Source organism: Coturnix japonica, chromosome 6 (genome assembly GCF_001577835.2).
Source record: "Coturnix japonica isolate 7356 chromosome 6, Coturnix japonica 2.1, whole genome shotgun sequence".
Taxonomy (NCBI): domain Eukaryota; kingdom Metazoa; phylum Chordata; class Aves; order Galliformes; family Phasianidae; genus Coturnix; species Coturnix japonica.
The window spans coordinates 25,696,509-25,758,956 of record NC_029521.1 but is presented as its reverse complement, the minus strand read 5'-3'; the positions used below and the strand labels follow the sequence as shown (position 1 = coordinate 25,758,956).

Sequence of the window (62,448 nt, the reverse complement as noted above, 5' to 3'; positions counted from 1 at the left end):
GAGTCATATCTTCATATTATTTTCTAGTTTAACTTCTTATTCGCTCATAGTAATTCTTTACCTTTGCAGAACTAATGCGACTTACTAATTGGTAGCCTTTGTTTTTCTATAATAGGCTCCCTGTTTAGAAATCTTCCAGAACTGATATTGATATCTCCCTTTAGAAAGAGTTTATAGCAAGCAATAGATTGGTATCATCTTACAGAATTGTCAGCCTTTTAGTGATTAGGGCGGGATTGCAGGGATTAGTGGCACATTAAGATTTTAAGGCGATATTGATACTACTCAGGATATTATTCATTTTGGACATTTTAACCTAAAGCAGACAAATTGCTCATAGTGACTGACTGATGATCTCACCCTTTAATTTTTAAAAACGTGTTATTATTGGAAACTTCTTGAACGTTTTCTAAGAACATATTTTAACCAGAGAATTCACACTAAAATATCCACTTCCACAATATTTCTATTTTTTCTTCATATGCTGGCTTTACTGTACTTTGTCTCCCAAAATAAGCAGTCCCACTGGTCGTCTTTGGACTTGTAGTCCAATATATAATTTTCTCTCATAGATTTATTCTTTAAAAGTTATGTTCTGAGGAGGAACCAAAATCAATTACATTTGTAGATTATGTTTCAAGAACATTTTTAACACTTCTCTCTGTGAAGGAGCTGTAATAATTTAGCTGTTTTGTTTTGGAGAATACTTGGAAACAAAAATGAAATTATATGACATTAATGTACATTACATTTCAAAGATCATAAGGCCTACTAAAATATGTTTATTATGGTAAAAAACCCTGTTTGGTATTCTCTGGGCATTTCTTATGAATGTCAGAGGGGTTTTTTGTTATTTTTCATATCCATTAAATATCTAAAACATTTGGGTCCTGCTGCCTTGTTGTTAAAGTGGAGGTCAGTGAGATTAATGAAGATTTATTCCAGTGAGCAGTCGGTTTCCTCAGCCCTAGGAGGATGTATAGGTGCTCTTGTTTATGCCAAGTAGTGTTATTTAAAGCTGATCAAGCTATTTCTTATTTGCTCTCTGACTTCCGTAGCATTTCTTTAGCTGATCTTAAAGCTTCTTTTATTCCTCTGTACAGGTGTATGTGTGTGTGACCTCTTTTACCTCCCAGATACAGAGCGAGATAGATGTATCCTTACATGCACTGCGGTGCCCATTCCTTTGATCCATTCTGTTCTCATCTCAATGATTTGGATTGACGTTTGTGTGGTAGTTACAAATTCGCCAAACAGTTTCTCAGACATCTTACAAAAAAGAATACCTTAACCTGACATGTACCTGCCTGGAACCTAAAGGACTGTTTCCCTGTAAGTAGTCAACCTGTGGAAGCTGAATATTCTTCTACTTTTGAATTTTCCCTTTGGATGCAGTTTACTTGGAGCATCACATCAATCATGCTGCTTGTCTTTCAGTGTCCTGCATTTTCTTTCTACTGTTTCCTTGGACCACAGGAAGCTTCAGAAGGCAGTTAGGGGAGAGCCAGGTAAATATATACCTGGTAACTATGTTCTATTTCTGTGATGACATTTTTATGTGTCACAGGTGCACAATGAGAGATGTCTTTCATGTGACTTGTTGGGGTTGATAGTTTTCCAAGTTGTTTCTCTTCTACATTGCCAAATTCAATGCAATCAGCCTGGTACAGGAGATTTTTAAGGATTCCAATTATTACTTATACTACAAATATCATTGCAGTTTTGAAGATGCCTAATTCAGTGAAGCAGTCAGCAAAACACAGCTATGAACAACAGCACCTAGATGTGCTGCCTGGGGATTCAATGTATTCTCTTGAGCAGTAGAATTTTGACCTGTTGAGCTGTTCATTTGTATAGGTGGTGTTTCTGTTGGAGACGCTGTTCAGTGTGCAACTGCCAGTTGACTCTGTGATAAAATTAACTCATAAGCTATTACTATGTTAACCAATAAGCAGAACTAAAGATGTCAGAGTGCTGTCAACTGGAATGTAGGTGGAGACTGAAATAACAGTTATGCAGATGATAAAAAAACATCAGATATTACGCATTTAATGGTGTTCCAGAAAGTATCTAAGAGGGATGTTTGGAGTATGAAACCATCACCCTGTTTTACAGATGGTTTGATAGCAACTTTCTCTGGTACCATTGTAGGGTACCTGGCATGCTGACCTCTGTATCTGTGATAAGATCTGTAGATCTTGCTGTCAGATGCATTAAAAGCAATATGCCAGTGCCTACATTCCTGCCTAGTGCTCCCAGCTTGATGACTCTCAGTGCTTCCTGATCAGCCCCTTGCTGAGACCCTCATAGTCACACTTCAGAAGCAGGGAGCTCCTTTTGCTGCCTGGCCACGGATTTGTGCAGCACACACCACGTGTGAGTGCGGCCCTTAGAGGGCACTGCAGTGATCTTCTGTTTTCACATGAATTTTTCATCGATGCTAATGGCTAACATCTATGCAGCAGCTCCGTTAGAAGCAGTGAGGTCAGACAGCTGTTATTCTTGTATGGGGAGTTTATGACCATGCGTCTGAACCGCTGGTGTGATGAACTGAATGTTTGCTGCCGCAGCTTTCTGGAGATCGCATGGAGAAGTGCTCTGTGGATGCAAAACAGACTATATTAAATCATGGTTCTTGATGTGTTTGAGAGGTGTCAATCCCAAGTAGGTGCTTGTGAGGAAACTTAAACAGAAGTCTGTCCCAGGCTCTAGCCATAGGAATGCCCTGTGAAGTGCTGGATTGGGTGCTTGAGTTTAATGCTGCTGTGTGCTTTGGTAGCCTAGCAATATTGCCTGGTTCAGAGTTGGAAAAAAGGTTCTTCCTTTGTGTTACTGCTCTCCTGCAATGTCCTAAGCCAGATCATGTTCGTTCACTGGGAAGGAAAGTTCTTTCCAGACCCACACTTAACAGTGAATCTTGTTTAGGACTCATGTTGATGAGCTCATCCAGGACATAAGGATGCTTGTAAGGACCGGTGTTGTGAGAATGTAGAAGGCTTTACTTTCACCAGCCTTTCAAAATCTATCTCCAGTATTTTTACATTTGATTTACTACATTTAGACTCATTTCCTGTTCAGCTTATAAAATCTCAACCACTAAAACCAGATTCCAAACAACATATCAAAACGGCCGTAAAAGTGACAAAGTTCCTAAGGAATCAAAATAAAGTCTTTCCAGCTCCAGAGTGGTTCATTTGATATAGGAGCCCTTTCTCAGAGTCCTCTTCCCGTTGACTGAAATGCACTCTTAAATTTGCTTTCAGATGAGAGGGTTGAAAAGGAAATACCAGCATACTTCTTAATTTTCTGTAACTTATCTGTGCCATTTAGTTTTATCTATATAAAACAGAACAAAATTTATGGTGCCCGAGTCCAGTATTTGATGTTTAGAATAAGATTCCAAATTTACCTCTAATTCCTCTCATTAGATTTCAAAAGGAGATTCGAAGCACTCTAAGAAGGGTCTTATTTCTGAAGCCGGCAGCCACATGCCTTCAAATCTTCCTTCTGCATTATTCACAACACCTACAGCTGAATGCGTAGCTTAGGCAACCTGCCTTGATATTGAATAATGCAGTCACTGCCTTGACATTCAGAAAGATGTCTGTACCCAGCAAATGCTATTTTTATGTGCTGTTGCTTGAAGCATCGTGCAAGAGCAGCCTGCATGGCAGGCATTTTTTCCTGGAAGTACATGATTTGGATGCGTGTTTGTTTTTCTTGATTATTCCTTTTTCGTTTCCTTCTTCCTTCGTTAATTACCCCAATACATTTTAAAGCCTACGATCAATTGCTATTGAAGCGCATTTAGTTTGAAGCAGAAGTTTCTGCTATTTAAGCCTCTTGTCAGGAAAACAAGTGTTGAAGTTGTTTGGTTTCTTACTTCCGAGGCTGTTTGATGACAGCATAAATATTCAGCCTGACTAAACATGCAATTACTGCAGACTATTGGCCAGATGTTCCCTTTGTTGCATGGCCTGGAGCCAAAGGGAAGCACAAGAAGCAGCAACCCCAGGGCCCGTTGTCCCCTCTTCTTGGGAGCCCATGTGCACGATCCCCTCAGAAGCTCAGCGCCCAGCTGATGCTGGCAGAGTGCTGCCATTCCCCTGCTATTCCTGCTCTGTCCCTCACTGCTCTCAGCAGGTTCAGCACATCCTTCTGGGAGGCAGAAAGCTGAGGAGTTTGGTGTTTTCTCTGGGTTTCAGGAGGAGGTTTTGGTTGTGGTGCCTACAGGATCATTGCGGACTTTCCAGGTGAGTGAGCTGCGAGTGTGTGAAGCGGTTCACTGGGACTTTACCTTGTGTGTTGCACCTTTGGTTCTTCTCAAAGGGGATGTGGCTGCTGGGAGCAGTGTGAATGGTGCCAGGGCTCCACTCACACAGGGAGGAAACCTAGGGGGGATAAGAAAAAGGAGAATATGCTGAACAAGTGCAGCACACGGGGTTTGGGTCAGACTTTGCCTGACTTTGTCCTCCAGAGATTCAAAGGGATCCTCTGGTGAGAGGGCTCAGGGCAATCTTTGGGTGGAATTAACAGTTTACAGTGAACATCAGTGATCTCTTGAGCTCGGCAGTCAGTCAGGAGCTGCACTGCAGTCTGTAGCCTTGTTTGAACTGCAGGCAGTGCTTCCACAGAGTGAATGGCTGCTGAGGCTGGAAAATAAGGGAGAACAGGACCTGGGAAGCACGGGAGGAGAACAGGGTAATGGTTTCTCGGGCGCCAGGATTTCAGCCTTTTATTCTCGGGAAAACCTTTACAGCTTAATGGTGGTCCAAGTGCCCGTGGGCGCGCCTCTCTCCCAGGTCCTGCAAAGGTGGGAATCAGCTCATGAGCGGAATCGGAGCTTCCGAGGGGCACAGGTTGAGAAAGAGCCCGCTCCAAAGGCAAACGAAGCAATGCGGTGCTGTGACGGTAACCCTGCAGTCCGTGGTGCTGGGGAGCCCGTCAGTGGTCGCAGACCGTTCGTCTCCTCCGAGCCTCAGCGCTCCTCGCTCAGCCGCCGCCGGGCCCGCAGCGGGGTGGGGCAGCGCCGCCCCCTGCCTGCCACGGGGTCTGGCTGCAGCGGCACCGCCCGCAGGAAGGCGCGGCGGGGTGGGGACGGGAGGAAGCAGCGGAGCCTCCCCCGGGCTGGGTTCCACGGCCGGCCCATGCCTCGGCGGGAGCAGTGAGCGGCGGGCTGAGCGGAGCCGCGGGGCGGCGGCGGGCGGCCATGTCGGAGAGCGAGGGAGGCGCGGCAGGTGAGGCGGCGGGGGGTTCGCCGCAATGCGGGAGCGCTGCGGGGGGAGGCGGCCGGGGCCGGAGGGGGGGAAACGGGGGCGGAATCCCGGCCGGCTGCCCGCTGCGGGACCCCGCGGGCGGCACCTCGGAGGGGAGCCGGGGCTCGAAGCGGAGCCCGCTGCCCGCCGCAGCTCCGGGGAGCCGCTGCGGCATCCCGGGAGGGAGCGGGGTGCGGGAACAATGCGGCCGCCGAGGCCTTTGTGGCCGTCCCGCCCGGCGACCGGGAGGGAGCGAGAGGGCTCGAGTGGGAGAGCGCGGTGCGGGCATCGCTTTGGTGTACTGGGAGAGAGCCGGGCGGGAGGCAGCGCTGGGGAGAGACGCCGGGACGGTGCGTGCAGGTCGGCGGCTGCCAGGGGCTGCTCCCTGCGGGCCTGCAGGGAGGGTCTGACTGCGGTCCGTCGGTGCTCGCACTGCGCCCGGTGACAGGCAGCTCCGCAGGGACAGGGATGGTCCCTCCCTGTTGGGGATGCTGCAAATGCATGGCTGGGGAAACAACCCGAAGGGCAGTGCGGGTTTAACCTGGGCTCATTGTGTCTCCCCAACCCTTTTTCCTCACTGAATGGTGCAGAGTCTGGGGAAACGGATGCTGAGCCTTGGGTGGTAGTGGTAAATGCACAGAGAAACTTAAAAGACTGAGTTTGTACAAATCACAGAATTTAAGGAGTTGGAAGGGACCTCTGGAGATTGTCGAGTCCAAGCCCCTTCTAAAGCAGGTTCTCTGCGGTAGGTTGCAGCAAGAAATCCTGAGAGTAAACTAAGGGAAAGCTTTTCTGATGAGCCCATCCAGCTGTAAGCCTCAGCACATCTGGGGATACAGCTCTGTTTTACAGCTGGGGATGGTGACTCAGATGGGTGCAGACAAGCACCAGCCACAGGACTGGTCAGGAAGCCTCCCCAAGGACTGATTTCCTACAGAAGACTGCAGCTCTCTTTGCACAGAGAACTTGCAGTGATGCTCAGGAGACCCGTTTTCAAGATTTCCCCCCAAAACTGAGGTTCTCTGTTGAAGAGAAGGGAGAAAAAAGTGCATCTGTGCGTGGGATTTGGGGAGCACATTGAATAAGACAGCTAAACTGTAGTGCATGTGGGATAGAAGAGTCACAGTGCCCATCTCAAACAATACAGTTAATACTATTTATAAACTAGTTAAATTTTCAAGATCTCTACTGCATATTCACCCCTGTCACGTACATGTTAAATGCTTTCTGTATAAGTCCCTGATGCTTACTCTGCTTGAAGGTACCTGTGACAGTTCTCTAGCTGACAACAGGGAGGAACAGAGTGACATTTGTGTGTTAGGAGACAGAGCGCTGTGTATTGTTTGCTGTAAAGCTGCAAGGTTAGTGCAAGGCAGTGTTGAGGATAAGTGACTTGTGACAGAAGGGGAATTTGTTCAGGAGGGGTTTTGCTAGAAGATGGAATGCCATGCAGTAAATCAATGATTTGCTATGCCAGAAATCTTTATGTGCTTTCCACTCTCTGGAATGCTGAAGCTGTCAGAGAAGAAAGACTTGAGGGATAAAACATGATTTAGTGGGTGTTGTATTGACAGTCCTGGGGCTGCAGCCACTTACTGCAGTGTAGTACAATGCGTAAAAGAGAGGTCTGGATGTAAAACAGCACGGTGTTGTATGCGGTATCTGCCCATTGCTTATAGCTCCAGTCAGCACAGCACTGCGGTATCTGCAGATTGCTCAGGGTGAGCCTCGATGCAGTCATTTGTGCCCCTGAGCTGCTGCACGTGGAACTTCTCATTGTACTGACTTCTAGTGCAGTTCAGCCAATGGATGATGCTGATTCAGCTGATGAGCTCTCCTTTACTATACGCACCCTGTACATTTTCAGTTCCTTTCCCCTGGGGTAGAAGCAGGTGCCTGGCAGTGCAGGGACCTGCCCTGCTCTGAGCTTTGGGGTTTCCCCTAAGTTGCGTCTGGCTGCAGGGACACCTTGTGCTGCTTGGCGCTTGGATGATATGACACTGCTCTGCTGGCTCAGAGCTTGGAGCTCAGGCATGACTGCAGCTTTGGATGCAGCTGAAGTCAGCAGCCCTGGGAGGCTGATGCTGTGCAGGAAGACCTGAATACCGCCTTAGCTGCAGAAGATCTGATCTGCAGGTTTACATCATTTACATGTCACAGTATAGGTTCTGTTTTGCTCTCTAACTCTGTCCCTGTTGTTGGGGTTGCACATGAGTTGACTGGTATCATGCCTTGTGATCTTTTCTGCCAAATGCTTTTTATTGTCCTCTGCTATGATGTCACTTCTGATATCAGTGATTCTGATATCAGCACAAAACAACCATCCCTTTATGAAAAGACATCTTCCAGATATGCTTTTTATTTTAAAACACTTCCAAAGGATTCCTTCACCTCCATTTTCTGTACCTGAATTAGTTCTGCCTTTTGATGCTGTGTCAGGTGGGATTTCAGAAGTTGTTGACTGCAATGTGGGCAACATTTATAGCTTAGAAGCGTTTCTCTCTGGCTATTTTAGTCTACATATGGTGAAGGAGCAGCTTGGCTTATTTGGGTATTTTAAAAAGCTCTGCTGGCTCTCAGCGAATGATAATGGACAAATGGGAAAGGAATAAACAGCATGGCGCTGAAATGATGCGACTTCCCAGGAGGAGAACAGTTGTGACCACAAGTAGCAATGAAATAACTTTTTATGGGAGCTTGGCTCCATTCCTTTTGCTTATTTATTTGTATGTAAAGTAGGTGTTGAGATTTGCCATAAGCAGCTCAGTGAAATCATGAGACTCTTTGAGTGTTGCACTCAGAAATGACTTCAACTTCTTCCGTGGTGAACTTTTGTGTGGCTGTTGTCACTCTCGCAGAATTACAGAATGGGCTGGGTTGGAAGAGACCTCAAAGATCATGAATCTCCAACCCCCCGCCACAGGCAGGGCCACCTACCTCCACATTTAATATTAGGCCAAGCTGCCTTGGGCCCCATCCAACCTGGCCTTTAACACCTCCAGGGACCGAGCATCCACAGCCTCTTTGGGCACCTGTACCAGCACCTCACCACTCTCATAGTAAAGAACTTTCCCCCTGACATCCAACCTAAAACTTCTTTTCTTATCCTCCATTCTCCTGTTAAGCACCCTCGCTAACTGACAGTAGAAATGGGTGAAGTTCCAGGTTACGACACTGATGTGCAGAACTGCTCAGCTGTGTTTTCCCACTAGAAAAAAGGAAGACTTGGAATCTGTTTGAGGAATGAGCTCTGAAGTCCATCAGTTGTGACTGTAATTGGTGTGCTCAGTTCACAGATGTTTTACTGAAAAGTTCACTGCTGGTTTGTAACATGAGGTCACAGATGTTGATGTTGCACTCAGAGAAAGCTGCTGTCAAGTATGAACTGAAGGGATCTGTTGGGCCACAAACATACGTGTAGACTTCATGTTCTTAACTGCAGCAAAGGTCCTGGTTCCTGGGTCATCAGATTGAAGCTGCCTCTGCTCAGCCACCGGGTGCATTTTGGTCTTAAAAAGAGCATTCCATAGTTCTCATTACTCAAAATATGTCAACTATGACCCATTTGCTGTTGTGTTAAGGAGCATAGTGATATGCATTTAAAATAAACATATGCAAGTTTTAAATCTTACTGTAACTATTACTGAAGCAGTAACTTTTCAGTGGTTTAAAATTAGGATGGCAGTGGGTATTAAAACAGGAAATTCCTTCGAAGTCTGCCTCAAAGGGATTTGAGAGGGGATTTTGTGTAAATGAAAAGGAAAACGCAGTCAATTCTAGCAAGAAAAGTAAGTAAATAAACAAAAAATACTCAGAATGTGGAGGTCAGCGCTGAGTCTGGAAAGCCTTTGTTCCTGTCTTCTGGTGCCTTTGCTAAGGTCTGCATCAGGGTGTGTCAGGAACAGGGAGCTGCATGGGGAGCTTCATTGGCTCGACCTGCTGTTGGCGTGCTGCTGTGCTCTGCTTATGGGTAGAAGCTCTGCTGGGTTTGCTTGGCAGTGGTTTGGGAATGTGGACTGGCTCAGTATAGTATATAGTTGTATCTTTGCAAATACAAGGGACCTGGAAGGGTCTTCCTCTGTTTCTTCCATCGGTAATTCTGTAACGGGTTGTTTGACGCTCAGACTGTGCCCTGGAGGTGCGGTTTCCTAGGAATTCTGAGAGATGTTTCCATCAGCTTGTGTTGTTTGCAGCCCAGAAAGAAGCATGTATATGAATGCAGTTTTATAGCAGCAATTTCTTGTAATCTGTGCAAGTTTATTTGCTCTCATCTCAGAAGAACTACTGCCTCTGTTACAGAAATGTCCTCAGCCTGCTGCAGTTTCCTTGAGGACGGAGGCAAGTTGATTTTGTGTTGGGAGAAGCAAGCAGCATAGAGATCACCTGTGAACTCTGCTTTGACTTGTTCTTTCCTAGATATATTTTATGTTCATAATGCTTTTCAGGACTGCTCCTTAGGGGTTGTCTCAGTCTGTGTGTACTCCAACCATTTTGAAGTTCAGAGTGCTCTGAGCTCACCCATGCAGTGTGGCCTTTTGTCACGAGGCTCATATCTTAGCTCATGTATTTTTTCTCCTGTTCCTTATGCAGTCTGGATGGTGGATATTTGGGTATATCCCCCCTGGTACTGCAGCCAGGCTGTTTGTTTTTACTCAGAGATAATGAGAACATTAAAACTGTGGTTTATGTATTCCTCTCTAGTCACTGTTTGAGAAATGAATTCCCGTGACAACCTGATGCTGCAGATTTCATCTTTGAGGGCTCCTGAGGCTTTTTCTATATTTAAAGACCAAAATACCTGTGGTTATGATAGGCTGACTGGCAAATGGCCCCATTTCCTTGTTCCAAATAGATCCAACAAATTTAACATCTCTTTCTTAAGTTTCCATGGATACCTCGCTAGAACACACGCTGTAATCAAACCAGTAGGGCATGCCATTTGCAAAAGCTTTTGCTATTGTCGTAATGGAACAGCTTCATTCAAACCCATCCTCTTAGAGTAGCTTTGCTTCTTACGCAGCTGTGTTGTGGTTCTGGCCATAGCAGGCTGGATCCTCTGCCTGTCACTGTGGTAGTGCAGCTTTTCAGTTGGCTGTCTCCTAGGTTGGCGCTGGTCTCTGTGTGATGTGTATGCGTAGTCATGAATGCTACATAGTCCTGATGGGTGCCGGTATTAAAAACCTCTGGAAATTGATTTTAATCAATGTCTGCATGATTTTATGATCTGCTCTACGGATCCTAAACATCAGTTTTCTCTCTTCTGTTCTTTGCTTTTCCCCTCATAAGGTATTTTCCTTTCAGCGTGATGGTGAATCCGTTCTCAAGACTGTAAGTTAAAAAGAGTAAAGAAATGCAAACTTCTTTTTGATTTAGCTGTGAAGTGTCAATCTGAATCTAAATCAAAACCCAGAGACTATAGATTCACAGATAACTTTGCTAATGGATTGTCAGATTTGACACCGCTTCTTGCAGCCGCACAGCAACTAATGTTCTCTTATTTTCCCACTTTAGCCTTGAAGAACACTAAGGGATTCATACCGCTCTCTTCCTTTGTTTCTGTTAGTTCTGTAGTGCCACGTATTTAAAAATATTTATTGTTTTTTAAAGGAAAAACGCAGCCAGCCCCCTCTCAGCTGCTAAGTGCTGCATTTCCCAAAGCGACCAACATCGCACATGCTCTGTTCTATGTGTGGTCCTGGGAACTGGAGCATAATCTTATTAGTGCCATTCCTGACAACACTGCAGTGAACCAAGTAGATGAGGTGGATGATGACAGACATGTTGATGAAAGAGAAGCGGCAGGAGACCTTTTCTAGGAAGCTCTCTTTTCAAAGAACCTAGATTCTGTATATTGGTGAGGTTTGTTTTCTGTTGCTTATGTCTTTCTGTTTGGAACTGAGGGGGCAGGAGGTGAATGATAAAGGAAAACTGCTTGCATGGGGGCTAATAGTGCAAGGAAGGCTGAAGGAAGCAGGTTCAGAGAAGCTTGTTGAAAGGAGAGCAGGTTATTTAGTAAGTGTTAAAGGTGCCTGTAGCATACCTGTGTCTGTGGAATAATTACAATGATCACACAGAGTTGTCTTATGCTACAATGAGCCACAGAATTTTTTGGTTACTCACATTTATCACAGTGTACATCTGTTAAAGCAAAATGCCTTTTCCTTATGATGCGTAAGGCGGAGTCAGTTTTGTGGCAGTAGTGCATGGGTACAGAAGAGCTGGAGTTCAGAAGTGAGCAATCAGTGCAAAGCTGCTGCTGTGGAGTTCTCAAACCCCAGGCCCTGGGCTGTGAGCAGATTCTGAGCATGAGGGAAAAGTCTCAGGTCTGACAAAGAGTTGGCTGAGGTTTTAAGACCCAGTTATAAAGGGTGCTTCGTAGTTCTGTTGAAGTCCACTTTACCATGCGTTAGTGAGGTCAGGTCAAATTAGGTAATAGCCTACATACTGCCAAAGGGAGGAGAGCTGAACTTACAGTACCTGGCATATTCAGTAGGTTGTTGCAAGTTCCTGTGCATGTCTTTCATCTTGAGTGGTGCAGGAAAATGAATGTTATCCACAGAATGACGGATGGGGTGAGCGTGGGATTGTATTCTGACAGTCTTAGCAATTATTAAAGACTTTGATAGCACAGTGAAAAAGCAGTACTTCCAGTTAAATTGCAATCATAATGGGAGGCAACAGAAAAGCGTAAATGAGAAAGTTCATAGCTCGTAATGAGATGTCTTATTTTCATAATTTTAACCAAAGAATTGGGAGAATTCTTGCTTTAGAAAAATACCGTGCTCTAAATGGGGAATGAATATCAGTTCTTTGAGTGGCCAGTTATTATGAAAGGATATCAGGAAACTTGGATTTGTCTCAGGGATTTGCCTTGGCTGTATTCAGAGAAGGGAAGTGCATTGCAGTCTGCAGCAAACCAGCTGGATGCCTACTGGCATTTTAAAACAAAGAGCTCTGATTCCACTGATGTTAATGGCAGTAGTGTCGCTGGGTTCAGCAGAAGCAGGAGGTTCTTAGTTCTGATAGGAAATATCTTTTTCTTATGCAAGAGAATCTTTTAAGTGTTTCTTTGTATTTGCTTTTTTCCATCTCTCTTTTTGTTGTTGTTCTATAATTACTTTCAAAGGCCATCTTTGTATTGCAGTAGAATTGCGCTAGGTTGTCATGTTACATTTGGAAGCTATGACATTTTGTGCTTAATGCAAAGCAAAGTCTCAGCAAGATGAAAAGCTGAATAAGGTTTTCTTTACCAATGCAGCAGTTGCCGACTAATAGCAATATGGTAAACCCTTCCTTCCCTGTTGTGCAAACATCATTAGCAAGCTTTGCTTGCAGCAAAATGATTATTGATGCTCAAAATGATTCACAAGGATTTGAATGAAAAGCCATGCTTTGAATTCTGTTCTCTTGCTGCATGATGGCTGCCCTACACCTGTATTTTGTTCAGTACATCCTTTTTTATTTTCAATCCAGAGATGTTGCCCAAATGGCAAAATGAAGAACTTGATCAAGGTTTTGGTATAACCAGCAAACTGAATGAGATCCACATGTAGCAGTCACTGTTTTTAGCCTCTGGATAGCTGGAAATTCCATAAAAATTGCCATAAGATACAGACAGGACTCTCAGACATGATCTAATTTTGGGATGATCCTTTGCAGAGTTAGGAGTTGAATCTGATGATCCTTATGGGTATCTTCCAGCTTGGGATATTCTATAATTCTACGTGCAAGTGTTTGGTCTGTGAAACTGGTTAGCTGTGCACAGTGCCTTCTGTTAAACCAGGGTTTCACCTCTATACAAGAAATGAATGTCATTGCATTTTAGGTGATGGATTGAAACAAATGACTTTGGGATACTCGTTTATATTTAAATGTCATTGTGAAAAGACTTCTTAAAATGCTGAAATTATCACCTGGCACAGGGAATAGCATCGCTCCGATCACAGAAGTGTAGAAGAGTTGAATTAACAAGAGTTGTGACCACTGTGGTAGATCTTATTAATAAAAGTTACCTGTAGATGCATAAAGTGGGGCATGACATACTTTCCAGGGTTAGCAAAGAGATGCACATGAGTGCTTTATCCTCCCTGGGAAGTGAGGTCTAGGATCAGCAGGAGCACTCCTGTCTCAACTATCACGTCAGCTGAGTTGTTATTAATGTTGTTGACTTTTCTTTTACTCTGTACTCTAGGAGTCTTGAACATTATTCCTTTGTTGCATTTTGTCATAAGCTGAGGTGAAAAACCAAAATGTGGCCAATCGTTTACTGAAAAACAGGAAAAGATAAACTGATAAGCTGCTGCAGGAAACCACGGAAAATAAGCTCTTACATGTGTTTAAATAAAAAGAAGGAATAATGTAAATTAAATCTGCTAAGCCAGAAATTGCAGCTAATACAATAATGAATATGGTTGATTAACAATGTAGTATCTGCTGGCGTAGTGATTTTATCACTTCCACAAGCATTACAGGGCTTTGAAATTGCATAGAAGCTTTTGAATTAAAACAAAAAAACCCCGACAAAACAAGAAGATCCTCGAAGTAAAAGAGGGAGACTTCTCTGTTTTCTCCTTTTTAACTGTTATCCTTCAAAATGTATTTTTGGGCAATTCCTTAGGGTAGGACCGAAGTCAGAAAATTCTGTGACATGGTTGAATTAATTCTGTACTTAGTTCAATTACCCAAACCCCCAGTGCAGGCAGTTGTATTTCAAGTTAATGTTTGCAAGCATTTTCTGTTGGAAATAAGTAAATCTCTTGTCATATCTTAGGGAAAGGTTATTTTAGATACTGATGTAAGTATTTGAATACTTACTTGAATTTGGGTTCAAAACGAAATTCCTCCATTTATTTTGGTGTGCAAATTGTCATGAACAAAATATTTATTTATCATATTATTTTACTACGTATCTTTTTCTAGTGTGAGTAGTTAGATGGGAGTAGAGGTTCTTGGTAAGCACAAGAGGTGAAGATTGAACTTGAGCTACATGCTACACTACTTGATTGTGTTTTTGCATTACAGCAGTCAGCCTCAGTAAGTCATTTACTTTTAAGGGCTGTTGTATAACTGTTGTATCAAATACTGTGATACTGCCCCGGTCATAATTCTGTTTTTCAGTTGCCAAGAAGAGAAATTGACTCCTAGGTCAATTTCAATTGAGACTAGGTGCTTATTGTTGAGGTTCCAAATGGGGTTCCTTGCAACCCCTTGCCCATACTCTGGCTTTCTTTCAGATTTGCCAGTCACTCTTGTTATGAAGAAAGAGATTTTAAAATAGGCAACTCTTTCAGGAATATCTGTGCCTTTACTTTTCTTCAGGTAAGATCTGTAGAGTTATGACACGCGTGCTTCTTTCCTCTAAGCAAGCACCAGCTCACTCTGTCCTCCCAAATACATAAGCTCATTTCAGCATCTTTGTTTGTGTAGGGTGGATAGTGTAGTATACAAATTCCCTAACTTCATGTGCTTTTGACAACCTTTTCACTAATTTTTAGAAGAACTCATTAAATCCAGAGTGACTGACCTGCGAGTTATTCTGTGTAAGTGCCAACTGCTTGAATAAATGGTGTTTTAACTTCCTACAGTGCTGAGCTGCACTGATTCATTTATTAGTTCTGCAAACTGGCAATGCCAAGACCTCTTTTAACATCAGAGCTCTGTAACAGTTATGGCTGCCCCATTATTGCATGTGATTAGTTACTGATATCAAGAAATAAACTGGTTTAATGGAGTGCAACTTCTGCTTGTGTCACAGTAGTAACAGCTCTGTGGAATCACTAACAGAACATTTTGGTTCAAATTCATGTTTGCTTCTTCAGAGGTTGTAGCATTGTGATGCTATTCTTTTAATCCAGCAGAGATCTGGGCTGATTATGTGTAGGACTCATTGAGGAATTTGTGCTTAGCTGGGCATTGCAGAAGCAGTGTGTTACTTAGGTGCAGTATAACAGGGAGTAATAGTGCAGAATGGTTAGGTTCTTGGAATGGGCTTTTTTTCTAGTTAGAAATACTTTGTAAGTCGCAGAGAGTTTAACTTTCCAGGAGAATTGAGCAGTTCATTAGAATAAGAACAAGTGAACCTTCCCACAAATTCTATTTTTATGCATAAGTTTCAAGAGCTTTCTGAAACTGAGAGGGACAGTTATTTTAAAGATTTGGGATGAAAATACCTAATTCTGTTCACTATTTTAGGTAATGTTTTCTCCGGGTAGCTATGGCAGCCCTCTGGTTGGTGCTTAATGTGTTTTCATTGCTACAAGCTTTTGTACTTGTTGAAATGGTAGATGTATAGATTTTATACTTTTGGATAATCACAAATTAATCAGATCAAATACATTCTCGATAGAACTCCATCCAAATTAATATGCTCTCATTGGGTGGATATGAAAATCACACTAGTTATTTAATCGCTGCTCTCTGAGAGACCAAAAAACGTATGTATTGCCTCACAGGATTTTATGAGCTTTGTAGAAAGCTATAAATAGCTTTTCCAGGCACACACAGTGAAGGCTGATGACTGAAGACAGGCTGGAAAGTAGAATGCTGAAACAGGAATGCTGAAGCAGGTGAAAGAGCTGGTAACGAGGAGTGCTGAAGATACAGGTAGTATTTTTGTAGCAGTAGTTTGATGTCTACATTTTAGTCACCTGTAAGAGTATCCTAAGAGGAGAAACACAGCACACTGCAAAAATGTGAGTGAACATTGTGATGTCCCAGTCAGTTCAGGCAATATTGCTGCTGGTTCTGATTCAGTCAGGAAAGGCAGCAGGATGCAAGGAACCTAATTCTTTTCCTTAGGAAGCTAATCCTTCTTCTGTTCTCCTTTGGTTCTAAAGAAAAAAAAAGCTGTGATGATGGTACAGAAATAAATCTGTTTTGAAAAGAGAAAGAAATTGTACGCATGGTTAAGGATGCTGATAACAGCATCTGATCCAAATAGAGTTTGATGAATCGAGGAGATTCTGTGCTGTCACAGGCAGATTCTGTGCTGCCTATGGCTTCTTGTCCTTTACCCCAAAAGGAGTAATGTAATATATTCCTGAAGAACTTCGTATAGGGAATAGGAACGTTCTGCTTTTGCTTCGGAACATCTAACTCAGCGTACATAGGATAACTTTAACAAAAATAAACATTTTTTGAAAAGCAACACTAAGATTTGGAAGAAAATTTTCCAGTGAGCAGATTACCCCATAGTTGCCTACTCAGAAGCATCTTCCCTGAAAAACAATATATTTGATTATGAGGAAGAACAGGATTCTCCATTGAGTAGCTCTAAGGTCTTTTCTTGCAGAGCAGCTCTTGTGCTACCTTAGATTAACAGTCTGACTCACCAGTCTTATGTCTAGGAATTCCTTGCTGTACTTATGCATATGCTTTGTTGTGTGATACATCCAGGTAGGCTGGATGTGTCTAAATGTGTTGTTTAACATTTATTATTCATTTTTAATAAATAATTCTGCTGTCCGTCTAATTAGCTTGTGTTGTAAAGAAGAGAATTCCATGAACTCTCAAGGCTGAAATCTGGGAGGGGGGAAATGAGCATGTGCAGGATGTATTGGCACCTTTTCTGCATTCCATTCTGTTCAGTTACTGCAGTTTTCATGAAATAATATAGGAATTACATAGGAACCCATCTGAATCATCAATGCTTAATGATTTTAATTCCTTTCTTTTCAGTCATCAAGGGGTAAATAAAAGAAAGAAAAATACAAATAATGCCCAACAGTATTTTTCACTTATTTGTTATATTCCTTTAAATGCAATTTCAGTGTTGTGCGCAGGATGAAAATATTTGTTTGATGATTTGTTAATAATGCTTTCCTTTCTCCCAGCTGGGTTCTGTCCTGCAGTAATACTAACAGCTGCAAAATGTTTCAGGGCAGAGTGTATTGAAGAGTAAAAACAGAGGCAGTATGAGGAAAGTTTAAGAATAAAGATTCATAAGGGAATAATTGCAACTTATTCTTAGCATGTTTCAAACAGTTATCAACTGCTCTTTTTTTCTCTTAAAATTAGTCTTTCTTGATCATATCTCAACTTGTGTTTAATTTCTGCACTCACATGTTTAAATCCTAGGCTATTAATGTAAGTGTATGGTATTAAGGCCATTTATATTAGCTGGAACTTCTAATCAGGAGGACTTCTGCAATTGTGTGTGGTGATGTAAGGGACAAAAGGATTGAAGTTAGTCAGGAAGGCCAAATATTTTAAAAGCAAAGCTGCAGTTTGGACTTACCACATTCTAAGGGCAAAACGTATTTTTTATGAGGAGGCTGTGGAATCTGCTTTCTTTTTCAGCAGGTTTGTTGCATCAGGAAAAGTGGATAATGTTATACAAAGCAGCTATCCTGTTCTACTTATTCTGCTTACTGACACTAAAGAATTTTTGTTTCCTTTCAGATGCAGTTTCCACATCTACTTACTCATCACCAGCCAAAAGTTTGGGAGACCCTGGAATCACTCCGCTTTCTCCATCGCATATCGTGGTAGGGGAAGTTGTTTCATTTCAGGCTATGATTTCCTCACATTGTGGTCCTTTTTATGCTATCGCTAGTTTTAAATAAAATTTTGTTTTTGCTGGTGTTTCTGGTGGAGCTCCCATTTGTTTTAGTAGGATCCTGGTTTCTTGTTTGTTTTTTATCTCCTTGCTGAGCTAATAGATTTGTTCTGTATACTTTTATATCACAGTGAGGTGTTTCCTGATCCTCAGGGTTCCCAAATTATGTCGCTGTCTTTCTCACTGATTTGTTTAAAATTAAACAGTTAGTTTAAAAAACTGATTCTATTAAAAAAAAAAAAAAAAAGAAGGTTTATATATAATATTCAATGCTATAATCTGAATTCCCAGCAATAAGGATCTTCTGCAGCAGACAGAGAAACTCAGAACAGGGCTACTTTACTTTCTGAAGGAAAACAGGTACCTGTAAGCTTTTAGAAGCAAGCAAATGTTCCAGAGAGATAATGTGCTTTAATCTTATACACTGTGTATGTTTTATTAAAAAAAAACACAAACTTCTGTTAAAATAAAGTAAGTTCCATCTGTTTTAAGGTCATCTCTGTCACCTGTAACACATACATGCGTAGTATATTTCTTGATACCACAAGTGATCATGTTCTGAGCACATGGCTATCCTTGTCAGTTATCTTGCTCACCATGCTGGAGTTTTTAGTTGACCAGCATTCCTCTTTGGGATCTCATGAGTTGTTGCTCATAGTTTTAGCTTCTGTTCCTTTCTATCTCCGTATATTCTACAACTTTTACTTTTCCCATGCTGATGATTTGATATCCTCTTCAAGTTAGATTTGCCTCTTAAGGTCCCTGAGGAAGACCTACAAACACATATGCTTCTGACTGTAAAGATTTACTAGGAAAATCCAAATAAGTCCTATGTTATTAGCAGTGGAACCTTACTGTGCTCCTTTCTCCATGTTAAGTATTAAGCCAATGGGATGATCTTGGAAAATGTAGGGATACAATAGAAAGTCACTGAAAGAAGCAGGCATGAAGCTGTGAAGATGCAGGATGTTAATGAGAAAGTTGGTTGGATGCAGCCATAGAGCTGAGGACATTTGGTGGTTCCTCTGTAAAGATAATAATTGTTTTTTAATATTTTTGAGAGTACGGGCTGAACAGCAGTAGAGTAGGATTCAAACAGGACCACTCTACTTAAAGGTCAACAGCTCAGTCCCATGTTGGCTTTTCCAAACTGGCATGTGTGCAGGTGGGTGTACTGCCTTCCTTCACCATCTGCCTGCCTGAAGCTTTTCCACCAGTATTTCCAGCTCGTTCTGTTCCTGTCCTGCCGAGCTATTCGTGCAACAACCACCACCAGCACAAGGTGTTTCCTTTTAAGCTTTCTATAAACTCTTAATTGATAATTATTTATCTTGAGATGTGAAGGTTATTGCTAGAGATTAGGTTGTTCTATCTGCATTACTTCTGAGTAGTAGCAGTATCTCAGGGTCAAGGTAATAACATAGGTGACTCCTAAAACCTCTAAGTCCCTGTATTGCAGGGGACTTATTATGTATTATTATAAATAAATAAATAATACATTATTATGTATTACTATAAATGCATTCTTTGTTCAGTTTAAGAAAAGAAGCACTCGGTAACATACTGTTTAGCTGCAAGTCTCAGTGCTTCAACATGATAGCTTTTCCAAGAAATGGCTATGAAAAAAAATCCTGATTCAAGAGGATACGTATAAAATATCCTCCAGTAAGCACATGATTGAGTTGTATATGTAATTTATACTCTAATGGGAATGTGGAGATTTTTTTACAACAACTGTGTTCGCAAATGTAGCTTTGGCAGTTTCTAGTTCCACTAAAGCAGTTTGCAGAAATACTGAAGGAGAAGACAGATTACAGTTACTCTAATCAATGACTCAGCATCTGTTTTGCTTTTGCTGTTTGACAGAAGGACTCTGATGCAGAAGATGCTGTAGAACAGTTATTTCTTGTTGTTGTGGCTATTGATTTTGGCACAACATCCAGTGGCTACGCCTACAGCTTCACCAAGGAGCCGGAATGTATTCACGTAATGAGGTAAGAGCTGCAATGCAGCATTTGGTTTTGGATTGCCATCTATAGCTATCTATGCAGTTGCTATAGCTGTGCCCTGCAGTACCTTGTAGTGCCTAGATTTGTCTAGTGTTGCAACAGTGTACGCTTCTGTCAAGGCTATAATTTTCTGTTATTTCTTGCTGAAATCAATGCAATCTGATGGGTTTTTTTTCCCTTTACAGTTCTGACATGTGTAAGTCTAATGCAACCACAATTGCAGGAAATTTTATTGGAGATATTTGAAGGAGATGTGCCACCATCCCTTTCTGTAGTGCTTCTGATAATTTTTTTCAGACCTTTTAATAACTAAAAGCCTATATGATTCTTATTAAAGTATCTTTGAAATGCCTATATTGTAACAAGGCTATGGAACAGATAATTTCAGGCATGAAAAAGGTCTGTATAAGCTTACACACAGAAGTTATTTAAAAAACAAGTGAGCTGCTGTTGCAGCAGGAGGTGATGTACTATTGCTACACTAATAGTAATACTGAAAAGGGCAAAAAGACAAACTTGCTGAAGTCCAGTATGATGTACTGTAATTTTTCTAAGTGCAGCTGCTGGCTGAATGCCTGTCTTTAAATTCCAGCAGACAGAATTCGTTGTGCAGTCAGCCTGCACGGTCACCTTGTGTGTGGTTGCAAAGTACTTTAGAGAGATTTGACACATCTGGGTGATGGGAAATGCTATCTCTAAAGAGAGGGGAACTCAGGAATGATAGTAAGCTGTGCAGTGGCAAAGATGCCTGCCATTTTTTATAAGGATGAGTAACGCTTTAAGGCCTTTTTTGCATCTAGTCCACCTGATGTTCTGCTGATTGCATAGGAAACTGCCTGGTGCTGGAAGTCAGAGGACAGGCCACGTGTTGCTGCCATGTTACCGGGTGGTGGAGTCACAGCCCATGTGTAACATCTCCAAAGCTGTAGCTGAGCAATCCTAAATCTTACACGTCATGTTGTTCCTGTGATTTCTGTAGCTGTATTATGATGTATGACAAGTTCTGCTTTTATGAATGTCCCTCGAACCCTTTGGATACACGATTTTAGCTGCTGACTGAAATGTTGAAATGTAGGTGCTATATGGACAGCACACATTCCCAATCTGAATTGGCATTTTACTTCGTATAGCTTGAAATGCTGTTTTTTTCTCATGTGATAACAGCAGTCTGGTTCCAGACTTGTATAGATACTATATGAGACCTTGATTTGAAAATAACTAAGCTAATTTGTCTGTTTCGACCCAGAAAGGATAACTGTGTCTTAGGTGGGCAAAAAAAGTATTCCTGTTTCCAATGGTTATTTCAAACAACTGAAAATATTTTAATAACAAAAATGTATTATGGTTTTAGTTTAAAAAGTATTGAAGGTGTACTGAGAAAGCTCATAAAACATAATGCTGGTGGAGCAGGATTTGGGGGAACATACAGCAGATACTGAATTATGAAATGCATGGTAAAATAATACGTATTGAAATATATGTGAAATAATGGAATTCAATGAACAGAACTGTGTATGGGTCAAAGTTAAGACTTCAATGCTTCAGAAGGTAATAATAGGTTCCAGTACTTGGTATAATGATGGCTATGTGTAGGATAATTTACAAACATTTCTGCAGAGTAAACATAATTTCCCACCCATACTCAAGAATGTGCCCCTTAAACATACCAGGGCCATCTTTGCTTCCTGACTTTGAAAAACTTATGGGACTCTGAAGCTGCAGGCTGTCTTTGCTAGAAGGGAGCATATTGTCTTCAATATTCTTCTTCAATATAGCTTCAGGCTTCAGTCTTTTCTTCTTTTTCTTCCCTGTTTGACTGTGATTCTTGGCAGACACGTGCTTGCTTTTCTGCTGCATTCACACTCCTGGAGGCATCCAGCTCTGTGGGATGACCCTACTGCTTTGCTTCCCTGGCTGTTACGCTGCAGCTCTGGATCAAATTCTCATCTCTCTACAAGGAGTGCTCTTTTTTCCTCTGTTTGCCAGATTCCTGTGTAAGGAAAGGCATTTCTCTAACCGTAGTGTAACCTTACAATCCTTTTCACAGAAACTTTGCTTCGTCTCTTTTCACCTTTAATACACAGTCAGAGCTTGAGTGACTCTGAACTGGTTTGTGCTGCTCTGTTGAGCTGCTCCATGTTCAGCCTAGGAACTGGTCTCATATAAATATATTTAAGAAGCTGCCTAAGTTGAGTTATGCTTGAATAGGTTTTTAGCTCTGGCCTTGCTTTGAGAAGATGCCTCCCTATTGCTTTTATATGACTGTTGGCCTGTATTACGTTGTGCTCTTCACAGACAATTCCATTGTTTTCCCCAAGAGCATCATTACCACTATTTTCACTGTGTCAAACCCATGAAAGAAAACTGCAAGCCAAAGCCCTGCTGATGGCATTGGAAGGAGCTGATATTAAGCAGTGTGAAGCTGGGCTTCCCCCTGTGGAGTACAGCAGTCAGGTTAGCATGCACATGCCTCTGGCTGCAGCTGCTTCTTTCCAGAAAAGATGTAATGCAGGAACATTTCTAAAGCTCTGGCTGCAAATGGTGACGTCAAGCTTCCTGTTCTCTTGTCAGTAACACAGGCTGAGAACTTCAGCAATTGCTGAGCAGTTACAGTGTCTGATTTCCATTAGAAACACATCCTGATGGGAGCACCTAATGCTCAAGATGGTATTGAAAATTTCAGCCCATACTACGGAGCATGAGTTTGTTTTCATTTAAGTATCATAGGTATTTATTCCAAGTGAGAAAATGTGCCAAGAGAAGTAAAGAGAAGTAAAGAGGCATTGTTATTAGGCAGCAGCTAAGTACACGTCCTATTTATGGAATTTCCCACTAGTGACTCACAATGAATCATTAATGATTCCAAGTGAAAACGATAGCAGTTTGTCTCCTCTCTGTGCCTTGGCTGTGTGGGATGTAATGTTCTGGTGGAAGAGGCAGTGCTTTCTGCTTGTTAGCCGTGGAACTGTACGTTTGCTGTAAGACATACTCACTGGTGTTGGAGTTGCCCAGATATGTTCTAGTAGAGGTTTGCAAGCACTGCCCTGCAGCAGAACCCTTCCCAGCTGGCTGTAGCTGTGGGGCTGAGCAGCAGCACCAGAGAGGCTGAGCAAAATTTTTCTGAATGGGTGAAGTTGTTTCTGCTTTCAGATCAGTGGGATTGCTCTCCATACTAAAAGGTTCCCTGCCATCACTGCTGCTGGTTCAAAAAAGGGCATACTTTGCTCTGTTTGATCCAGTTGCATGGTCTTAAAACTTCCCAGCAGTTTATAAGCTCCTGCTCCTGGCTGCTTACTGCTTGGCCAAGAATGAATTTTTCTGTGTCAGTGATCTGCCTTGATCTTGAGGTCAATTAATTTTCAGTTGATTCAATAGGCTCAAATGGAAAAAAATAATAATAATACTTAGACATAATCTTCACGTGTCACGTAAACAAGAACCACAGAACAAAGCAGTCATTTTGTACCTCAGAACAGGGAGTTTGGCAGTAGTATGTTATGACAGCGTGTTTTTCTATCTTTAGAAAGAAGTCATCAACATGTGTTTTAGTAATGAACGCAACTGCCTTTGTGATATTTGTTCTTTTTTGAGCCGTGTTGTGATTATGGCTGATAGCATAAAGCAGTTTTTCCACTGGGGCTTTTTTAGGATAATGTTGTCTGGTAAGTGTTTGTTTCCCATGCTGAAGGTACTTGTGTGTGGGGCAAGGGGGAACAGTAACGAGAGTTTCTTGTTCTTCCATTCTGCTTGTTTAGTAATGGAGATGTCAGGAGAAAAGCAGAATGTGCACAGCTTTCTGTGATACAGATCTTTATGATCCTAAATTCCTTCTGCATTTAACACAGAGTGCAGAGGGTCTTCCTGTATTCAGCGTTGTTTGTTTTCTTATGCAGCCTGTGAAAGAAACATTGTGTTATTTTCATCTACTACCTTAGTGCCTAGTGGGTCTTCCTGAAGATACCTATGGGATCCTGATAAGATACTTAACTGTCATCATTTTAGTGGAGGTTATTTATAAGAGTATCTGAATTTTTCTGCTGCTGTAAGCATTAGTATCACTTATTGAAGCTCTTGCACTCGAACAGACGATGGGAAGGTGGGGATCCAGGTGTATCCAACCAGAAGACACCAACTACTATCCTCTTAACACCAGAAAGAAAGTTTCATAGCTTCGGATACGCAGCGAGGGATTTCTACCATGACTTGGATCCCAGCGAATCAAAGCACTGGTTGTATTTTGAGAAGTTTAAGATGAAGCTGCATACCACTAGTGTAAGTAACAACTAATGCTCTTTAATAATTCTGCATTTGCTGCTCAGATCATCTTGCTGTGGAGAGTGCTGGATTTTGTCTAAAGGTTATGAGCTGGATATGAAACAGATCTGTTCAGATCTGTTTAGAGAGTAAATGAAGTAAATGAAGTTGTCAGTTAACATATTCCAATTCATTTTTCTTCTTGATGTGTTTGGCGAGTATATTTTGCTCGTATTCATTGTAGATCTCAAAAGCTCAGTATCTGCATCCCTGCTTTTCCTGGGTGAAATTCTCAGCTGTGCAGGGAATCTGTGTGAGGTCAGTTTGTTTTGGAAAATTTATTCAGAGAGCAGAAATGGAGTATAAGAACAGTACTGATCTCTTGTGCACAGGAACAAACTGGCCCAGATTTCTTTGTAGTAATTGCAAGAGGAAATCATGTTGTTAAATTGACATTATTCCTAATGATTCTATGTTGATCTTTCCACTAAACTGTTCTAGACTTTTGGGGCCAGGCCAGTACTTTCTGTATTGAGGTGGGTGTTTGTTGGTTTCATGTGTTGGTGGGAAGCCAAAAACACATGCTTCTAACTCTCAACTTAGATGAAATATCTTTCATATGCAAGTTTGTTGCAATTAATTACAGATGTATTTTATTGTAACTATTTAATATTTATTCTGTATTACTCTGTCTGCCTGAAGTTATTTTTAGAAGTGGTAGATGTTTAAAAAAAAAGCTTAAAAAAAACAGCAAATGTAATAGTCCAGGAAATTCAAATGATGAGTTAGATCCTCTTCAGAACAATTTGTCACTTTTTCCTAGCCAGGTGGATAAAGAATTCCCTTTCCTCGAGCAGTGAGAATTAATTTTATGTTTACCTTTTCCTTTGAATGACTTCCAGTTACTCTCTTTTACACAGAATCTTACCATGGAGACGGACCTGACAGCTGCAAATGGCAAAAAAGTCAAAGCACTTGAAATATTTGCTTACGCCCTGCAATTTTTTAAGGAACAGGCACTAAAGGTAGAATAATGCTTCCTTATCTAGATTCTCTATATTTATCACTAGTATAAATGTGAGCATAACATTCCTAACCTTGCTGAGCTTTGACCTCAGTTGTGTTTGATGTAAACAAAGCAAGGCAGCTGTAGAAACTCTAGGCAGGCTGTGCACTCTGAAAGAGCTCACAGTAGTCCTGCAGTGATTTCCTTTTGCACAAGGGAACCTTGGTTCAATAATAGTAATAAGTTCTGAGTATCTTCTTACTGGGATAAAACCTTTCAATTGTTGCGTTGCTTTTTTTTGGTTGTTGTTTTGTTTTTATCATTAAAAATGTTGATTTGAAAAGAAAACATAATAGTGCAGGAGCTGGAGCTCAGTGTTTCGCTCAGTCTGCATTTTTAACTTGCCAAGAATTAAATTTGAGGCTGGATTCTGGTCTTGCCCCCCCACACTTCTGGTGCTGGGACAATTCCGTGTTCTGTATTCTCCAAGTTCTTTTTCGTGTTGATGAGTGAGCAGTGTGAAACACAACTGGTTGGGCACTTCCCAATGATTGGAGTCCCAGTCTGATATTGTTTTCAGTGACTGATTGTAGGGAAGTCGGATGAGCTGGATTTGTTTTGCGACAGGAAGATTATTAAAAGCTGATTTACCGTTTGGTGAGTTGAATCTCATTGTCACTCTCTACAATGATGACTTGCTAGTTAAAATGGTGAAAACAGTATAATTTCACTGTTGCAATGATCTTGGTGTGGCTAAGAGGTTCAGTATATTAGCCTATATTAAGCTACTATTTTGGATCTTGGTAGGGAAATGGGAAAATACATCGTATTTTCCATTTCCTGTATGAAATGTTTCAATACTCAATTCTTGTAATATTATCGTTGGGTCACGAGATTGTATTGGGTATTCTCTTGTGAAATACATGTCTCCAGTAAATAGTTTTTAGATTTAAGGTCTCATGTAAACAACCAAATGTGAATTTTGTTACATTAGTTTCAGATGTGCTACTATGTACTGCCAACACATAGTAGTTTCTGGGCCAAATCAGAATCCTAAACAGTGCTTACATGAAAACAGCCCTGTTGATGTAAAGCTGACCCACTTTTCTGAATAGGATTAATTTATTCTGCCTTCATGGCCTTAGAGGAACCACCTTATCATTACTACTCAAAAAAATTAACTTTTCTAAGACTGATAGATTTTTGCATTTAACATTCAGTCACAGACTTGTACCCATGCATTTACTGCCTGGGGAACTGTTTAGTGAATATGAATCCCCCATAAGTTGCTGTGCTGCCTGTTCTGGGCTGCATCTTTACTTGATGTTAATAAAACATCCCTGTGATTTGTGAGTTCATGCTGTTGCTTAGGACTGTAATCTGTCCATTCCTACTGCCCTGGGCAGTATAAAGGTACTTCTTTTCTACCACAGATTTTTAAACTGCAGTATGGCTGAGCAAACACAACACCTTGGCACAGCACGCTCAGAAACATATTTTACATTCTAAAGGCCTGTTGTTCACTTTTATGAAGCTTTCCCTGTTTGGATGGAGGTTTAGATAGGACATATGGTAATGACATTTTACTTGGAACCTTTCCCAAAATATGTCAGTATATCACCTAATCTATAAATGCAATACAGACTTTTCTCTTTTTAATGGGGAAGGGAAGAACAAGAAAATAACTAGACCACTCCTCAGTGCTCGTGTAAAGCAAAATTTTCAGGGAACATTCAGTTGATGTCTTTATTTTTTTTAAGACTTTAGCTGTAACTTTGCCTTGTTAACCGAGTTGTAAAAGTTTAATTTACATGTGAGTGCTGTATAAAGGAGTCATTGAAAAATCTGGATTGTAAAACTTAATGTTCATCAATACTTCTAATATTTTTCTGTGAATTAATCTAGATGTAAGCATGAATTCTTCAGACTAGCTGTGAATCCCCTCACTATGACTAAGAGCATATGTAAACATTCTCTAATGTTCAGCAGTGCACGTGCTCCTTTAGGAAAAAGTAACTTTTCTATTTCATGTTAAGTAGTAAACTTTTCTATGGGCTTCCTTCAGAAGGTGTCAGCTCTAATCCTAGCTGTTGGCACAGTGAAGCATTCTTGAAAGGTTGGTAATAATTTAAATATTTGGATTTGTAACGTAGGTGTAGCAGGAAAAAGATTGAAAAGAGAGTTTCTGTTACTGGAAACTTCAGAAAATATTTTCTTACCAAGTTGATGCCCATCAGTTTACATTCACCTCTATTTCTCTTTATTTAGGAGCTCAGTGACCAAGCAGGTTCGGACTTTGAAAATACTGAAGTAAGATGGGTTATTACAGTGCCTGCTATTTGGAAGCAGCCTGCAAAGCAGTTTATGAGACAAGCTGCCTACAAGGTAAGGTTACAGGGTGAACTTAAAAATGCCCTTTAAAGCCTCACTTGGTAGGCTATATGTTAAACTATATTTGGGACAAATAGCACTAGTGTAAACGACATTAAATAATAAAGAGTTGGGCTAGAAACATAGAATTTAACTCGACAAATCAGTGGCTTCACATCATGTGTATTCACATTTTAAATGCCTTTTAATGTATTTGCTTTTGTGTACTGGTGTCCCTCACTGCAGGCTAATATTTTAGTCACCTTTTACATGATACTCCTGCTGAATTTATTGTACATGGAAGGGATGCAGTTTTGAGACTGAAGAGAAAGCTGATTTAAAACAGCGGATGCGATTTTGTTTTGTTAATTTCTTAGGTCATCACAGGCTTTTTTCAAATAAGACAAAAAAAGAAGGAGTAGGGAAAGCATAGACCTTCCTCAGTAGGGACTTTTTTTTCCTGTTACCATTTTCCCACCGTAGGAATGAAGAGACTGAGTCCAGATAGTCTGGACATAAAATTAAATTAAAACGTTACTATCACCAGTAGGAGTTTGTCAGCATTTAACTCTTTCCCCTCCCTTCAAAGCCCCCGCAGTCTTGCACATTCCATATTGCATATGCTTTATTTCAAATTCAGTTTGTGTCTTTGATAGACTAGATGTGTGCATTCTTCTTTTCATCAAGATACTCACGTTGCATTTTATGTTATTTATTTTATGCCGCAGACTTGCATAACCCATTGGCAGCAGATACATCATGCGCGGTTTGTGAAATACATAGTAGTTGGTGTGTAATTTGCAGAGTGCTCCTGGAAAGCACCCAGGTTTTCTTTAACTCTGTTTCTAACTACCTCTAATGTTGAGCAACAATTTTTCTTAACAGTCTTTATTGTGGGATTGCTAATGCTAGTGCCAGAAGCAAAACATTCTTAAAGTTCTGATGGAAGGACACGGTTGTAGGTAAATCCGAAACACTAGAGACCCATTCATTATCTCTGTATATTGTTGTCTGCCTGCTGTCTGTGTGCATGTGTGCTCGTGTAACGGGAGCTGTGTAAGGAGCAGGGCAGAGTGAGGTAGATCTCTTGGCATTTCTCATTTGTGGCACAATGGAATGTTGTTGATTAGTGTCTGTGTCTGTGGTTTTGTCTGTGATTGTGTTCTTCTATTGGCAAGCTTGATAAACAGCAAGGACTGACAAGGCTTTTAGCTCAGGGTGTGTGATCAACTGCAGGGGAAAAAAAAAAGCATGTAGGGAAGTAATTGTATGTTTGCTTGACACAGTTGATATTTAAAGGAATGAGGCCGAAGAAAGAAATGCAGAAAACTGAAAGTTCTACTTTCTCATTCAGTCTTCAGATTCCTATTGCAGGATCCAACAAGTGCTTCAAACCAGGGCGTACTGACAGAGCAGAAGTTCCAGCCCTTGATGTTAGCCATCAAAACACACAAGTGTCACAAAAATAAGAACGTGTTCATGAGAACAACTGGAGCATTGAGTAGAGAAAAGCATTAAAAAGGCAGTGATAAAAACCTTGTTCCTGAAAACATGCTGAGGTACAATCACTACTCTAAGCTGATAGTTAACTAGTGGGAAATGAAATGAGATGTGGGTAATTGCTCGGGTGATCTGTGGCAAGTGATGTAACTCTGAGAGAATAGAATTACTGATGACTTCAGTCTTTGGTTCACAACATAAAGCCCAGCCTCAATGGAACTGTTGTGCAGTTGTTAGGCAAATCTAAATATTACATGAAGTTATGAAAGTCAAGTAAAGTGCTGTAGGTCTGCTTCTGCTCTCCACATCCATCAGCTGTTGTCCAACCTGCAATCTTAATGCATTTCTGACATCCACTCATCGCTGTCTTGCCTTAAAAGAAAAAAAATTCCTGAAACTGTTAGTTTGTTTGAGGGCTTCCACAGCTCTCCCTTCCACATGCTGTGCTATTTTGTCATTTCAAGGTGGAATCTGGTATTCCTTTCTGCTCACAATTCTTCCTCTGACCTTCCATCCAGCCTACAAAAGTCTTGTTAATTCTACCTACATAACAGCTTTTCCTGTCTGTGCATAATTCTGAGCTCTCATCGAAGTTGTCACTGATTTTTGCATCTCAGTTACTGCAGCATCATTTTCATGGCTTTGGCAACTCTAATCTGGCCTGTTTTGCTTCCCCTCAGCATGCTGCCGCTAACGGGTTTTGTCATTGCACATTTGACAGGGAGTCAACCTGCATTTGCCTTCTTCGTCTGCGCCATCTCAGCCATAAGCTGCATGCCCTGGCCATGAGTATCTATAATGCTAACTCATTTTCCTCCTCTGAAGCCATATCCAAAATTTATTCTGTCACACCTACGAAAATGTGACTGTCACTGAACTACTGAGATGTGAAAACTGCTCCTAACTGCTTCTTTCTTGCTGTTACCCCACACAATCTGTATTATCTATTGTACTTTTTCATATTCTTAACTCTTTTTCTTCATATTTGAATTTTGCTACATCTGCGAAGTAGATATTTATTGATTCTCATTTGTCTTGCTTTCTGGGACCTCTCAAGATGTTAAGTTTGGTAGGCTGTAGAGACGTGCATGTCTTTACAACCTCACTTTGTGAATTGAAATAGCTTTGTTTCTGGATCATAGTCCACAGACACTTCTTGCTGTTCTGTGCATCCAGAAAGCTCTAAAGCTGTGTGACTTGCTGTTGAGGTCTGGTCACATTTGGAGAGAGCTCTGTGGCAAGACGGGAGCATATCATCTCTGTAGGATCCTGTGGACAGTAGGGTTCATTGTATCTGAGTAATGACTCTTAGGATGCATCAGTCAGGCTTCCCATTGTCCTCACTGTGAAATAGATAGGGCATCATAAATTGTGTTCACTGTACTTGTTTCTGTATTCTAGTTCTTCTGTTGCAAATACTTTGCTTTAGTGTAGTTCCATCAGAAGTTGTGCATTTACCAGTCTTAGAAGGATTCTCATTCTCCTGAAGAATTTGAATTGTGAGAAATTAGTTCTAATGACTGAAATGCTTTCTGATTTTGGTGAGTTTGGCAGTGTGGTCCAGACAGGGTGGGAGGACTCCACCCTGCTCGCCTGGTTGGGACCTGCCAAATGCATGTAGCTATGTTGAGGCAGAGGTTTAGACCCCACCGTGGAAGATAGCTTAGGCAAGCCACTTCCTGCTTATGAACATTCAGCATCAGTAGCGTGTTGTGTGAATATAGTCACAAAACCAGGATCCCATCTATGTGACATCCGAGGTCTTATGGATACAAGGGGATTCAGTGTTGGTCCTGTATTACTAATGGTCAAAAGTAAGTGTCCACTAATGGGAAGATGAAACTCTGACAGTATTGAAGACCATTTTTGTAGAAATCCATGGAATGCTGGTAGGTGGGAATATTTGGTTCAGTCTTAACGGCACTTCGTTGTCTTACCATATTATGTTCCATAAGCAGCAAATTTAATCCCTTTTCCAAATGAAATTCAGGCACTGTGGATTGTGTATCAGAGGGACACAAGATCCGATATTCTTGGTGGAGTCTTTCTTTTAGTGAAGGCATTCTTACAGCTCGTGTTTCAATACAAATTCTTCAGACACAGCAAACACGGAGCAGAATCTACAGACTGGAATTTCTTGAATGTGCCAATAGAAATAAAGTTTTAAGGAAGAATTTGGAGTTAAGAGGAATATGCTGGTGCAGAAGCTGTAAAATAGGTATAAAACATGGTATATCAAATGCACTCAGGACAGACCAAGGGAAAGGGAAGGACGATGCTTTTTCATAAGCTTGCCTGAAGTACTTGTTGTCTTACATATGTTGGTCTGTTGGTTTACTCAGAGATATTGTAGCATTTTTTCTTCTAATGTGAGCTGTTGATTTTGAAATGAAGTTTCAGGGCTCTTATGTAGATTTATATTCCAATTACAAATAGCAAATAAAATTATTTGCGTGTTAAGCTTGTATAAACAAACAGGCAATCTAGATTGTAGGATTAATTGTGTGAGCCTGGAATTCTAGGGGATTGTTTTAAACTGGCTCTTGCACTGAATATTTATGAATTTCAATGTGAAATGAACATGATGAGAATTATTATAACGTTGTTATTTGGCTTATATTACATTGTACTGATCAGTGCTGGCCTGCTCTGTAGGAATCTTCTAAGAAAAGTAAACACATTTGTAAAGAGAATAACTTGATGACACAGAATTTCTTCGCAATGTAAGTGTGGATACCCTGAAATGTAGTGTTTAAATAGCCAATCTTGAACGAGTTTTAAATGAATTATATCATAAGCCTATGTGAGAACACGAAACCACACTCAGAAAAGACTGGTACTATAGAGATTAAAAAGGAAATGTGCTAGATGTTACCCAGAAACATTTTGCATTTTAATCTCCTACCAGTGTTTTTTGTACCTTTAATTAATTTTGTTCACAACTGAAAAAAAAAAAAATATTTTTGGTAAAATAGCAGGAAATCTATTAAAGGCAACGTTTTTCTTCCAGATGAAAATGTAGAAGTCAGTCGGTTGCTGAGCACTGCTGCAAGAGCTGATACTCAGACTGAGCCCAATACGTATGTCAGCGTATTTTGTGAAAAGGCCATGAGTCTTCAAGTGTCAGGATTTAACCAGCATCTGAATGTCATGTCCATGATGAACCTTAATGCAAACAACAGTGTTTAGATTGTCCTGTGAAATGTCACTTCCTGGGTATCAGAATATCCTCGTGATGATGTTTTGGGCTCGGTACAGTTTGGTTTGAATCAGTGTTCCTATATAACAATGCTGCCATTTATTCTTAGTTATGATATTTGTGGAGGGAAAAAAAAAAAGAGAGATTTTAGATACTGTCTGCCTTGAAGTGGGTTAGAAAGCCTTGCTTCCTGCTGAAATGAATGAGACACTGGCTTAAAAGGGCTCCTGTTGGAGCTGCCTAGATTGGGCTCTGTTTAGTAAATCTCTGGAGGATTTATGTAATAAAATCAGCACATCTCTGTGATGTGTGACAACAGAACAAACATGCACTTTTTTTCTACCTTTTGGAAAACATTGGTTTTTTTTGTTTTTAAACTTATTATTTATTTCATTTTAGGGAAAGAGAGAAAGAAGGCACTGAGATAGTTGTGGTCCTCCTAGCTTGTATCGCAGTTGGGGCTGTCCTCTGAGAGGGGGACTTAGAGGCAGGAAGCTAAAGACAATAGAGATGTCAGAGCAGATAAGGAGGTTGTGCTTATTGAGAGCTGTAACTGTGTAAATTGAAAATATAACTGGTGAATGAATCGCTTTAATTAAAGGACAGTAAAATGCATTACTGCATCTGTCATGTTAGTTAGTGTAGTTCTGCTTCTCCGGTCAAGCGAGACATGCTGAGGTTTTAGAAACCCCTGGCAATGTTGACCTAGAGGCAGCAGCAGCTGCGCCTAGTTGCTCTGTCGGGATTTTTATATGAACAGCAAGAAAAATGAGTTAGGGCCCTTTTCCACCATATATGGAGATAGTGGTGGGAGCAACAGCCCTGTGCTGGGCTATTTACAGGTTCCTGAAGTAGCACTGGGCTCCTTGCCAGCGTCTGCTACCTAAACCAACCACTGGTGTGGAGGGGCGAAACTGCCTGCATGTTGGACCCAGCCTACAGCCTCTGAGTGATGCTGATGGAAAAGCTGAGTGACCTAAAGTTCTTCTTAAATGTGGGCTGTGAGCTTGAATGAGCTCTTACTGTTCTGTCATTTTCCCTCTTGATGTGATTTAAAAAGACAGTTAAAAAGCCTGTTTGATATCTGTGAAGTTGAGCTTTTTCTTTTAAGTATAGTCTATTTTTTGGCATGTGGTGCACTTAGAACTGAATTTCATGTGTAGGAACGGCTCACCAGACTTCCTGTAAACTGCATAAAAAGCAAATAGAGTTCAGGCATAAGCAGCAGTAAGAAGCTGGTGAAAGCAGTACTAAGCAAAGGCAGAAATGTGTTGTGTATGGAGCATCCTGATTATTTGTAGCTTCTGGGGTTGTGCCGAGTCCTTGCTTTCACTTTTGTGGTACTAAGATCTTCTTAGCCATAAGGATTGAAATGTTTCTGAAGTGATATGTTTGGAAGGATTCCGCATCTTGCAGCAATGATGAATCAAGGAGTGATAATCTACACAGTGGGATCTCAGCACAGTGGGAAATGTGTACTAATTGATCTCAGCTTACACATTTTAATTATCTAGCCAGGTCCACATGAAGGCACAGGCACTTGACAAAACCATCTGCTAATCCAGGTTTTGATTGTCCACTTCTGAGGTGCAAGTTGGAATTTTTGCAGCTTTTCATTTTGCAAGTAAAGCAGTGTTTTGTAGCATTTTAGGTATGAGCAGATAAACAGATTAGTGCCTGCCGTGCAAAATATGTAGCTACCTTGAGATGCAGACCCTTTGCTCCAGTAGTTGTCCCTGTAAGGTGGAATTTCCTCCACTGTGTGAAGAAAGGAGTGCTACACTCAACATGTGTTTCTTAGGATCTTAGAAATTGCCTGGGTAACAACGACCCCAAGCAAAATAAATTGAGGTAGTCTGACCATGCTTAGCAAAAGCATTTGTCTGCATGAGACAGCCTAGCCATCTATAACAAATCCCTTCATCTCATCAGTGACCACACAAATACAGAAGTTCTGACTTTAGGCAATACTAGTCCACAAAACTCATTATTCAAAGAGCATGCTGAAAGTAAAAGTCACACCTCATTACCTCTCCAGGTGCCACATTCATCTTCCTGCTTTTCGGAATGGGATATTGCTATGGTTTCTGAACAGCTGTTAGGAAGGAGCAGTATTACCAATCGTGCTTCTTGTTTTAAGAGGAATAGCTTTATTAATAGAGTAGGAATTAGAAATCATGTTTGAAATAGATTCTCCTGTGGTCTTTTGGTTCTCTACAACCAAATATAAGTAAATGAACTACTTAAGAATTAAGTTTCCTTCCATGAAAAAACAGTAAAATGAAGCATGTTTTTGTGTGTGTGTGTATGTGTGCGTGTGCTTTAAACTCAACTTCTGCACCCTGAATACACTGAATTTATAGTCTTCTTCATGTAGTCTTTTCTTAAAATGACTGTGGCGTAAAGCTACAGGACCTTTTAGGACACCTGTGTTTTTTATGTTTTCAGACTTAAATAGTGTGGCCTTCAGGCTGTGTAAGAAATGTTTCCTTTTGATCCCAGAAGTTCTCATTGCAAAAATTGCTGAACTCTATAGAGAAATAAGTAAGGTCTGGAATAGTTTTGGGCTTGTTCTGTTGTCATGCTGTCAGATCCAAATGCTCACTGATACAGGCAGGGAACTGACACAGTTCACAAAGGCATCCAGATGGGGTCTCAACAAGAGCAGAGAAGAGGGGGCAGTCACCTCCCTCTCCCTGCTGACCATCCTCTTTTGATGCAGACTAGGAAAATGTTGACCTTCCAAGCAGGACGCTACTGGCTCATGTCCATCTTCTTATTCACCAGGATCCTCAAGTCCTTCCCCACACATCTGTTCTAACTGAATTGTTCTCCCGTTCTATAGTCATATCAGTGATTGCCCCAATCCAAGTTCAATACCGTGCGCTTGGCTGCCCTGAATCTCATTAAGCTCTCATAGGCCTGCTTGCCTGCTTTTCAAATGTGACAGAGAGTGGCTTGGCAGCTACATTAGCCAGTTCGTAGGATAAACTTGTTAACATTTATTGTTTGGTGGTGTTTACCAAACCCATTGTAAGAGTTCCAATTTGAGATACTTTATAATCATCTATCCTGGTTAGAGGTTTCACTGAAAAGCTCCTTTCCCAGGAGCTCCTACCTTTAATAAGCAGCAGTTCAGGCTTCCTACATGAAGGCCCTAAGAAGTCTGTAAATTTTCTGTGGACTAGGTTCTTTGAGCCTCTGGTTTATGCTGGCACTGAGAAAGCATATACTCTGATGTTTTAAATATGAGGGAAAATTGTGTGTGTGTGTGTGCATATAATAAGGTTTCTATTATATGAAGGCAGAAGGGAAGATACCTCGGTTCATAAAAAGCAGTCTGTAATCCCCAAATCCCAAGGACCATTTGAAGATGGAATTATATTGGGATTTGTCTTTCTAAGCGTTTCATGTTTTTTAATTACTTATGCTAATGTAAAGTGTACAAATGAGAATTATTCCAAGGGTCTCTTCCAATTTTGTCCCCTCCTTTAAACTAATTGGCTCTTATGTTTGTTGTCTTTCGTAATTTATATTTCCTTTGTCTGCAAAATGGAGTTACTGCTATACATTCATAACCTGAGATTTCACTTCTCTCTCAAGTAGTTTTCTCACACAGGGATGAATATCTCTGTCCTAGCAGTTAACCATACAGAAATATACACTAAAGGAATTCTGTAGCTGTGATAATTATCCATTATATTTTCACTTGTGAAATGCAAAATACGATCAAGTGGCCATCAGATCTGAATAGGACAAAGGACAGCCTGTGCCACAAACCTAGTTTTAGGGCAACAGACTGCAATAGTTTGAAAATATATGCATTTTTAACATACATTTGCATAAATGCATAGCAATGTTTAAGAGAAAGCAGAAAGCTCTTGATTCTGAAAAGCAGCAAGTATCTCTATGACACTGTAAGTATCAGATCTTTATAGAATCAACCATCACTCAAACACTGGGTTGACTATTTTAAAAGAAAAGAAGGGGGGGGGGGGGGGGGGGGGAGGAGGGGTGAAGAGCCGGGGGAAGTTAATCATCTAGACATTTAAAATCCAAGTATGAACTTTCCAAAGCAGTAGAGCTCTCAGTGATTCCTCCTCTTTGCCTAAACCAGTCACTTCACTGTGCTGTGAATCTGGGTGCATGTGAACGTGCTGTTTCCTTTGTGGCTGTTGAGCAATTTTAAGAATCTGTCTTAGAATCAGTAAGTTGCCTGAGCTAAAGGTGCTGCACAACCTCTCTCTATTGTGTTTATTCATGAGATGCATATTACAGTACTCTTGTTGTTCCTGAAGGCTAACGGCAGAGCTTTGGTCTGTGATGATGGCATAGTCATTTTCAGACTGTTCTTTCACGAATCTTCCTTAAGTGTCAAGGCTGAAGGTCTAGCAGAACTGTATTAACTACATTTTTGGTGTGGCTTCACGACATTCTCTAACCCCACTCCCTGCCAACCCTGCTTCTCTTTATGTGCTTCTGAGTGACAGTGCTGAGGCTCATTTCTCATGTCGCTCATCTTTCCTGGCGTGCTCTGCCTCTGTAATTAGGTCTCAGTCATCTATTTGTGACATCCTAGTTTGGTGCCATAAAACCGGAGAAAGTGCTAGCTGGTGAAAAAGGAGGAGGATCAGAGAAGAGCTCACTTAGTGAGGCACTAAGTGGCTGGTTTTATCATGAATCTGTTAACACAATGAACTGATTAGTTTAAACAGTGTAAATTTCATGAGGCTCTTAATTTCCAACTGCTGTTTTGTGTTGCCTGGATGGAGTCGCACAATACTTTCTTGGTGCAGGCTGCATAGTGCTTAACTTGCAATCATAGCTTTCCTGTTGTTACTAATTATAATAAATATCTTGGAAAATACAGAAATGTTGATGCTAATTCACAGCTTCTGTTTTTCTAGCTGAATGATGTTGTACTGCAGGGCTTTATTTCCTAATGAGCCACATTGTCTTTGCAAAGCTATTTCATGGAATCCAACTCTTCAGATTTATCTCTGAGGCCTGGAAATGTGCCTTTAGTGCTAAAAGCAGATTTTAAATGTTCTTTCTGCCACCCAGAAGGTTAGATCATTACACCCACCTAGTCTGTGCCATTGCTTCAAAAGTGAATAGAGTAACGTGCTTGGTGGAAGTGGCCAACTGTGAAAACTGCTTAGGGGCCCAAGCCTTGAATAGCGTGGACTTCTGATATCAACTTCATGACTGAACCAGTTCATTACAGAGCCGTGCCCTTGATTCCTTCAGCAGACATGCCAAGGCTCTGAAGCCCGTTTTGATGGCCCCCGAAACATCACTTCCAACCCAAGCTGTTCAATGATTCTAAGACATTTAGTCTCTGTGTCTTGCCTCTCCAGCTGTATAATGAGGATTCTTCTTGCACATGTTTATTTGTCTAGTTTGTTTGTACTAGTCTATTTCTGTATGCGGAACTGTCTTATTAAGTGTGAGTACAGTGCCTGCGGCACCTACACAGTACTGAATTGAGCTTTAGATTATTATAAAATTTATTAAAGCAGTAAATTAGAATTCCTCCAGTCAGAACTGATTCTTTATTTCTTTTTTTGAAAGATAAAATTTAACTCACTGTGAAAATAATATAGAGTATTACTCTGTACTTAGGTTATGAAGTGTTTTCTTTTACTGCCTTCCAGTGCATAAAGGACAAAGGCAGCAGTGTACCTATTTTACGGATAGGTAACGTGAGCTGCTAAGGCATACAGAGCCTGCCCAGGATCATCTGACTAGTTATACTGCAGCAGTGTAAAAGTAAAAGCACAGTTCTTATGTTTATCCAGAGAAAATGCAATTTTAAAAAAATTATGTACTTATGTGGGAATAATTCATTTATCTCCTTTAACATTGAAAGTGATGCAAAGTGACATAGCAAACCTTACTGAAAGAAAATGAATCTAGCTCAGATCACTTTCTGTAGTTCAGGGAACTGGATGGAGCGACTGGAACTGGATGGGAGGAGCCATGGGATCTGGGTTCTGGCCCCCATTTGCAGCAGCTCTGGAAGTGAACGTGAGCATTGCCCTGTAGTAGACCCAGCTGTAGTTTGCTTTGGCACTGACTCTAAATTCTCTTTAAGTAGGGGTCAAGACTTCATAGACTGCCTGCATAGATTTGATTAGCTCTAAATCCGAGGAATGCTCCTTTGTCACCTCTGTTATTTCTAATATATACAGACTCTTAACCACTTCTCTTGTATATTTTGAGCCTTTTTTTCACAGACTTGGATGAAATTAATACATGTGTTAGCCACATTTTTGCCATAATGAAGTTGCTGATTTTATATTACATTTATACAGCCCCATTTTGACAGATTGACGCTTTGTTATTGCCTATGTTAGCATAACATTCTGATACAAGAACCACGTGAATCTAATCCTACGTGCATGGTATAAAATACATCCTTTTTTTCTATTTTTATCTTTTTATATTTTCATCTCCCCAGCCCTTGCAGAAGATAATCAAGGTAGAGCGGTGTATTTCAAATCCAAGGAGGTTAGGACCCTCCTAGAGTCAACTAGCATGGATCCACTGTAGTTACTCTGTAATGTGGTGCTTATTGCTATGATGCTAAGAATGTAATAGATGCTCCACAATCTAAGCAGCTTGGTACTTTCGAGCACTGGTTGTTCAGAGCAGGGGCTGCATCTCTGAAGATAGTGCTCTTAGTGAAGTTCTGGACACGTATATTTGGTTGGTTGGATCCAGAAAAGCTCAGTAGCTAAGTTTTTGGATAACTCTTAGGTTTCTGCTTAAATTCGAGTGTCCTTTAGTTCTCTATATATGTTCAGCATGCTGTACTGAGTCACAGTCCAGTACTCAGGATTTGCAAATTCTGAGATAAATCAACACTTGGCAGAATGTATTTGTGGTCAGCTATGGCTGTCATGCAGTAAGACATCTTCGGCTGCAACAGCAAAGCTGGTGTGTCATGTTGAGAATTTGCCTGTATCTGGATGGTAGAGTTATGTGTGCTCCAGTGCTTGAGGATTTGAAGCATTCTGAGTGAGGTTTGCTGGTGATGATGCATCTTCATGAATGAGCAGCAGTGCCCTGGCAGCAGCTCAGAGGTGTGTTTTTACTGGAGTGAGTTAAGTGTGGGAGTTTCCCTGTCATAGTATGAAGTCCTGGTGCTCAAACAGATGCACAGAGTAAGTTTGGGGAACTCTTCATCTTGTTCAATGCTTCTTCCAGGTGTATGGATGCAATAGTCTTATGGAAATCACTTTGAAGGATTTAATGCTAACAAGTTTTCTGTATTTCTTTGATGGCTTTCCACATTAGCATTCTTGGGAAAAATGCTGTCTGTTCCCTTCATGTTTCATTGGTGATGGCTGGGTTTATACTGCAAGTGAGGGAAAAGATGATCTCAGACTACAAGCAGGATGTGGGTCTGTTGTAAAGTCCACAGTTGCCCTCAGCAAATCAGTCAGCTGCCAAAATGATCTGTGTAATAAGGCCTGAGATACTGCTTAGGTCTGTTCTGATCAACCCTGTTAACTTCTAAATCTTTACTCTTACTTGCAATGGAAAGTGGGCAGCAGTGGGCAAGGCAGATGGAACCAAACAAATGGAAAACATAGCAAATTTTGGAACTTCTGAAGTTAAGATTCCTTTTTGTTGACTGCCTGGTGCTTTTACTGTTCTTTCTCTGCATGCTTTTCCTCCCGTCCCTTTCTCCTCAGCTGTAGCAATGGGGCAGACGCTGCCTCCTATGTCTTCATCTTTCCAGACCATGTACTAACATAATCTCATCATTCCTTTCTTCCATAGCAGCATGTATCCAGTCACATTTATCTCATCTCCCATTCTCCCCTTCTGTGCATTGTTTAGATATATATATACAGTGATGTGCTATCTTGATATATGGAGAAAAAACAGAACATAAATATCGATCTTTATGTATGTATACATATATATTTACACATGACAATATATATATGTAGGATGTCTTATATGTTTCATTGTACCCAATGTTTGCTAGGGCTATTTTCTGAGATGAAATAACACATTCCTCGTTTTTAACTGGCCTGTCAAACTCTGTAAGGAGAGCTTTGTAACAATAACAAAAAGAAAAAAAAGATAGGCTTCATGAAATTCTATTAGGATCAACTGTGCTTTGAACTGTTAAAAACTGTCATTTCTGTTGAATGTTTTCCTCGGGAGATATTTTGAATATGTTAAAATAGTATCTAGTCAGAAAAAGTAGCAAGAATAGCATCTGCTGTACTTGGAGGGTCTGAGAACATGGATCTGAGTTCAGGCACTTCAGGTCACTGCCTTCCTCTGCTGATGTGAAGGCAACGATGTGAAAAGTTGAACTGGTCTGAACTAGAGGAGAGGAAGAAGCAAATGGTTGTGTTAATAGTTTACTGTTTTCTTTTAGCAGGATCAGCCTTGGAAATAAATCCCTAAATCCTCCTCCACCCCAGAACAGATGACTTTGTAATTAATATACTCTTTTTTTTCTTAGCTAGGAGATACCAGTGCATTTCTTATGCATGTAACTCAGTTCTTGTCATCTCTGCAAATACTTTGTAGTGCAGACTTTGGATTTTAATGCCCTAGCAACAAATTATGTTTTCCCTAAAATATAGTTATTTCTTTTCATGCACATTTGAATAAAGGCTTAGAATTGCTTTGTCAAAGGACAAAGGTTCAGAGACTTCTTGCAAAATTTCCTAAGGCAAAGGCAGGAAAATATTGGGATAGATTGTGTGAGCAGACTGTACATTCATGGATGAATGTAACAGATAAACGTGTCAGGAATGACCAAAAATTAATTCGTATCTTGAGTGTTGTCCCTTCCAGTGCTTCCGATTAAAGCAGGAAGATGCTTTCAGTAAAGATGCATCTTTCTTATGTGCTGTAATAGAAGGAAAAAAATTAATTAGTAAAGGGAAAGGACCATTTTGTGCCCCCAAATTTTACCCTCGTAGTGCTTTTTGAACAAGCTCTAATCTGAGTTTCTAGCCACAGATATAATCTGGCCAATAATTAGCACAGCCCACGGTGTAGCTGTATGAAGGAAGCTAAGTCCAGTTTTCCCATGTAATTCTGCCTTCTTTGGGGTATGCTATGGAGCAAACACAATGGATATGTATATGTTGAAGGGAGAATTTGCTAGTAGACTGACCATGGAGACAGAAAAATGTTCATTTATATATTAATCCTTAGTCTTCACACGCTTAACTGAAAAACAAAAGCGAGCAGGCCACAAGTTGAGCAGAAAGTGCTGAACGATATGGTGTTCTTTTAACAGAAAGTTGTACAGTGGGGGGAAGTGAGGATGAAAGGAATGGAAACATTTTTCAGCAGCTTTTTGATACTTTTCTCTAAGTGCAGCTCTAAGAGTGAAGTGGTTGCATGTTAAGTTTGCTTGAAAATCTTTGCATCTGAAGGCTGAAAATTCAGAAAGCAAATAGAGGGAATGGCAAATTGTAGAGTTATCGAATGGCTTGGGTTGAAAGAGACCTCAAAGACCATCCAGTTCGAACCCACTGCTGTGAGCAGGCTTGCAAATGTTAGAATATTTTTAGGCTTTTTCTCATTATAGTTTAAGGAATGTGTCCTATTGAATTTAATTCCTTGAAAACTGAGCATTTTTGAGCTGTTATGAAAGCAATTGTGCTTAAAATTTATTTTGGAACAGAGAAATGTTGATTTTAAGTCAAAAGATACATTACTGGCAAAGCGTATCATGTATTCTTAGTAAGCTGCGCAGTGGGGAGAAGGTTGGTTTTGGCGAGGACTATATATGTCTTATATCTTCTGGGATATAAAGCAAGGCATACTAGAATTATCACTGGGAGAAGAGACACCAAAGGTATTCCTGACAGGAGGCTTGGCCCCTCCTAGCAGGCAGATTGATGGGTTAGTTAGGAGGTCTTTTTTTATGCTGTTCAGCTCAGGCCTCAGGAGGACTTTCCTCCTCTCTCCTCCTGGCACGCATACAGTTGCTCGGTTAGACAGCATGGTAAGTGCATGCCTACCTCCTTGCTATAGCCTGTGAAGTGGTGGCTATCCATTGTGGGCAGGATGAGTCCCAGCCCAAGGCTTTTGGGGAGCAACAGCAGCTTTATTTGTGTGTTAACTTTGAGGGTTGACCTGACTGAACGTGGGAGCTGGGGATGTGCTTGTTCTCCTGCTGGAAGGGTCTGTTAGGTGATGGGACCTCCCAGCCCATTTCTCTGATTGATTCTCTCTCACAGGCAGGAATGGCAAGCCCTGAAAACCCTGAGCAGCTGATCATTGCCCTGGAACCTGAGGCAGCTTCTATCTACTGCCGGAAGCTCCGCCTTCACCAGATGATAGAGCTGAGCAGCAGAGCGCCTGTCAATGGCTACAGCCCCAGCGACACCATTGGAACTGGATTTACACAAGGTGCTTATTACAGTGTCATTGAAGTTGGAAAAGACCACTAAGATCATCTAGTCCGACCATCAACCCATCCCCACGTTGCCCACTAAACCATGTTCCTGTGTGCTATATTTCCATGTTTCCTGAAAACCTCCAGGGATGGTGACTCCACCACCAACCTGAGCAGCCTGTTGCATAGCATTTGCACCACAGTATTTTTCTGCCTTTACTGAAATTAATACTTTCTGATGGGTCACTTTATATTTAATTGTTGTAAACAAATAAGTGTTCCACTAGCTGCGTTATTGAAGCAATGTTAAATTACTGGATCTCAATCAGACTCTCAGTCTAAGGTGTTACAGGACAGAATCTGGTAGGTGGTGGCTTTCTGCTAGTGGATGCCATTCTCTTTCTTAATTGTGTCAGGTAAAGGCCGTTGGGGATGAGAAAGGTTTATTATTAAAATTAATGAAAATAAAGTTTGAGTGAATTAATTTGGGGTTAGAATTAAAGTTTCGTAAAGGCATGGCAGGTACCCAAGACAAGCTGAGAACAGATTAAGGAGGAAAGCTGTTTAGCTGTGAACAGATGCACTCCATGGACCATCTTGTTGCAGTGAACTCAAAACAAAAGAAATTACTGTTTGCAATAGCCAGGATGACTTTACTTCAGTCATAATTAAAGACTGGCTCTGGTGATTGCTTTTAGTTCACAGAAATGAAATGAAAGGACTCCCATTGGCTTTAGTGTCCATTGCTTGGACCTCTTGCTCGTCTTTGAATGCTGTGTGATTTGAGCTGTTGGTGTATGAGGCTGACAACTTGTCTGCATCATAGGGTTTTTATGGAGCAGGTATGAGTGAAAGCAAAGCCTCTCATCTCTTTCTGATCATAGGCACTACAGAAATGAGAAGGAAAATGCATTCAACAATTTTCCTGCTTCACATATCACGGGATGTCTATCTTCTTCTGTACTATTTTATATAGAACCTTTGAATGAAAGCAAATGAAAGTAATACAAGAAATGCCTTTTGAACATCCAGTTGTACAGATTGATTAAGAAGCTTAATAGCAAAGGCTCTCACTGCTCTACTTTCTCTTTACAGACTGTTTGGCATCTTTTGAATGTCTAAGTAGAAATTAAGTCTTGTAGGCTGAAGTATTGTTATGAGATTGTGTCCTCCATGTTTCTAATAGGTTGAGTCTTAGTCAAGACAGAATTTAATTGCTTATTATGGCATCACTAGATTCTGCTTCGCAGGCTGTTGCGACAAACCAGAATTTTCATAAGTACAGGCTTTAGTCGTCTGCCTGAGTTATCAGAGGGTCAGACTTAGTGATCACTGTGAGCCTTGAGAAGTTGCAGAGCTGTGAAGCAGTGCTTTCGGGTGCTTACACTGAGGCAATATGGCATCCTGAATGTCTCCAGAGCACCCAGCATGAGGAGCTGCTTTTGAAAATCTTGGGATGTTCTCTGCCAGCCATCTCAGCTCAGGTCTGTCGTTGGCCAGGGCTGCCACCGTGTGGTAGAGCATGTGCCTGAATCAGGCTGGCAGCAAGGACAGCTTCTAGCTTGTACATAGAAGTCAGCATATAGTAGCTAGGAAGGATTTGTCTGTAGCTTTCACACTAGGTCATTGTTTCTAATTCCAGTAGTATGAAGAAAGATCAGAAAAACTGAAAACTGTTTTTTCCTTCTCTCTAGAAGTGATGTTGTAACATTCCTCATCCAGTGCAGTAGTTGTTCATTTGTTTTAAGAAGCGATACATGGAGATCTGTCAGCATGCTTGCACTCGTTTCCTGCCGCACATGATATCAAATTCTTTATGCTCTTTATGCTTCGTAATACTCAGTCATTTTCTCTCTGTCTTTGACTAGCAAAGGAACATGTCCGTCGCAATCGACAGAGTCGCACCTTTTTGGTGGAAAATGTTATAGGAGAAATCTGGTCTGAACTGGAAGAAGGTAGCGTCCTTTCTTGAATAGACTTTGCTGTCGCTGGTTTTATGCTGCTGGCAAGCATAGGGTTTCCCACAAACCTGCACTGTTCTCAGAATGTATATGTGTTGGAAAACAAACAAATTAAAGTACATGTGCAGCTCTGAGTTGCTAAAGCTGAACTGCAATTCTGTATAGCAGAATACAGTTATTAAGGTGATGACAGAATACAATCCAAGTTTCAAAATATAGCTAGACTATTTCTTCAGAACAGCCTTTGTGAAAATGCTGTAATGTTAATTTGGTAATGCCCTGAAGTGGACACCACTAGCACAAGTAATTCCATTAATCCCCTTTACTTTTATGTTAAATCAGTAGCTTTTGATACCTAAATTTTGTATTTACTATAAGTCACTGCTAATGGAGATGAATTGTTCAGAATAAAGCTTTATAACTTTCTGTAAGTCAAGTATCTCATTGTAATATGTTGCTCTGATAATGTAAGTCACATTTGCTTATTCCTTTGGCAAACCAGGTGACCGTTACATCGTTGTTGACAGTGGAGGAGGCACAGTAGATATGACAGTCCATCAGATCAGGCTCCCCGAAGGACATCTTAAGGAACTATACAAGGCAACAGGTAGATAGCACTTCCGCTGCTTACATTTATGCAATATTGTGATCTGTCAGTGAAGAAAATACACGTCTTTACTAATCAATATATTTCACTAACAGTTCTTCCTGGAATCAGACCAGTATTCAAAACTATGTAACCTATCTGCTGTCTGGACAAGGTCACTGTCCTGATCTGCCTTGTTTTAGTAAATTTATGATCTTCCACTCCTTTAAGGGGTCTCTGATGAGCTATTCTGAGAAGTGCTGTGGAGATAGTAAAAGCCAAGTGTGTCACATTGAGATCCTTGTAAAATTTCCCTAGATCTTAGGGAAGGCATGTGTGTTCCAGTAATTGCACAACCAGCTTAACAAGCGTGGTCTGCCATCCTCTGGCAGAAACTCACAATGATAGATCTACAACAAGTGCATTAAAGCAAGTACAATGCTTTAATGATACTCCCTTCCTGATCTCCAAAATCCTCTCTTTGTCTTTGCTAAGTTGTTAACCCCATACGCTTGAGCTGGTCTTTATCTGTATCATTCACTGCTGAGTGTCTGCAGTCTTGGAGGCTTTAAGACAGCCTTTCTGCTGCAGTGTTACAGTGTCTAAGATGTATAAAAGTGAGGCAAAGGTAAGATCATGTTCTGTAGTAGACAGACTATTTCCCGTGACAGTCCTAGTAGTGTCAGTCTGAAGTGTATTTGGTTTACCTGAAATCTAATACGATTTTCAGAATACTAAAGCTGTGCTTTGTTTTTAATACAGGTGGGCCATATGGTTCCCTAGGTGTGGACTATGAATTTGAAAAGCTCCTGTGTAAAATATTTGGAGAAGATTTTATTGAGCAATTTAAAATCAAGCGTCCTGCTGCCTGGGTAGATCTGATGATAGCATTTGAGTCCCGGAAACGGGCAGCAGCTCCAGACAGGACCAATCCACTAAACATCACTCTGCCTTTCTCCTTCATTGATTATTATAAGAAGTTTCGAGGTCACAGTGTAGAACATGCCTTGAGGAAAAGCAAGTGAGTAGATGATTGAACCCAAACAAGTGCAGAATTGACTAATCTTTAAAAATACATACAATTAAAATATCTTAATTACTTGAAGTCTGAAGGATAGTAATGTAAAAGAAGTGTCTATTGCCATACTGCAGTGTTCCCCTAGATATACCGAAACTAACAGAACGAGATAGAAAAAGTGTAAAGGTAACACAGAATGCACATGAATGAAAAGGAAATTGCTAAGCTAAATGGATGTGCATAATGAAATAATATAATGCCTCTATTCACTTAACAAATATTATGGCTCATTAAAAATACTGTTCTCTCTGTCTCTTGAGACTTTGCATGCTTGCTTGTTTTCCTTGCTTGTTTCCAGTGGCTTTGGCCTGCTGCTGCTATAATCTAAATGTTGCCCTTCTGGGGTTGAATCAGTGCTGTTTCAGTTGAGTGAACAGTGCACTGACTGCCAGCTGTTTCAGGAGGCAGATAAACATTGGTAATGCTGCAGGAGGCAATCAGGCGAAGCAAACAGCAATTAAGCAAGCAAAAATAGCAATTGTCCCTGGAAATTTTATGTTGCTCCATTTGGTATGGGGCTGAAGTTAGATGAGGTACTTTTTTCTAAGTGAACTGCATACAGATTCTGTAAACTCATTATTTATGTGTCATGTCTGATGACTGTTTGTCTGTACTCTGCATTCTCTTAATATCCTTTCTAAATGTTCTTCTTGTTGTTGTTTTTTATGCAGCGTGGACTTTGTGAAGTGGTCTTCCCAAGGAATGCTGAGGATGAGTCCAGATGCAATGAATGCACTGTTCAAACCTACAATTGACCAGATTGTTCAGCACCTGAGTATGTATCTGTGTGTAATTCCATTTCCTGACTAAACTGAGACTGAAACTTGGCTTACCTGTTTCAAACTTGTAACAGCAATAATAGGAAACACCACTGCTAGTATGCACTAAATGTGGGCAGGGAGTTTAGTTTGAAACATTTGTCCTTTGAAAAGTGATTAGGAAGGTAATTTCAAGAAAGGGGCATCACCTTTAATACATCTAACTATCTACTTCTATAACTAGTTTTTCAGTGTGATTCAGTCCTGTTGTTGCTTTAAAGGTATTTCCAGGGCTACAATAATTCCCTAAAGAGCAGTGTTTTAACCCAGATCCTACTTTTCTTTTTCCTATTTCAGACAAGAACAAAATAATGCCAGAATCATAACTAGTATCTGATTCTATCTGTAATCAAGACCTGTAGTTTATTTCTCATCAGTGTAAGGGCTTAGAAAGTCCTATTTTTTGATGGCTCTCCAAATCACTGAGATCTTGGGAACGCAAGAAATAAATGATGGCTCCTGTATAAAATATATATTTTTATATATGTGTATTATTTATTTATCTGGCAATGAAGATAACACAGCTTTGATGGGAAATTTGTTATATAAACTCTCCTTCATGAAAGATTGGATTTGTGTGAAGTATAGTACATATACTGAGCAAAATATTGCTGTTCTACACATTACCAAGTGTTAATCAAATCATATTTGGGATAGAATATCCAACTTAACAGACTCGCTGTGTGAGGACTTGTTAAGTAGAACTGAGAAAACACAACTTAGTAAGACAACCAGGACAGAACAGCTTCTGTGTGAGCAGGGAGGGAGAGGCTTCACATTAAGGCAGTTGTGACGGATACCTCAGTCATGCTGTGTCAGTTATCTGAATGGACTACGAGTGAGCCTACAACAGAACTGTGTGATGTTCCTCAATGTAGGGGATTACTTTGCAAAAAAATCTGTCTCCTTTTGCTGGTACAAGCCAAATGAAAATTCTGTTTAGAAAGCATAAATACCAGTTCAGAAATATCATCTGCTTTGAGGCAAGTGCTCATTCACAGTCATTGCCCCATTGAAACAGAGTATAGTAAGAAACCCCAGAAGGTGGAACTGGTGCATGTTGGGAGTGGCAGTGGAGGCATAGATGTGAGAGTTTCAAATTTTATGCATGCACATGGAACATTGATGCATTGGGCATTTGGAGTTTCAGTTGACTTACTTTGCCACTGAATTTTTCCCTATTGGATGGGCTCTGTTTCTGTACAGGTGATGTGTTCGATAAGCCAGAAGTGACCAATGTCAAGTTTCTGTTCCTGGTGGGTGGCTTCGCTGAATCCCCTTTACTCCAGCAAGCTGTCCAGAGCGCTTTTGGTTCGAGATGTCGAGTCATCATTCCTCAGGATGTGGGGCTCACTATCCTCAAAGGAGCTGTTCTCTTTGGTCTAGACCCCGCTGTCATCAAAGTGCGGCGTTCACCTCTCACCTACGGTGTGGGTGTGCTGAATCGGTTTGTGGAAGGGAAGCATCCACCGGAGAAGCTGCTAGTCAAAGATGGCACGCGTTGGTGCACTGATGTCTTTGACAAATTTATCTCCGCCGACCAATCTGTAGCCCTTGGAGAAACTGTGGCACGCAGTTACACACCTGCCAAACCTTCTCAATTAGTAATAGTGATCAATATCTATAGCTCAGAACAAGATAATGTCAGCTTCATCACTGAATCTGGAGTGAAAAAGTGTGGCACCCTTCGCCTGGATCTCACAGGAACTGATGCTTCTGTGCCAAACAGACGGGAGATCAAAACACTTATGCAGTTTGGGGACACTGAGATCAAAGCCATGGCCATTGATGTTGCCACCTCTAAAAGTGTCAAAGTTGGTATTGATTTCTTAAACTACTAACAGATGGTTTCCCCCACCATGGCCTGTTTGTGAGACTCATCGTCTACTATTTCATTTTTTGACTATCATATGTCACATAATCATCTTGAATTTCAGCAGGCTATATGGGAACAGCTAGTAAGGTGGGGTATGTCATGCTTGTGCCCTTGAAGGACCAAAGGTTGGATTTTAAACCATCCTTTAAAAGTTTGAGGAGGAAAAGCTTCAGAGGTAGTAAAAGTTGTTCAAGCATGTGGAAAGATCTGCCTTTATTAAGTATTATTATTGCATCCTGAAGATTGGTTAAGAAATATAAAATCATTATTTCCTTGCCTTGCTCTTCTTCCTCTTCCTCCCAGGAAACATTTGCTAGCCCAGGTGGTTGGTGTAGGGGGGTATCTGTGTGGGGCATCTGTCTGAAACAGCACCATCCTCTGAGCATGGAAACAAATTTGTAAGTTACAGCTTTCTTTTGGTTTTTGGCCTGTACTTTCATCAATGTAAGCACTGAAAATCAGGGATGGAAAGAAGTAGGAAGTGAGTGTCTTCACTTCTGAGGTCACACTGAAAAGAAAATCCTTAGAAATCCTTAAAAGTAGATCTAGGAAACATATATTTTAGTAGCCTCGTGTTGGTTATCCAAGCTTGAGGAGGTCTTTCTTGTCAAAGCTCTCTGAACTAGCTATTGGATTAAATAGCTAACATTACCCTCATTATACTTCAGAAATTTATTAAGAGCAAAGTAATTTCCCTTTTTAGGTCTTGTAAACTTGTATTTATTAGTTTCCATCCAGAATCACAAAATAGATGAAGTTGGAAGGGATCTCTGAAAACTATCTGCTCCAACCCCTAAACTCTAAGCTAGAACAGGATGCTCTGTCCTTGCAGACTGTGAATATCTTCAAAGGTAGAGATGCCTAAACTTCTTGGGGCGATCTATTCCAGTGTTTGACAACACTCACTATAAAAACAAACAAACAAAACAAAAAACCCCCCACATTTTTAAAACCATTTTCTTATGTTTTAATTTGTGCCCATTGCCTCTTATCCCTTCACTGAAAACTACTGAGAAGTCTTGCTCCATTTTCTGTGTCTTGTTAGACTTTATATGCATTCCTGATTGCTTCTTCTTGAGTCTAAAGTCCTAGATCTCTCAGCCTCTCCTCTTACAACTGATGCTCTGATCCCTTTGTTGTCTTTGTGACACCTTGGCAGACTTAGCCGATAAGTCCATGTTGCTCTTGTACTGAGAGGCACAGGACTGGATGCCAGATGTGGTCTCATGGGGTCTGAACAGAAGAGAACGTTCACCTTCCTTATCCTGCTGGCAGTACTTTTCCTTGTGCAGCCCAGCTGTTGGTATTTTTTGCCTCAAGGGTGTGTTGCTGGCTCATGAAGACTGTCTACCAAGACCTTTGAGGTCTTTTTCCACTAGGATGCTTCCCAGCCAGTGGATCCCCAGCATATTCTGTTGTATGGAGTTATTCCTCCAGAGATTTAAGACTGTGCACTTCTCTCATAATCATATTTTTTTCTTGTTAATTCCCATGTTAACATTTAGAAGTACAGTTAGATGATGGCTGTCCAGGAGAATAAACTGATAACTTCAGTTTTAAATCCACTCCTAGATGGTGTATGGATGCTAACCTAGATAACCATCAAATACTGATGCTTTCAGAGCACTTACATAGAGCTGCCTGATTACCTGCTGGAATTCATTACATTTTTGAACTTGCAGTTTTAATTCTTAAACTAAACCTTCCTTTCTAATAATTTGAGCATGGGTTGTTTCGGTTACTGACACTTTAGGGAAATGAAAGCTTTATCAATGTTTTCACTGATTTACATTCCAATCCTGCACTTAAGCTTTCCGTGTTTATCCTGGAGATTTGCCACTGTAAAGAGTCGCAGAACTGGTCTGCTGCATTTGCCATTGAGTTTTCTGTGTCTGTTGCAGGATTCCCTAGTAGAATATGAAATCTGTTCAGCATTCAGCTTTAAAAAAAGAAAAAGTAATGGAGAATGGAGTCACAGTATCCGGCTGGATACTTTCCTATAATTACAAAGTGTGCTTTCTAGCATTCAATTTCCTGCTGCCTGCTAAATGCTTTAAAAGCTAAATACTGGGATTTTTTTGTGTGTGTTGCTTTCCATGGTTTACAAACAAGAGAAACTTTAAGATGAGTTATGAACAATATAATTTTATGTATATACAATATTTAAATATTGTACAGACTCTTTCTTTCTACAGTGCTATTTTCTTGTATAAAAATGCTCTTTGCCTCTGTTGATTTCATTCAGCTGTTAATTTTAAATAACATAGTTTCTCAATCAGCTTCCATAATTATAGGCTTTTAAAGATGGTAAGATATGAAATGTAAAAGGCTGATCTTATAATAATAGGAAGGAAATGTTGATGTGTCAGAAAATACAACATTCTTCCTGCAATGCAAGTCACACCAGTTAAGCGTATTACACAGATGCACTTGTATTTTGCTGGGATTTCATTTCTTTGTTTCAGATGGTGACCATTCCAGCAGTTCATCATAATAATGGATGAATCCTCCTGTAAAAAGAAGTTATATTTAGCTTGTATGATCTGAATATACAGCTTATATATACAGTAAGGATCTTTTCCAGTTAAAAAGAGGTAAATGCTTTCCAGAGCCAGGTAACGCTGATTTGTAGTAGTTGCAGGTCTCTGTCTGTCACTACTTCCTACCAAACACTAAATTCTTAAAGAGAGAAGGCTTCACGGTCTTTGCATCCGATGTTAAACAGAATGGTTCCAATTAAACAAGGATTTGTTTCCAGTGGCCTTAGGTTAATGCAGAATTCGATACAGTTAAGGTCTGCAATCCCCCCCCAGGAAGAGGAGGTGAACTGTAGGGTCTTGTGGCCCTTGGGTTTTGTTCTGTTTTCAGCCCGTCTGCTGGGAATGCTAGCAGTAGTTTCTGCAGCTCTTTTGAAGTGTAGTTCCCCGCATGGTAGAGATTCTTTGCCCTTTTTTATTCACCTTTTGTAAGATTCTGACCTGACTCAAACGGGCTTTTGTTGCTAAAGTGATTCTACTGTAACTGTAAAATGTGAAGAGTTTGCATATTTTTGCACTTCCTTTTTCAGTCTCATGAGAGCACTATCTAGCTCTTCAATGCAGAACACTGAACTACTGAGCAAAATTCCAACTGTCCTCGTTGTGCTCTTTAAATCTGAGAGTGGAAAATTAGCCTGTCCCTCTAAGGAATTAGAATTGTAAGTAGAATGTTATGCTATGGTCTGTAGTTTATAACCCATTTGAACAACTTTACATTGTAAGTGGGAAAGGGATGCCCATTTTGATAGAGGATGTTAGGCTGTAAAATTAATATGAAATTTATTAGGAAATTATGAGTCATTTTTAGAATAGTCGTTCTGGTACTTATGCAGGAAGTTTCCTGTACTTTTGGTAGGTATTTCAGATGACATTGTGCAACTTAATGTTGAAAAGACAAGGCCTGCCATCCTTATGCAAAGCCAAAAGCCCTGACGGAAGTTTTGCTCTAAGGATGGACTTGCGAGTTTGAGTCAAACTAGGCTGAAAGTTAGCAATGAATTGTGATAGAATGATTACTTGTACTAGAATATGATACATGTGCAGTAATGGTTAAGATGGTTAATATTGCTATATTCATGCCAGTGAATATATACAGGAGTTTTAATGCATTATTATGAGGAGGCTAATTATGTATTGCAGAGAATTAATCGCTGAGATAAGCTGCATATTTATCATATGAAATGGCTTAAGCGGATGAATAGTATAAAAGTTGTTGGGCATAACGTCACAATACACACCTGCTTGAAATAGTCTTAAACTATATTATAAAACCAACCATTGTGGTCTTGTTCACCCCTGTGCAAGATAAATTCAGACTTCACAGATGTTTGGAGCTGTTCACAACTTGATTGTACCTTGAGTGTTCTTGTGTCCTCAACCATGTCAAATAAAATACAGTAAAACTAATTTTTCTTTTTGGGTATTACTACTCTGATGAAAATGGCTGTGAAGGGCCAAGTGCTTATGCTTGCAGTTGGTTACACCTTTGTATGCGCGAGCGTTGTATATCAGATTTCTTCTTCCTTCTCGATGTGCAGACGCCTGGAGTCCACGTTGGCCTGAGATCACTGTCCACTGTTGGTGATTACTGAAATCCCACTGCCGTTTGTGTAGCTCTGAATAGGATGACTGTTGGTGTTAGGATAGAAAGACTTAAGACAAACAGTTTTAGGTCTTTTCTGTAATGATGCTCTGAATTAGAATGAAAGCTGGGAAATCAATATGCTGAATTAATGATTCTTGGCATTTATTTCAGGACTTTCTCAACAAAATTCACAGAGGTCATTGACAATAAATAGATAAAGATAGTTGTGTAGAAAATGTAAAAGAACCAGTAGGTGTGTGTAGGTTCCCTTGTTGCAGCCCATGGAAACAAACATGAGGGATGTTGAGGATGAAAATCTGGATGGTATTTACATCTAGGGAAGATGCAACATTTCTAGAAGCAAAATTGAATGGTTTGTATTTTTGTTACAGGAAAGATTTAATGTATTTTCACAAAGTGCTGCATTTGGAAGGATGGGAGATTCCTCTGAAGTGGTAAGCCAGTAGGATTAGAGGATGGTCAGCACGTGGGTTTCTCTCACAAACTTTTAGGTTACTCCCAACACTGGTGTGTAACTGCAGTTCCCACGTATTTGCACCTGGGCCTGAGGATGCAAAAATGCCCAAGATTTCTCTGGGAAGGCCACCACCAAGGAGGAGATGTCCATCATGTTCCAGCTTAGCCATGCAGGAAGCCATCTGCTCTTTTCACTAGGAGAGTTCAGTTCCCTCTTGTCCCTTGCACTGGTATGTTAAAGATGGCTTTGAAATAGTGACTTCACATCTCCCTATAAAGCAAATCCCTTTCAACTCTCTATCTCCTTTATTTCACTTGTTATCCTGGAGGCCTCACAACATAGTGTTCACCTGGATGCGGTTGAGGTTTTAGTTCCCATTGCCCTCCACTATCACAACCTATTTCTCTCAACCGGTAGAAGCAACTGACTCTGAACTATTTTTGTTTGTTTCTGTTGATTACTGTTCTTTTTGTGATTTAATTTTTCCTTTCAAATGTAACCTATCAGCTAAAAAGATTTTTTGTGCAACGTTGAAGCATATTATTGTTCTGGTCCCAGGAAGTTTATAGTCTGGAATATGTTCAAGGTAGATGTTTGCCAGCCAGCCAGCATTTCATTAAGAAAGCTGATTCAAGTGCAGAGGGTATCATTCCATCTTTCATATAAACATTGATTGCTGCAGGAGTGTTTGCTTGGAGGGAATAATGAAAATGCTACAAGGTTAGAGACCACTAAATACATAATGATAAATTTTACTCTGTTACAGTGTTAATTAAGGCAATTACAACTCAGGAGTGACTTAGGCTAATCAAATCTGCTGCCACTCATGTCAATAGCATGAGTACAAACCCTGTTAGAGCAAGCCATTTCCCTCAGAGTGTCCTAAAAATTGCCATATCAAAAAGTACTGTAGCCTTGTAGCCTTCTCAAGGGCTGGTTTATTGCTAATATTGTAGAATCAGCCAATAAATTGGCCAATAACCAGGTATATATGCCTTATTACGATAGTTCTTTTGTGTTTTTTCCAGGTATAGGAATATTTAGCAATGTGCTTTTTCAACGAAAAAATTTTATAATGGATTGTGATGTATTGTTTTCCTGAATGTTGTAGGCCATGTCCCTAAAATGCAGGAGTGCTGGCATTAGCTCTGGAGATGTTTCAGTGGCATGTATGACATTATGCCACAATGCTACTCAAAGATGAAAAGATGCAGAGAATGAGCTGAGATGCGTAGCAGTGCTACACCCCAACTTCCACCTATTTGCTGCAATGAAGATGTTTTACAAGTGCTTTATGACTATAATTATAAACACCATCCTAATAGGCTAGGTACTGTATTTAACTTGTAATGAACTTGATTTCAGCTAAACATTCAATTAATGTTACTAGTACAATGGGAAATATAATTACAGTCTTCAGGAACACATTAAGAATGAAATTTTGCTTTCAGTGTTCTAGCAGTTGTTCTGATTCCCAGGGGAGTTTTCTATATGTGCATTCACTGGCAGAATTTGGGCCTTCCACTGGACTTATCCAAGCCTGCACATTTTCTTACGGGTGAGTGATTCTATTTAAAATTACAGACACATCTTCATAGGCAGGAATTTGTATAAATCTTACATTGATTCTACCAGGATTACAGAAATCCTTGCTAAAATGTACAGATGGTGTTTTCATGCTTGGTGCTAATAATCACAGTATAACACGACTTACAAAACAATCTGACAGCAGTGCCCCATTTCCCGAAAAGGGATTCTCCCCTTTCAGTTTCACCCACAGAATCACACAGAATCACAGAATGACCCGGGTTGGAAGGGACCTCAAGGATCATGTAGTTCCAACCCCCCTGTCTGGCAGGGCCACCAAACATACACATTTACTAGATCAGGTTGCCCAATCCCTCTCCAGTAGGTCCAGTCTAAAGTTCCATTTTCAGTGCAAGAGATGCCTGATTTTCAACAGATGTAGTTTGGATAAATTGATAACAAGTGCAAATGCTTTGTGCAACCAATATTCATTCCTGTTATTTCCTTATCTCATTACATACTGATGTTGAAAAACTTGCAGTTACTATTTTTAGGCACAAATTCTGTTCTATTGGTTCTCATCCAGCCCTTCCTCTCTTCTAAGAAGGAGAGACGTTTCTGCGGTCTGACAGCTGTAGATTTTATCTTTTACTGTGATTTTTCTTGCAGTTTTCCATGGGTCTAAATAATAAAAATAGAAAAATACTTTGACTGCATCAACTCAGGCTGAACAATAATCCAGGTTTTTGTTTCTTCCTTTATCTTAACCAAACAGTCTCTCACATTGGTATTTTTGATTATACTTCAGACTTAGAAAAGATGCCCCAGAATCTATTCTGCGTTTATAACCTTTCCCTACTGTAAAGTATTCCTTACCTGTAGCTCTTGACTTTGTCATTGTTCCTTTTCTTTCCAGACTGATTCATGCAGCTGCTACCAACAAACACTGGTGTCTAGACAGAGCAGTCATTTTAACAGCAAACAGCATGCAAACTGGCAGTCTGAAACAGGACATCACCTGTGTCCTGTGGAAACTGCTATTTGGCAGCCAGGAGGTGTATTCCTGTGTGATAGTTTTGACAATGAAGTGGAAAGGACACGAATGCTTAGGTGAGGAAGCCTTTTCACTGGTAGGGGACTGCTTCAGATCTTACTAAGCTCAGTAGAAGGGTTCGTACTGACTTTTAGAGGCGCTTTGAGTCTAGCCCATCCTGGCTGCTGGCCAAGCCTTCACGCCCTTTGTAGGCTCCTATCCTAGTTTCAAAGTATAAAGTAATGAGGAAACTGACAGCTGTGAGTACCAGAGGGCTTGAACTGCTAACCCAATGTGATCTAAGGAGTTATAAGGTGTCTTTCTATTTCATGATGACATGAGGTGTTTCCTTCCCTTGGAGGAATAAGCTCTGCTCCTCTGCTAAGAACTTCCTTCTGCCATAAGCTGATAAGTTTAGCTGGACGCTAAACTGAACATATCCTCTTCCTTTGTACTACAAAGGACAAGCCTCAGTGCTGACCTGATGCTTCCCTGCCACAAACACACTGCGTAGCGTCTGTGTGGTGATGTTGGCTCATTGCTAACACATACCAAGGCTGCTGTTCAGACATTGCAGTATAATGTCCTGTTCACAGAGATTTTACTTATCATCTTATCATACTTATCATCGTGGTGATCACGATTAATCTGTTCTTAGCCCATTACCTCCTCACATCTTATCTGGATGTCTGTTGACTCCTCATATTTAGAGAAGTGGAAGGAAGGTAATTGTGAGCAGAGCTGAATCCAGCAGAAAAGGTGCTGGTCTTGCATTCCATCTGTAGAGGGTCCTGTACTTGATTGTACTTTCACAGTGCTACAGCATCTTCCTTCACTTCAGATAATTTTCTCCCTATGTTCCTTGTGTAAGTAAAGATCATAAATGGCAGAAGAATCCTCAGGGTGTCAGGAACACACAACTATCTGAACTGTCCATGGAAAAGTCTTTAGCAAGTAGTGCATCAATGAGCAGCATAATAGGTATGAGCAGTATAGGTCAACAAGGTCAGCATTACAATCTGATAAAATACAATCATATACAATCTGACTGTGTAAAACATTTAGAAATCGGGTAACGTGGCTGGGAATGTTCCAAAACTTTATTTTGTGGTTATTTTGCTTTGTCTCGGGGATGATGCTGCAATGTTGCCATCTCCCCAGTCAGTTTATTTGTGTTTCTCTGTACTCACCTTCATGAAATTCTGCGTGATGTCAGCTCTGAATCTCTCTGGCTGTCATACTCCTAGAGAACACACAAATATTTAATCCCTTTCCTGCTATTCATAGCCTTGATGTATCTGAATACCATGGCCTTGCTTGCCTGCATCTAATTCTTTAATAAAACCCCAGGTCTTTCAGTAACACTGTGTGAGCCTGCAATCCTTTTTTTCCCAGAGCCCTTGGTAGGTTTGAGGCTTAGACAGTGGGTGCTGGTTTCTTGCAGATTGTTGCTGGAAAGGCATTTGTAAACAAATGCTGAAGTCGATCTGTGTGCACTCAGAGGACTCCTGTAGCGCACATCTCACCGAGAAACAGAAAGCCCTGGCAAAGCATCAACAACAAGACAATGAAATGTGAGTAGTTGAGGCATGTTGTGTTTTTGACTTTTGCAAACGTTGATTAAAGACCTTCTGGTGTGCAATCTGAGGGGTGCATGTTTAAGCCCTAGGAACTTGTTGCAGTAGTTGAAGTTATATTAGTTGGGTGTGTTTTTGATAAATTGCAGTTATGAAGTAACCACAGATCCTGGTTATGAAACATACTTAGAGTTTTGTACTCATTTAGCTTTTAGAATTGGCATCATTAAAGCATTTTCTTTAAACTTCTGTGCTATAGAATTTCCTGTGGGCTACTTGTGCTTTATAGAAGAGGGTCACACTTTTCAGGTACATGAAAAACACCATAATTAACAGTTTCAGAGAGGATGAAGAATCTTCAGCTTCCTGAAAGATTTTCTGGGGAACCGTAGGATGCATTGAGTTGTAGCACTTGAAACTGTGGATTTAAAAAGTAGTGAAGTAGCCCTTTTCAAACTGCTGAATGTCAGCTTCAGTTTTTAGTCAGTCTCATTTTGGACTGGATGTCAGCACCGTTAGTGTTAGGTCTTCCTTATGTACTCCCTGTCACTGCATTCTTTTGTGGCTGTTACAGAACGTACTGTACTTTGGAAAATCAGCATCTACATGTTGGAAGGAGAGTGTTTTAGACTCAGTCACTTAATTGCTATTTTACTCAGAATTGATGGGTGTGGAAGTATCACAAGCTGTCTTAGAAGATTCCCATTGCTCCATCACCTAAATCAATATGACAGATATGATGCCAACAACTTATGGTAAGCCCTATAATGGCACTGTTTTCAACTCTTGTTAACTCATGGATAAGCAAGGGCTGCTGTAAACAACAAAACAGCTCACTGTAGTGCAAACTTCCTAACAGAAGATCTGTTTCTCCTCTCCCCAAAAGGTGAGGTGAAACATTTTCCACATTGTTTTCATAGCCAAAAGCCCTCTTGTGAACAAAGAAAATCACAGGATTGGTGTGAGAATTGGAATGTGCCCATAGAGTCCCAAAAGATCTATAAATATGCCTGGTATGCAGATGTCCTTTGATGGAACCCTCATTGAGAGTGACAGAGGAGCTGGACCTGTTTTGGACACTAAAGCAAGAACTGCTGGTAAAATCCCCCAAATTTATCAAACCTTTCTTTTGGTGTGTTAAGTTACATTAATCTTCCTAGAATTCTGTTAGCAAATTCACCTATATTTAAATGATTAATTTTCTCTTTATTATTCTCTTTCTTATTCTTTGAAAATTATTGAAATCAGTGACAAGAGTTAGAGAAACGAGGAAACGTTTGGTTTCTGGTTAGTTAATCAATTCCATAATATCTCATTCTTTACAATCACTTCATTTAATAGCACCAATTTCTGCTTTCAGGTCCTGACTTCCCTGCTAAGCATTTAAGTTTCAGATTTTTTTTACTCTTTTAACCTTTATCCCTTTGAATTTTTTTCTCAGCCTATAATTTATTATACAGTCTCCTGTCAGAGGAGGAGGTAGACTAGGTGATTTTTACTGTATTGCAGATTATAATTATTATCGTTATTTGCATTAGTAATGGATTCATTCTTATCACTGAAAACAATTCCATTATCTGATCAGACAGTTATCTTCACACTGTCCGTGATCATATATTTTCATTAGGCACCTCTTTTTCTGTGGGTCAAAAGGAGAATTATTCTTTAGTGCAGTCACTTTTCGCTCTCAACATTTTCCTTGGTTCAAAAGAAGTTAACTCCCTACAGATGCCCCTTGCAACAAAAATATGCCCCTTTCTGCTACTGTGTTATTACCTCTGTGGATCCAGGAAGGAGGGGCATATCTGTGCTACAAACTGCCCTTCAGTGTTGTTTCTGCAGTTCTGGTTCAGTGGGAGGTACTGAGAGGGCAATTTTCATCACTCATAAAAGACGTTTGTTATGGTTTTATAATTTTGTAATTTTGCTATCAGTGTTCCACATCATAACATCATATAAAACATAGATAATTTTACTGATAGCAAAATTACAAAATATAAAACCGTGACAACGTTTTGACTCCTTCTTGAATTAAACTGGAGATTTGTAGCCTCTTTTCAGAGAGTTGGAGAAGCATCCTTTCCCAAACCTTCCTTCTCTTCCTTCTGTGGAAGGCACAAGGTTTGGACTTGAGCTGTTGCAGTGAGGATGCAGAGGGAGCAAAATGACTCCCTTCTCTCATGCTCCATCAGACTTATGCCCCGTGGGCACAAATGGTAAAATGGCAATGCTGTCCTACCCACCAGTGAAGGGGAGATGAGTAAGGTCAGAGAGAGGTGTGAGGTCAGGCCTCAGCCCTCTTGAGGAGCTGAAAGCAGTCATGGTTGGTTGGAGGTAGTGGAGGACCTCCTTACTGCTTCCCTCGTAGTGACATTTATTCCCTCACAAATAAGAGGTGGACATCTTATGACTAACGAATTAAGGCTCTCAAGAAAAATGATCACAGGTCTAAGACAGGAATTTGGGTTTCTTTTTAAGTAGCCTCTTTGGAAGTTTCCTTATCCTGACTGTGGCTGCAGTTAGCAAACAGAGTGCTTGGCATTCAGGGAAGGAGGAATGGGCTCCTTGGGCAAGGCGTGTTTGTGCTTGTAGTTTATTTAGTGTACCACGTAACTAAGGTGATGACTTTGTTCCTTCTTCCCAAAGAACTCCAAAAGCTGTGGCTGAGTAGAGCTGCACCAGTGCTAGACCCAGCACTGGTCTGTGCCGGGTCCCCAGCAGTGGCAGCCGCTCTGCCCCTGGGCCAGGGACGCTGCTCTCGCAAGCGAGACTTGCTTCCCAGATTGGGGAAACAACCAGCACTCCCACATAAATCAGAGCTCCTTTCATGCCTTCAAATTGCAGACCCCGAACTGAAGGATCTGAGCCATTAATATCGTTCTTTGTTGTTGCTTTTAATGAGATCATGTGAGACTATGTTTATCTAGAATTACATTGTGAAAGAGTGCGCTGCTTTGCAGGTTTAGATCTTTTTTTTTTCCCCTTCACCTCCCTAATTGGTTTGATGTGGAGCAATTATCCACTTAATGCAATTAAAGGTAAGATTTTTCATACGATATGTACCGCAACAGTAATTACATGAGCCATAGCACAAAGAGGGACTTGAATACAACTTTTGTCTTTAGGTCTCACATAATACATCTTCAGTATGCCAGCAAGTGCGGTAGCCACTCACTTGTTACTATGCAAGTGAATGCAGCATTTAGACTAATTTAAAGAGTTGTTTGTGACTTGTTTCTGTTTGTATACAGTCAGTATTTAGAAGAAAGTGGCATTTAGGCCACTACTGTTATTTCTTCATGTAGGGCTGTGGGAGCATCACATTAACCTTCTTCCTCAGCCCCCCACTGATGTATTCTGTTTTGGTCAATTAAAAATGCAGATATATTCCCTACTTTTCATTGCCTTCAAACTTTACATTGTTTTCAGGGGGAAAAAAAAATGTATGCATATCAGAACTCATATCTTTTTCATTTTTTGGACAAAAGACAGTATATTCTTCCAGTAACTATCTCCTTTGTCAAAGAAACCACTTGCAGTTTTAAAAAGCATTTTAGCCTTGTTCTACCAGAATTGAATGCCACCATACAGACTATGTATTTCTGAAGCACGAGGGTGTAGCAAAACAGCTTGTGATTTATACTCAAATTAAGAACAAAATAGCCCTCAGGCATAACATCATAAAGTTCCTATTTGCAGCCTCTAAGGACGCATCCCAGAAAGGTATGGTAATAAATATGTGTACATAAGCACTGTCAGCTGTGGCTAGGTGAAGAAAGCTCTAATATGACAAACTAGATTAAAGAAGCACATCAGGAGGTCCAGAAAGAAGAATACATCAATGTCAAATTAAGATACACTCAAATATTTCTTGAAAGACAGAACCTCATTATTCTACTGATTAACAGAGCAAAGTAATGATTACAGGCAGCATTGTCTAAAGGCAACAAAGAGCACTGCTATATCTCAGTAATAATTAGAGTCACACAAAATCTTCCATTTTTTTATTGTTCTCAGATGATTTATAACATGTGAGGGAAATACATTACACATGGCAATCTAAAGTATAATGAAAATACGTGGCCCAAGTTGGCTCTCTTGTTTAAAATTCTGATTGCAATGCTGCGCACCAACAAAATAATAGTAATTTCTGGTTGGAATTATAAAACCTAAACTATAGTACCAAGCATTGTTCACCAAATTACTCATTCTATAACCACAATTATAGCCCATTTGTTTTCCTACGCTGGTAACAAAAGATACATTTTAAGATCCGCACTGTGCTACTCTTCCTTTAATAAATAGAGTGAGCTTTTCAAAAGCTGCAAAGCATTGCAGATAAAAATCAAAACATTTCCACGTTTAAAGATTCCATCAAAGACTTATCGTGAATGGTGTGATATTAAAGTTTAAGAAAAAAAAATAATCAATTTAGCGTGTATTTTTGAGCATGATTTGTCACAAATAGCATTCCCAATAGATAAGAATGATTATATGGTAAAGAGCGTAATTTATATATCTCGAGCACTATGCTTTTGTCACCGACATCGTTAAGGAATTTGACACGTTTGCAGGAGAACAATATATGTCAACTGAAATATATACCAATTAGCCATAAATGGGACACTGAAATGAATGATGTATGTGCATGCTATACTTACAAGTAATAACATGTGGTTTAAAGTCGCTTGCGTTTTCAAACAAGAATTCGTTTTATGTTGTCATTTAAAAAATCTAATATTTGAAAAGGTCAGGAATAAATAGCACCATTAGCATTAAAAGCTAGCTAAAGGGAAAGTAATTTGTTGTTCATTTAACATTGCATTTTATGTAATAGCTTTGTAAAGTGTTCAGGA

General features: G+C 40.4%; 1 protein-coding gene across 3 annotated transcripts; it reads left to right on the top strand.

Annotated features, from left to right (window-relative positions):
• Positions 1 to 4,827: 4,827 nt before the first annotated feature.
• HSPA12A (heat shock protein family A (Hsp70) member 12A) lies at positions 4,828 to 52,799 on the top strand. 3 transcript variants are annotated; one of them, XM_015867424.1, is made up of 12 exons: positions 4,828 to 5,237; positions 17,655 to 17,740; positions 19,678 to 19,805; positions 23,906 to 24,092; positions 24,995 to 25,099; positions 27,349 to 27,465; positions 42,379 to 42,550; positions 44,405 to 44,491; positions 45,000 to 45,104; positions 45,846 to 46,104; positions 46,833 to 46,936; positions 48,186 to 52,799. In XM_015867424.1, the coding sequence occupies exons 1-12, from the start codon at positions 5,210 to 5,212 to the stop codon at positions 48,818 to 48,820; spliced, it is 2,013 nt and encodes a 670-aa protein (XP_015722910.1). In that variant the 5' UTR covers positions 4,828 to 5,209; the 3' UTR covers positions 48,821 to 52,799. The 3 variants fall into 3 exon arrangements, with proteins under 3 accessions (XP_015722910.1, XP_015722911.1, XP_015722912.1); XM_015867425.2 differs by having other exon boundaries at positions 5,057 to 5,237; positions 19,681 to 19,805; XM_015867426.2 differs by lacking the exons at positions 4,828 to 5,237; positions 17,655 to 17,740; positions 19,678 to 19,805 and adding an exon at positions 22,706 to 22,798.
• The last annotated feature ends 9,649 nt before the right edge of the window (positions 52,800 to 62,448 follow it).

Coding starts and splice junctions, on each gene's coding strand:
- HSPA12A (XM_015867424.1), top strand. CDS start 5,210: ATGTCGGAGAGCGAGGGAGGCGCGGCAG. Junction 24,093..24,994: donor TGAAGCTGCATACCACTAGT/GTAAGTAACAAC, acceptor TCTTTTACACAG/AATCTTACCATGGAGACGGA. Junction 45,105..45,845: donor GGAACTATACAAGGCAACAG/GTAGATAGCACT, acceptor TTTTTAATACAG/GTGGGCCATATGGTTCCCTA.